Source organism: Saccostrea cucullata, unplaced genomic scaffold, assembly GCF_032062105.1.
Source record: "Saccostrea cucullata isolate Sc308-1 unplaced genomic scaffold, CSIRO_AGI_Scuc_v1 ctg2611, whole genome shotgun sequence".
Classification (NCBI taxonomy): Eukaryota; Metazoa; Mollusca; class Bivalvia; order Ostreida; family Ostreidae; genus Saccostrea; species Saccostrea cuccullata.
Genome location: NW_026937572.1, coordinates 3,754 through 75,842, shown reverse-complemented (window position 1 = coordinate 75,842; position 72,089 = coordinate 3,754). Strand labels below are relative to the sequence as shown.

Here is a 72,089-nt window from a genome sequence, read left to right as displayed (position 1 = left end):
AATGCACTGTGCAGTATAACAATTGAAACATTTTTTTCCAACTTACATTTATAAATTTGCTCATCGTAAAATGATGTGTTTGGACAACCCTCAGAAAAAGTTTTCACACATTTGACATGGTTAAGGTCACCTCTTCCTTCAAGTCTGACACAAGAATCTGTAATTAATTTCAAATATAAAAAATATCAATATTTATCATCTCACCGACTTTGAATAATCAATTATACAACCATATATATTAACAATAAAAGTCTCTCTTTGCTGTTAATACAGGCATTAACGGTTAAAGATATTGCAGAAAAAAATTACATAACCGACTTGCGAAGGTTTTGTTATTTTTGTTAATTTCTTTGATATCAGACAAAAGTTTAATTATACGGTATTAGAATCGCCCTGGTTCTTAACAGAAACTAAGAATATATAAATTACTTCTCCTTAAACCGTGCATCTTAAATACATGAAACATGAACAACCAATTCAGAAAATGTGTGTCCCCCGCTTAGGAAAAAAAGAAGAGCATGCTTGGATCTAAAGGGGGGTCGAAGGGTGGGGCCCTTTAAGAAAAGCCGGTAGTGCCATAGGGAGTTAGGGTGTAAACTATTGTTTTATTTTATTTTGAAATTACATTTACTTTAGATTTAACTTGCATTGCATCAGACTTGTTAAAACAAAATGAAATTCTAATGCAATAGATTTGTAAAACACTTTTTGATTGGCTAATGCGCTCATGTTTGAAGCAGTAAAACGAGCATTAACGAGCGTGAAAGCTATTTCATTGTGACGTCATAATACAGCAACGCAAAAACACAATGCTCCGTGACGTATTTCTTGTAACAAAATTCATCAAAATGAGACGTAAACAACCAACAAAATGCATGGATTGCATTAGAATGGGAATAACTATCTTCTAATTTGATATTTGCGACCGTTAAATGCTGATTTAACGGTTGCAAACATGCGTTTTACGGGCTCCGCTTACGCGTCGCCGGTAAAACTCAGTTTGCGACCGTTAAATCAGCATTAACGGTCGCAAATACCAAATTAGAAGATAGTTATTCCCTAAATTAAGAAAAATAATAAACCTGGGCCATAAAGTTTCCTTTTACGGTTCGTACAAAATTCTATCAAACTTTGTAGTTGATTATCAGGAGAACATAAATATCTAGTATCTGTTGTGCAATTCATCCTTATTGCAGCACGCTGAAAGGTTGAAGAATTCATGGGACACTCCGGAACTGGAAACATATTAAAATCATAGGAGTATGCCTATAAAATAAACCAAAACTTCAATAAATCATAATTTTTTTTTATTTTCAGGCACGTAGCATCAGGGTGTCGGGGCAGGGTGGGTGGGCTTTTTTCCCCAAAACATATAACTTTTAACAATCCACCCCGTTTTTCTTGTAGAATAGTGAAATAAATCAGAGACATATATATCTCTGAATAAATGTAATGTAATGTACTTGAGCGTTTATAAAGAAAATGCTACTCAATGGCTTTTGATTATATTCCGCCAAGTAGGATTTTTTTTTTTACTTTGGACAAGTTTTCCTTTTGATTTTATGTAATTTTCGCTGCCCCCTTTTTTTCTTTCATAATGATGCTACGACCATGGATTTTTTAAGCAAAGAACACAAATTGTCATTACAACCAAACTTAGAATTACAATACAAAAACATAATGAAGATAAACATTGATTCTTTATGACCTTTCAGCAATAATATTTTTTATGAAATTTTTTATGAACTGCTTGCATTTTGTCTTTGCTCCAATCGACATAAAGCGGTTACTTAGCAAACGTTATTTCCGCTGCATTTCATTTCCGGAAATTTGCATAGCATTTCCGACATTTTTTATTTCATTTCCGACATATTTTTGTTTTCATTTCCGGAATTTACCTGTGCGGCAATTTAATGTTTTCCTAGTCAGCGAAAGTGAAATTTTAAAAGTATTTATTGCAAAATAATGATCAACAATATATTTTAAAAATCCATTTATTATACACTTGATGTACTCTTATCGAGTTTTTACTCTGGTTGATTTGTATGCCTTTCAATTTTTCACGGGTTAAGTCTTGGCACTATCTGAAAAATGTCGGAATTGAAAACAAAAAAATGTCGGAAATGAAAACTAAAAAACGTCGGAAATGAAAAGAGGGAAAAATTACCATCTTGTTTAATTATGTCCAGGGAATCAAGCCTAGGGCATAATTATCTATCAAATTAATAAATTATCAAATACTTACCGGGTACCCTTTACTACGAGAGACAATACCAAAGGCTTGCATAATAAGGAAGATAAAAATAGCCTTAAACAATGAGGGACTCTTATTTGTTGACATTTTCTTCTAATAACCTGCAAAATAAAATGAGTCAATTTTAAAGGACTCCACACCTTAAGAATCACAGGCACTTGAAATTTTTAACATTTGCTTTCACAAATAAACAATCCATCATACTATACATGTATATAATCTTTATTGCCCAAGACATACATCATCTTATATCATATGATTGTATAATTCCTATTTTTCTGATTGGCTGAGATCCAACTATGTGGAGGAAATACTACGTTATATTTACCTGCACGTGACGTTCCAGGCCAATACAAGGATTTATTTTCTCTACATTGATCTAAAAATAGATCGGGAAATTCCAAATCGATACAAATTGTTTCTGAAAGCTATTTAAACGACTATGACTTTTTTTCATGTGACAAAAAAATTAGCTAATGGCCATATATCTTTTCAGATGAGGGTGGTTGGAGGGGATGCAGGTTCCCTCCAAAACTTTTACTAAACAACAATTTTTGGCCTAAACAAAATCAAAATTGCTTTATTTTATAGAAAATCGAATGCATTCATTTCATTTTTGCGAATTCCAATTCATTTAATGTAAAAAAAAAAAAAAAAAAAAAAAAAAAAAAAATGAAAAATAAAAAAAAAAGATTCATAGAAAATACTTTCTTTCTGGCAATCTAATTAAAATTAGATGATAGATCCGCTCGCATACCCGCTATGTACAGCTATTTCTTATTTGCTAACAAAAATGTAAAATGCCTTGAAGTATCTCTTTAAAAAAATGCTTCAATTCTACATGTGGTAATGTTCATATATATGCACCGTGTATTCTTAAAATGAAAACGTGCGTCTTAGGTGAGAGAATTCAGTTGAACTAGTTGTCAAAAGTATTTTTTCTTCTAATTTTTTTGCTATATTGCAGTCACTTTTCTATTTTTAAACAGAGAATAAAAGTATGCATTGATATTGCAACGATTTTGTGATATAAACTTCAAGTAAATATCTTATTAATTAAGATAATATTCTTTTACAGCAGCAACGTCTCAGTAATATTAAAGTGTTCTAAGGAACGTTAGATAAGTGTTTTATAGAGTGATATTATTAAAAGGAAAGTAAATTAGTCATAGAACTTCGACGTATTTTGTGTACATTTATTTCTAAATCAAATGGCTTTAATTCTATTTATAGTCTTTTGCTGTTTGTTTGCTTTTTTGGGGGGGGGGGGGGGGATATAAATTTATGGACCATTCGACCAAAAGAATTGTATTGTTTTCATTTGGGTCATTATTTACATGCATACTGAATTGTCTCAGATTTTTTCTGTTTGCCTGATAATGACAGCAGATCAAGGTGGGTGTGGTCGATCGACAGTGGATGCTTACTATTGTATGGTGCATACTACCACTTCTAATGCTTTTAGAGGTTGTTGTTTGCTCTATTCTCAATATACTTTGTGTTTCATTGGACTTTTCAATTGATAACTGTTCGTTGCTTCCATATTTCATTCACCTTGGACGAAATACCAATTTATAGTGCCTCAATGTTTACGGATTTTCGATATACATGTATGTACATATACAGTAAAAATATACGTCAGATAAACACTTGCCAAAAATATCAAGTTTGATAGTTTCTCTGATTGCCAAGTTATATTGTTTTATTTTAAAATGGGTTCTTACCTTATTCTTGTCCCTCAAAATCGATTTAGAGGTCGTGATGCGCAAAAATAAATCAAATCGGAGATTTACACCTGTGTGTGTGTGCACTTTAAGGATATTTAAAGTTTTTTCTCTTTAAACTACGCATTAGTTAAATCAACGACAATGCACTTGAATATTGTGGAATATAAACATGCATCCGCGGAAAATATTTCTATAAAGGGGAAAAATACAAGTAAATAAATAAAGTGCCACGCCACAGCATGATACGCCCGTCAAAAAATTACAATTATAATGTATCTTAAACAGTTAAAAGTGCAGAAAAATCATGTCAATCTTGATTTTAAGATTTCAATGATTTTTACACACCTTAAAAAAATTTGTTTATCCATCTCCTGTGGTGTATGCATTAATTATAACAAATATTGCATCATTCATAGATTTCTATACCTTGCCAAATGCCTATCATATTAAACAATATCAAATTACACAACTTAATCAATACCTAATTAATTTTGGAAATAAAAGGCTGGCCATCAAATATAAACTGACCAACAGTTCCTCTGTCTAATTCCCATAAGACCATGCTCTGAAAAAATGAAAGAGACATGCAGCTAGCCTTCCTACATTGAACACATTAATTAATCTTTAACTGGATGCTTGTCTACTCATTACTCCCAAAAGATTATTGGATCTGCACTATCTACCATAAAAGTCGATAAAACATTTTTAAAACATACAAAACATCAATGATTTTTTTTTGGATTTAATATCAAACAGTTAATTGTTAATATGCAATTGACATGGACATGCAGATTCCACCCCTACACCCATAAAATTAATTTTTAAGTTCATAATATTATGTAATATTAAAATAGTTTAATATGCAATATCAAATTAGTTTTAATTCTTCTCATCAAATTCATTTTAAAACTTCGGCTAGCCAACTGAAGCTATCTTTAATCCAACAGGCTTACCCATTTGGCCCAATACTCAAGGGATACAGATAGCACCGATGCTCTTAACAGCTACTCCTCACATTAAACTCATTAATTTCTCTCTCTAATTTGACATGCAATTTTCTGTTATCAAAATTTTTCTTGACCAGTGCTTGATAATTAGACTCAAGGGAGTGGTGGAATTTCTCTAACATACATTATATTTGTTATAGATTGCTGTCAAGTATATGCTAAAAACAATAAGTATTTTCTTGATTTAACATTTTTCTAATAAGGTTAGTGCAATAGTTTTACATTTTTTTGAATGTGTAAATGAAAAGAAAAAAAAGAATTTTTTTTTAAATTCCACTTAAATTAAGTGACCTTGAAATAGGTCGCGACACACCTTTTACCTAAGATGCATAAACTGCCCAAGTTTGATGATCCTAAGTCTAATAGTTTTCTAGTTATGGACCGGACAGGATTTTTCCATATTTGGCTATAACTTTTTAATTATAGGTCAGAGCGACCTACTTTTTGTGCGCGACACACCTTCTACCCAAGATGTATCAGCTGACAAAGTTTGATAACTCTAGGCCTTATAGTATTAAAGTTATGAGCCGGACACGAGAAAAGCTAACAGACGGACGGACGGACGGACAGACAGACGGACATGAAGCCTATAACATAATACGTCCCGTCTTAAGACGGGCGTATAAAAAAGACACTTAAACGCATCAATTCCTTTGTTGGCCAAGATTCTTAATCTTCATGGGCCTGAATAGGTCATCCGTGCACCGAAATCATGTAAAAACTATCAAAATTTGCGGTTTCCGCTCATTTTCTTCGCAGAGGTTGCACATACTGAAATTATGATATACAGATTTATCGTAAGAGTATCTAGGTTAGGTACCGTTTTAAACCAGAGGCCATGAAACTTAAAGAGGTAACATTGCTCTTTTTAACTTAACATGTTGCTTGCTTTAAAATTGATTACCACACTTAATATCCAGAGGCAAAGTAGGAGAAAAAAAGAGAGACCCATAGGCTACGCTCACCCGACCACTGTGACTTAGCCGCTAGACAGAAATCATATCAATTTTAACAAGAGTTGTTTGTTTTAACACTTATGCCCCCTCCCCCCAAATAATTGGAACTTTTTTTTAAGTTGAAGGGGCCTAACTCTGTCAAAAATGGCTTCATCGTACCCAGACCGGTACTTAACCTACTCTTACGATAAATCTTTATACCATAATCATTTCAGTATGTGCAACCTCTGCGAAGAAAATGAGCGGAAACTGCAAATTTTGGATTTTTTTAAGAATAAAGAGGCTTTATCTGTCCAAAATGGACCGATCGTACCCAAAATAGAACTTGACTTATTCTTATGATAAATCTGTATATCATTTTTCATTTCAATATGTACAACCTCCGCGAAGAAAATGAACGGAAACTTATGGTGGACCGACAGCAGCAAAGCAATATTTCCTCGCTTCTTCGAAGAGGGTATAAAAAGCTGAAATCCATAAATGGTCTTAACCTACCAATAAAAAGGAGGGGATATATTTTGATCAGTCTTTAATGTGCACCTTTCTAAGACTTCCAAAAACCTTGCATCTTATAAAGATGAATAAAATGAAAATTGTTGTATGAAAAAAATTAATTTAAGCGTCATTTTGATGCAATTCAAATTAAATATTAATTTTGAGTTATCCTTCCTGGCTGAGGATCGGATATTCTTAAGTTTGAACATCCATTTTGCCCCCCCCCCCCCCCCAGTCATGATTTGACCAATCTGAATCCCTACCTGAGGATTATTCTCTTTAGAGAAGTGAACAGGCTTCGCCTACATCAACTTCTCTTCGCAGGCATTCATGTTATTCTGGAAAACGTATAAATGTAGAACTGATCGACGTAGGCCGTCACCGGTTCTACATTTTTATACGTTTTCCAAAATCTAAATATGACGGCCTGCGAAGAGAATGGGATGTAGGCGAAGCCTGTCCACTTTTCTAAGGACAATACCTGAGGATGTTTCCATGTAAATCTGTAATTTAGCTCTGCTGTGTATGTGAAGATTTTTTCCTATTTAAAACTTTCATTGTGGCCCGCCCTATCCCCGGGGATCTTGACTTGAACAAATTTGAATCTACACTATCTGAGGATGATTCCGTATAAATATGACCAACCATGGCTATGCTGTTCTTGAAGATTTTCATCGATTTTTCTTATGTAAAACTTTGCTCATCCATTGTGGCCAAACCCTTTCCCCGAGGGTCATGAATTGAACAAACTTGAGTCTACACTACCTGAGGATGTTTTACCATAAGTTTAACCTTAACCTTTTCTGGAATAGTGGTTCTTGAAGAGAATTTAAAACAGGCCACCAAATTGTCACCATTTCTTTATTATCTCCCCTTGAAAGACGAAAATGTAAAAAGTTTACAGAAATGCGATCAGAAGAGCTCACTTGCCAAATATCATTTCCATTAATCAGCAATAAACAGTATGGTGCCGCCACCCCATGGGAACCCCTGGGGCCACACAACAGTTTTAGAAGACACCATTGCTCATCCTAAATGTTTGATTAGTAATTCCAAGATTTCAAAGCATTAATTCATTTTCAGAGTATTTATAATCTTTAGAGCCCCCCCCCCCTTCCCCGGAATTAGAATTTTTGGAAGCCTATTTTGGAAGACTGGTGAAAGAACTTTGTTCTTCATAGCTAAATATTTAAATCAGATCAAGATTAAAATACCCTGGAGCAGGAGAGAAGATTTTCAAGGAATTTAATATGCCCGTTTTTGGCTGTAAGAAATTAAAATACTTGTACTTGTACACTGACTCACAAGTCAATTTGCATTACTTATCACAACTACAGAAAATGCTCAGACTTAATGCACTTCAAAGCCCCTGCTCCAGACACCATGGCTTATTTGATTTCATAACTTCAATAGTTTAATGCTCTTTATAATCATTAGTTTGACTTCGTGATGTCCAAGAGTAAGCAAATCTTTAAAACTTTGTTTCATTATCCCCATGCAAAGTAGTATGAGGGGATGAAATAATGTGCTTGTGTGTTGAAATTATCCTTTGTCAATGTCAACCCCCCCCCCCCTCCCCCCAACCACCACCACCACTGTGACACATACTCCTCAAGACTTCCCTAAAATCTACAACCATAATCCATCATTTATATCCATCATCACAAACTAATATGATTTTAAACTAGAAAACTGACCAGTCAGCAAGGGCCCCGTCATGGGGTAGAATTATAAGGATGCAGCTTATGGAATGATTAAAAAATATGAAGAAATAAGCAACAGCAAATGTATTCTTAAAATTTTCAACATAATTCCTGAATATCCAAAAACCTGTAAATAATATCCTTGTATATTTACATTAGGCACTGGCAGTAAAGAACAACCTAACATTGAATGTATGTATAAACAATAATGAAGTTTGTGTTTGTGTTATATAAAATGCCAGTCTTCAATGAATGCAAATACATGTATCATGAAGGCTTGACCTTAACTTCAAAACAAACAGCAGTTGCAGACAAAGTTTTCCATTAATCTTAAAATGACAGATAAAGATAGGCCTACTAAAATTTTTTTCAGCAGGCTAGATAATTAATCCTGAGGGATTAATTGTACCTCTCTCATCATTTTCTTCTAAAGTTACAATAAGAACTTTTTCAGTATTAATATTAGAATGGCTTAATCCAACTATCTTAAAAATTATTATTCTTGAATTTACATAAAGGGAAAAAAAGTAAAAATAAAAGATATGTCTTCTTTAATCTATTTCTTGTTTTTAGAATTCAATGAAATCATAACTCATTGTGTAGGTATTTTAACCAAAATATAGTATAAACTTTTATATCTAAATCCACATTTCAGAGTGTTCATAGCATTCCAAATTGACTGAACTTCAAAACAAACTTCATTTGCATACAGAGGTGATAATTAATCTCCATGTGACAGATAAAGATAATGCTTTGGATTTTCTTCAGGAGGAAAGCTAATTAATCCCAATGGACTCATAGCAGCATTCAGTTTACAAAGGAAACATCTTCAGCAGTTATCTCTCTTTGCTAAAGCATTCTTATATAAAGTTAAGGAATATACCCCACCACCCCAGCTCCAAACCAAGGGTCATAGAGAAACAAACTTAGCATCAAAAAATGTCTTTCTGTCTATTGAACTACCATACCAAATTTGATCTTAATTGGGCAACCATAAAAAAAGTTATTAGGAAAAAACAGGAAATTTGTGGACAGAAGACAGACAGACGGACAGACAGAGTGATTACTATAGGGCACCCGCAAATCCTTGCGGGGCCCTAATAACGCTTAACATTAAACACACAAGCAGCTAGTAATTTCATGGTGGCACCTTTTTTTAATATATTTATACAACAACAGTCTATCATTCTTTCTCTGCGGGCTTCTGTTGTTTTGTTCCACGTAGTCGACCAGTACGTCTGGCGGCAATAAGACCGACCTGTAAAACAAAGCAATTCCTAAGTATATCACACATATCCAAGCTAATTCATTACATTATAACTGCTTTCTTTAATTGATGTTCCATATTAAAATATGTAAATATAAAGAGATGCCAACTTTTAGCATTACTACTTTTGAAGAAAATTTTTCCTTTAAAACAGAAAGCCAAAACAAACAAAGTGAGGTGAACTACCTGACCTTGATGATTTTGACCTTGACCTACCTTTCTACCAGCAGGTGTGTCTCTCCTGACTGTAGATGCTTTACCAATATGTTGATGGTTACCTCCTCCGTGAGGATGCTCAACGGGCTGAAATCACAACGGAAATATTAAATTCATTAGTCAGATTAAAATAAGCCAATCCTATCCTCAATACAGCTGAGTGATGAAAGACTGAAAGACTAAGACTATTTACGGGAGATATCCATCAAGAATCACCATGATTTAAATTTTTTAGAATAAATGTATTAATAATTGAATTTGCAAACTGTTTTTCAACCAAGAAACTTCCACTAACTTCTTCTACATTTGTATGAATGATTCAATTTGTCTAAACCAAAAAAAAGATGCTAAAATTTTTTTGATATGCAGCAATGTTCCATACAGCAGGGAAAGACATAAGTATCAGCTTGCCCCTTGGGATAAGTAAACTTGAAATTTTATATGTCTAAATGTTAAAAATTTGGTTGCCCAAAGTTTCTAAGAAAATAACTCGATAATTTGAAGTTCAAATAACTCAAATAGAATTCGGCCACTGAAATGGCCATTGAAACAAAAACTTTAAAAATCTTCTAATTCATGCCAATTCATTGAAGAAATAGGTCTAGCCTATGTCCTAGATATTTACTTGCCCAGTTTGACAAATACTAATATACTGACAGCTTTATTTGCTAAAGCTGAGGTTGTATTTGCCCCTGCTAATTTGACAATAAAGACTTGTTTATCCCTGCACAGCATGAAAAACAGCCCTTTATGAATGAAATGAGGATCATTACTTACGTTCATGGCTACTCCTCTGACTTTGGGCCAGCAGTTTCTCTTAGCCTTGTATTTAAAGTAAGCTCTACCAGCTTTGAGCATTGGCTTGTCAATACGTCCACCTCCAGCTACAATACCTATATACCAAACAGAGTGGGAAGTTTTATTATACTGTATGTAATAAGCAATTGGTTGACAGTTTAATAATATCAACGTAAATTTATGCATCAAAAGCTTTAAGCGTGTGTGAAAATTTTATTCTTTGGAGTGAAATGTGCCTCATCCTTAGACAGGTCGAGACCACTAGATTTTCTGTCGTCAGCATAAATTTGCATGTAAATTAGCTACTGTAGAAGCACAAAGTTTCGTGGGGATAAAATTTCGTTGATTTGTCATCAAAAAATAGTTTCTTGGGCATTTAATTTCGTCGTTTTGAAAGTAACCCTATTCAATATATAGTCATATAAAATTTCGTGTTGGATTTAATTTCGTTGATAATTGTTAACAACGAAATAAACGGAATTAAATCCCCCACGAATATTTGTGCTTTTCCAGTATCTGTTTACTACCTACTGCTGAATGAGCCGTAATGCATTGTGGGCTACTACAAGTACCCAGCTGTGTTGAAAATAAAGGGTAACTTGAATTGTCCCTTGGAAACTTATTTTCACTACTTTTTTTAGATTAGTAAATTAAATATTTAAAATGATCTTTAATCTCTCATTTCTATGCTCACATTTAAAAAATTTCCTTTATGAAGCCTTATATCAACTATAATACATCGGCCTAGACTATTGTTCAAAGAGACGTAGGTGCTATCGTGTAGATAAAACATCAAGTTTTTTTCATGTGATATACGTGTACATAGTTTTAGCAAGTAGTATATAGGTCCTTGGTTTTAGATAGCAGGAGGTGTGTAATTCTTATTTAACCCCTTAATATTATCAGAAAGTTTTTCTTATGTACATGAAAACGTCAAAGCATTTGTAAGTTATTCAAAACAACTATTTATCATCTGACACAACTCCAATATTAAATAAATGTGAGCAGGGAGCAATGTCCTTAGAATATAATCTTTCAATTACGGTCTTATACAGTGATAAAGAAGCTCTACAGTTTTTCCGGTGACAAGTTAAATATTGTGCAGTAAACCGACGAAAACCACGTGTTGCCACTGAATCGTAAACACGTAGTCGACTGTCATCCTTTGGGACTCATTCACTTGATTGGAGAACGGGTGTGATGAAGACATCGTCACGTGTTGAAAATTGTCTTCCATATAAGGTAGTGGTCTCGACCTACTAGAATGATTCATAAATTGATCAAACAAGAAATCTGAATTTTTTTTAATGGTCTCCAGTGACCAGTCCTTGAATTTAATATTCAAATCATGTAGCGATCCCATATAAATAACGCAAAGCAATGACTCAACAACACTAAGAAAGGAATAAAACATACTCAAGAAAATTAATCTCAAGTACACTCAGGTCAATACTAACCAACCATAGCTCTGTTTGCAGAGGGGATGAGTTTCTTGGAGCCAGATGGCAACTTGACTCTTGATTTCTTGGTTTCGGGATTGTGGGCGATAATCGTGGCATAGTCCCCTGAGGCCCGGGCAATCTTGCCTCGATCACCCATCTTCTCCTCCAAGCAACACACAATGGTACCCTCGGGCATAGATCCAACTGGCAGGATGTTTCCAATCTGGAGGTTGGCTGTTAAAATTCAGAAAACATTAAAGTCATGTTCAAAATATTGTACTTTGTCCCTCATATATTGACAAAATGCAAAAACTTTGTGTTATGATTTCTGATTTCTTTGAGATTTAAGATTTTCAAGTTTTTATAATAACCATCAAAGGTCAGATAAATTTACTTCACATCAATGATCATCAGTTCAAAGTGAAGAAAATTTTGAATCATCATTCCAATTTTCAAATGACTATAACTATTGTAATTATATAGACTAATTACTCACCTTTCTTCCCACAATAAAGGAACTGTCCAGTGTACATTCCTTCGGAGGCAATGAAGGTTTCCGTGCGGAGTCGGTACTTGTAGGGGTCACGGAACACCACCTTAGCTAAAGGTGCACCACGGCCTGGGTCATGGACAATGTCCTATATGAGCAAGATAAAATAAACAAATATTGAAATAAGATTTTTTCTTATCCGTTCATTTCTCCCAAATATACAAAATTGCATATAAATTTGTACATTTTTAGTATGATCAATTTGAATAAATTTATATAAACAAAAGTGCAAAGTACATTTGTTTATACATTCAAGTTGGGCAGTGCGATGAAAAAAAAAGGCGCACCAGACCAGAGACACTGAACATCGGTCAGGTCCGAAGTGTCGCCTTTCGCATAGACTGTCCACATTCAGTTTGGTCAATATTCATAACATTTATTATTACATGTACCATAAAGTGAATCTGCATTTTTACATAATGTTTATTTTCTAAATTTTTGTGGTCTGTAATTTTACAATGTTTTTCAGGTGTTTTAAACTGAAAGCAACCCACACATGATACACTGTACACATTGAGCACTCATATTGATTCACAGCAACACACAGATTCATAAAGTAATACCTTAACCACTCCTTTAATGTATCCATGCCTTTCAGCATAGTCGACAGCTCTCAGGGCTGCCTTGCCCTTTCTACATCTTGTGCGGGCCTTGAAAACGCTTCCAGGACCCTTTCTTTGAGACCTGATGACTCGGCCCATTTTTCTGTCAATAGTGACATGAAATTAATAACAGAAAATGTGTAGCATTAAGAAATAACCCCATCCAGCCCAGCGTAATACACACAAGAGTCAATACATGTCATGGTCAAGTTATTCTATGTCTTAAACATTCTTGATTATAACGTACGCTAATGTAAATTAATTTAGCGTCAATGGAGAAAATAGACAGATACAATTTCTATACAGCAAAACGATTGCTTTGCAGGTTCGAATCTTAATGAGGGACGTGGAGACCGGCCCTTTTAGAAGTGTTACAGAATATGTAAAAATATCTGTAAAACCACATTTTTATTGGTAACTTTGTTATATATCTAGAATCTAGCACAAAACAACATTTAAGGAGTCCTTCGGATGAGACTGTATACAGGTCTGGTACAATCACTAGATTTAGCTACGTAGCTTGATTTACCTACATAGCTTTATTTACCTACCTGAGGTAGCTTTATTTAGCTACCAAATTGGCTTATTTCTAGTTAAAAGCATTTTTCTCAGTGTGTGCAGAAAATATCATTTTGATGCAGTGATCATTTTCAACTTTGAACTCATCTGAAAACAACTCATGAAAAAATCCCTCTTGGAAAAATGTCTTTTTCTGCACAATTGCAATCAAAGTTCTGAAGGTTTTGGGGCTATGTATGACAGTTAGAACAGTTACCCCTTGGATGAAATGACAAAGAAGTCCAGTTTCGGTTAACACGATAATAGGTCGGTAATTATTCAGCACAATGTGAAGTAATCATACTCAGTCATGCCTCACCGCACGGACAGCTAACCAAACAATGGAATTATTATTGTTTTACAAACAGCGTGACAGTTTGCTTTATAGGGCATGCTAAAATTTTGTATGCTGATTATCATTTAACTCATCGATTGGATGTTTGATTTCAATGGAATCAAAAATACTTTGCATATGAAACAGAAAACCCAACAATATCACTGACAATACTGACCAATCGTATTGAATCACATGTTTACTAGCATGCAGTAAACAACAGTTACACGTGGACGGACAAAGCAAGTTTTACAACCTACAATGATGATATTGATAGCTGCATAGTACAACAGCAGCAGAGTAGCCTTACTAATTCTATTCTTTGAATTTTCTTGTACGTATATAAAACCATCCGGTCAAATCATAACAAATATAATACATGCTTTTTTGAGGACAAAGAACGGGCTTTGACTGACCACGTGTTGATGGTGAGTACAAATGCCACACTGGTGAACAATCATTCAATGTGATTGGCCAGTACTCTCAGGATATTGTTGTATTCTGAGTTTCATATGCAAATTAGTATTAATTCCATTGAAATAAAGCATCCAATCCAGTCTATGCAAAAGTCTTTTTTACCACACAGGACATTCGGTCCTGTGCAATCAATCAACACACAGGAACGAATCAAATTTTGTCAGACCGAGAAACCTAATGTAAACAAATGAAACACCCGAAAATTAGTGATGGAAATCAGAAATAAAATTAGAATTGATTATCGGTGATAATCGGCTGGGCATAATCGATTAATAAATGTAGAAAAGTTAAACTTATTCAAATTTCAGTCAGACTTTTACAAAAAACAAAATAATTTACCTAATTACATATAATATTCAAAAAATGTTTATTACTTTTTCTTTTAAAAAAGTGGAAAATAATATTTCATTACTTCAAACAATATCAATATGAAACATCATGGAATTTTTTTTAATTCCATTGAATGGGTATATTACTGAAATTAGTCCCACCTTTCCTTACATGTCTTTATTTCTTGGGATTACAAGTCTTAAAAGAAGTTATCCAGAGATAAGACCTGTATTCTTGATTATAGTAACGTTTACATATTGTCTACATTTAAAATGTTTTTCTTTGTATAGTAAAACTTCCCAAAATTGTCTGTTTCCTGTTATTAGTCTGACCCTATATTCAATCATGGCGGTAAAAAAAACATGGCAGTGATTCCTTCGATATTTTAACATTCATCACTACTTTTAATCTCCTTGCACTCGAATTTTCGTAATAAAACTAAAGTATGACAAGTTATTTTTGTCAGCGATGTCGGCAACATTTATTTTCTTACTCTGAGACATCGGACATTCCGGTCCGGTGTAAAATAATGACGCATCGGACCAGAGGCACTGCACATCGGTCAGGTCCGACGGTCCGATGACTTTCGCATAGACTGATCCAATCTCTGAGTAAAATGAAAATCAGGTCACAAAATTTTAGCACGCCCCATCTTAGATAGAATGTTCTATTGTTAAAATAAAATTGTCCTACGGACTCAGTTTAACGATAGAATTCGTTCCGTGTATTCGTAATGTAGCAAAAAGAAACACGGGCGATAACCCACATAGTGCATTTACTAGGAACAATCTAGAGAGTTCCGAATGTAAACATGGCAGGTAATTTGAATCAAGAGAAAAACGTTGAGAAAATTAATTGGATTTTCGTATTTATATGGATTATTTTTTGGGATAAAAGGCATTAGCAATCTCAAAAAGGTTCGTTTTGATTATTTTGGTAGTTATTCCCAGTGCAAATCATTTTATATTCTTCAAAATCGTTTCGGAGCGGATCCGCTCCGATCTGCTACATTGCAAGTATATGGGACGTATTCTAACTGTGGCGAGGGCTTGTACCGAGACACAGTTAGATTATTCTAACTAGCCCCATCTAGCAAACTGTCACGCTGTTTGTAAAACAATAATACATGTTTTGCTCTAAATTTTCCAAACGCAGCAATGTATAAACTATCTCTGCTTTGGATTGTTTATTTAAGCCTCCCTAGTTTAAATATCAATAGTCATTTAATTGCGACTTTTTGTCTCTTTTTAATAAAAAGAAAACTTTTAAAAACTTACCTTGAAATAGCTAAATAAAGCTACCTTAGGTAGGTAAATAAAGCTACGTAGGTAATTCTACCTACGTAGCTAAATCTAGTGATTGTACTGGACCTGGTATAAACCAAGATCTCACACCTTCTCGTTTACCGACTCCGTGAAGTGTGTGGTTGTGTCTAGTGGCAATGTCATTTATAAAATTACGATTATTCATTGGACAAACGTTAGAAAATTGTGGTAACTCCAATATATTGATACATTAAACACCTTTTTTATCGACGTATTTTTAATATAATTCTTGTAATACGCTTGACATTTCCCCTTCTTGTTGACCAAAATTTAGACCCATAATTTCATTATATGGCGTCGCATACCTATATCATCACTAATTTAAATTGAGGTGCAATGAGTATTTAGTGATGTAAACCGAATTAACACCAGAGATGATGACTATTTATTGAGATATTAATGGATTTATTTCCATATACAACGTGAAACTCACTAGTAATGGCTACCGATAGGAAAAGGAAGTTGAAGGGTTTTCTGTATCGCGATCCCGATTTCTATTCCAACCTAAATGAATGACGTTTTACTTGAAAAATTTCATGATTAAAGGAAAATGGCTAGTTGTTTATTTTTTTTTTTAATTTGCTGAGCAATACTAACTACAACAATTTTGAAGGGAACGGAAGGTTGGTCTGGCCCCATTTTAAATAAATTGCTTCCGATACAAAGGGGTACGAAGGGGTGGGGGGTGGGGGGGGGGGGGTAGATAATCAAGCTTGCGTTCTGTGTTTAGTTGTCTTTTGTTTGTTTATTCAGGAAAATGGCACATATCATATGTAGCATAGGATAGACATAAAAGAACAAAATTGGCACATGGAATCCAAAGAAATCATAAGATATCTTTAAAGATACAATTGTAATAAAACATTAGCATTATATCATAAAAAACAAGTACTTAAGAAGAACAATTAATTCCGAATCTCTAAAAAGGATGGCGGGTAACTAAATAAGCTTTGTACTAAGTTAAGCCATTTACCCGAGGATGACCCATGAAAGCAACAATGTGCTTATTTCCAATGGGGTCCTCATAGATTGTAATAGTAATCAACATACTTAGCACTAAATGCTTTGATATAAATAAGAATAAATAAAACTTAAATAAATAAGACAATATGTATGTTTTAAGAAACTAATAGTATAAAAACTCATTTTCAGATATTGAGCGCATTTTAAATAAAAGGTGTTTTTTTAATTCTTTTTTGAAAAGAGCTTTGTTTTTGATGGATTTTATGTCATCTGGAAGTGAATTCCACTCCTTGATACCATTATAATAGAAAGTTTCCGACTCTGACTTAACAATTCTTGGGATAAAAAAGTTTAACTTGCTGGACCTGGTTGTTCTAGTTGTTCGTGTAGAGTTTTGAATAAAATGCTCCGATAAATAATTTGGACATTTCTCATGAAAAATATTAAATACATGATGAAGTCTGAGTTGAGAAACTCTATTATTAACATTCAAGAAGCCTACTTTTTCAAATTCGTCAAAAGTAATTCTCTTCCTCTGGTGGCTATTGAGTATAAACCTGATAACTTTATTTTGAGCAACTTGTAGTCTATTTTTCATATTTTTTGTCAAACCTTCATACCAACAAGAGCAAGCATAGTCAAAATGACACTGGATTAAGGCTGTACATAAATATTTTCTTGACAAGAAAGATAAACAACCTTTATATCTAAAAAGAAATTTCAGTCGCTGATTTGTCTTGCTGATAATATTTTCAACAATTTTTTCACCAGAGAGTAAATTATCTAAAAATACACCCAAATATTTCACACATGTTTTTGTTTCAATTCTGACTCCATTACAAAATATTGAAAAAGATTCAAGATTAAGCTTATCAAGTTTTCGTCGAGTACCAAATAAAATGCTTTCTGTTTTTCCCAAATGTAGAGATAGCTTATTGTCTACTAACCAATCTTGACAGAGTTCTAACATACAAGATAGTTTTTTAGAAATAACATCTGGATCTTTGTGGGAAAAAAGTATAGCAGTATCATCAGCATATAAAAGTACTTTACATTCTAGATCTATACAAGACTGTAAGTCATTGACATAAATTAAAAATAGAAGAGGCCCAAGCAAACTTCCTTGAGGTACTCCGCATGTAACATCACATAATGTAGAATTTGTATTATTCACATTTACAAGTTGTTTCCTGTTGTACAAATATGATTTAAACCATTCAATTGATTGAAAACCAATAGCACTAAGTTTCTCACACAAAATATCATGATCAACTGTATCAAATGCTTTTTGAAGATCAAGTAAAACCATTCCTGTAAAAAGACCTTTGGCTGTTTTACCTTTTATGTAGTCTGTTAAATGTATAAGACAGCTATCTGTGGAAAATGAACTTCTAAAACCAGATTGTAATTCATATAAAAAATTATTTTCAGTCAAATAATTTTCTAGCAAAATTTCATACCGGTAATTCGTGTCCGGTCCATATCTTTCTTTTTATAGTGATCGGGATGTCCGTCCGTTACGCTTTGGGGAACCCATTTCTTATCCACCATACGGTCCACACCTCTTTTACCACCAAATGAAATTAATTTAATGAGACTTAATTTTATAGAATCTTTGTTACAGTGTATATAGTGCCATTCCAGTAAACCAATTCGAACTTTTCTTTCAATTCATCATGTATCGTTGAGAGTTTGAACTAACTTAACAATTTGTATTAAAGAATATTTAATTTTCTAACAAACAAACTATCCTCTGCCATGAAAAAGCTATCAACGTACGCCCCCCTCTCCCATTTCAACAAAGGGCGGCGCTAAAAATTTCGTGTCTTTTATTTATTTATTTTGCTTATCAACATATCAAATAAATAAATAATGAAACAAATAAATCCATTAATTAATTCATATTTAATTGATTGATAATAAAGGAGCACAAGTTTACATCTGTTTTTTCGGAAAAAAATTGGTGAGTGTCAATTTAGACCAATGGACATCCCGTACCAAGAGGGCGCACTCGACCTATGTAGATCTTTGGACTTTAAGGATATCCGATCCTCAGCCAGGAAGGATAACTCTTTAATTTATAATTTAATTCAGAAAGACTTAAAATAAAGCTTGAAATTGAAATTTTTTCATGCAACAATGTTCATTTTATGCCCTATGTATGATTCAATGTTCTTTAAAGTTTTAACAAACAGTATTTTAAAAGTTGACATTTGTACCTCGATCATAAAACTAAGTAAAACTTGCATATTTAACAAAATTAAAGTTCTTTTAATTTAGCCTTATAGTTACCAATGTTTATAAGCATGATTAGAGATTAGACGTTATTTACGGTGTTCTCTTTGAAAGGAAACACTTCATACAATATGCATTATGAAACGATGGAAGTAAGAAGGAGAAAGTGAAGTACCGAATAAGTATAAAAATCAGATAATTTTCTTTAAAAGTCTGGATACCTATGATTTTTATTCCTAAAATGTATTTCTTGATCAATGATCAATTAGAAAATATCCATTAGGTAGTTCTAATTGCATTTCCTGAAAAAATATTTGAGATTTACTAATTTTCCCTATATAATATGATTAAATTTAAAGATGAAGTTTAAAGAAACACCGTGGGTAAATACATTTTACTTTGAGAATTTAAAGACATCTTTGTGAGCATTTTCAATTACTCATTGCCTGATTTTCAGAACCTGAGGGTCGGATAACCTTAAACACTTAAAAAATGTCAATCTTAATAGTAGTATTTAAATGTCCATTCATGGAGTGATGCAATACCTGGGAAAGGAAAATAACTCGATCTGCCGTGCGTCGTTGTTGATACGATTTCAAAACAAAAAGAATCAACTTTATACTTTATACGTAAGATCAATTGTGCAAACCAAAAATAAATAAACGAAATTATTAAAAAAAGAAAAACGAATTAAATAAATAAAGAAAACGACATTATTGAATAAAGATAAACAATATCATTAAATAAAGGAAACGATTTTTTTTAAAGCGACTGTACGCCGCATCTCATAAAAAACAGGCTCGCAAAATATCCAGATAGAATTGAAATTGTGAAATTCATGGCCCCTGGGCAGGGGTTCTAGTGCTAGGGTGGGCCTAAATAGATTATAGGGAAAATGCATTATTTCTTTGATATTCTTTCCTATTCATTGACGTTAAATAAACCAACCAAGTACATAGTTATCTTGAATAAAGCTAGCTCTTCCAAACTTGTGAATTTCATGGCCCAAGGGTGAGAGGATCTAGTGCTAGGGCAGGGCTATATAAATTATATACTGTAAATTACTTTATATTCGCGAGAAAGTGTACTCACGAAAATTTAATTCTCGCGTATAATAGTATTCCTTAAGAATATATAGAGCAATAACCACAACTCGTGAAAATTTTGTCTCGCTAATCAGGATTCAATGACTATGTCGCGAAAATAATGTGTCGCGAAAATTTAGTGATCTACAGTAGTGAAAATACATCATTTCTTTGAAAATCTTCTCTTCTCCTGTATTTTAAACTAACTAACCACGTACATAGTTATCACGAACAAGGAAGTCTCTTCCAAAATTGTGAATTTCTGGCCCCTGGGTCAGTGGTTCTTGTATTAGATTTTCAAAGAATTCATAAATGATAATAATAAAATAAATAATCAATGCTCTTATTATTCAGGCGCCTGTTGTCAATTTTGATAAATCTAAAGGTACAATTAAAAATGTTAAGTGCCTTAACATTAGGAAACCTTTCCCTGGTTATTTCCATGTTTTCTTGAACAAGATCATGACACGTTATAAAAGTAGTATAAGATGGAACATTGTCAGAAGAGAAGTTCACAGACAAACCATTGCAGAGACAACCAGAGGCAATATATGACACGGGTATCTGAAGAATTCGATAGACAGTGGTCCTTCTGTTTACACTGATGAATGGAAAGATGAAATATTGGCCTAAATTCTTTTCTGTTTTCTGAGGACTGTCCTCTTTTTGGGGCAAAGTTTTATTTAATAGCTTACAGCTTTCGTGTATCCTGCATGATGATCTAATGATATTCCAGTCTGGAAAAAACGTGAAAACATTTCAAGTATGTGAGCTCTGAGAGTTATGATTGTGCATCTTAAACGATTGAATTGTATAAAATTATTAGTAAAACAAAATGTATACTGAAATGTCACATTTGTTTTTAAAATGAAAGATTATTAGAATATGCTAGAAAAAATACAAATAACAAATTTGTATCCAAAGTCAAGATTTATGTATGTATATGTAAAAACTATACACTTAAATATATTTTATCCCCTTTTTTGTCATTGTAATTTAAAAATTCCAGTTTTTTGTAGATTTTCTTTATTCTTAAGTAATTGTCGTTTTGTAACTTAAAATCTTAACATTTTCTCAATTCATAAATTCCTTTCTAATTTTTCAAAAATCGACTGTGTAATGAATATATACTTATCAAAAAAAGTTAAGGGTCACTTACTTTTTGAAAGTTTTTACTATAACAATTCAATGTTGCACTTGTTTTTTCTGGGTTTCTATATAATTTTTTATAGATTGTTATTTAAACACACTTTTGATTTGTACTCATTTTCTGCGATTTTGGTTTATTGAACGTTTAGCTTTATCAACATTCCTGTGATATTGGCTGTCTTGTTTACTCACTGACAAACTCCAAAAGGAACAGAATTCGATTTTTGTAAAGTATATTAGTTACATTTTGCCATTAATAAGTTTTCATGTCTCAAAGAAGACATCTGACGGAAGCTTCAAGGGATGATTGAAGCTGGATGTTCACAACGTCATGTTGGTGCACAACTTTGTTTTTGTCATTCTGTAAAAAGACATTTGTCTGAACGATACGCACAGACAAATAGCGTCAAACGGAGACCTAAAAGTGGTCGCCCAAAAGTACAACTTGCAAAGATAGACAAATATTACTACTTGCCAAGAGAAACCGAATGTCTTCAGCTGTTGCTCTGAACAGGGATGAGCTATCTCTAGCAACATGTAGATGGATCTCCGCACAAACCTTGCGTAACAGACTGCATGATGCGGGATAACGTGCCAGAAGACCTTCTGTGTGCCCATCTTAACTGTGGAACATCGAAACCGTCACCTCCTGTTTGCTCAAGACTACCAACTGGGACCATCATCATATCCAAGGAGTGTTATCGACTGATGAATCCAGATTCTGTCAGGTATAATGGTCACAGGCGTGTACGAAGGAGAGATTTAAGGACTGTTTCATCACTGAACATATTCAATTTGGTTGTGGGTCAGTCATGGTTTGGGCAGGTATCAGTTACGATGGCTCCACAGACCTTTATGTCATAAGGAATGGATCACTAACAGGTGTTTGTTACAGGGATGAGATATCGATCCTTGCACCAATTATTAGGCCTTACGGCTTGTGGCACTAGTGCAAATTTAATTTTAATGGATGGCAATACCAGGCCCATCGTGCGAGAGAGGTCCGCCATTACTTAGAAGAAGAAACAATCCAAATGATGGATTGGCCAGCAAAATTACCTGACCTTAGTCTATTAGAGTATGCATCGGACATGCTCCAGAAGCAAATTTTAGAAAGGCAAAACCAACACGCTCTGGGAACTTGAGTTTGCTCTCGTTGAGGAATGGTCAAGGATTCAACAGGATTACTTCCGAAATTTACTCAACATTTTTCCAATTCGATGTAGGGAAGTAATTAAGGCGAGAGGTGGCGATACAAGATACTGAAAATAAAATTTGGACTTCCCAGGCTGATTAAAACACTGAAACACGATTGTTATTTAGCTTGAAATCCTGTATTGATGAAAATTCTTGTTGTTTTGACAGTTAAATATTGTTAAGATGTTTATTATAAAGATTTAATAGTTTACTTTTTGTTTCCGCCTTCTTTACAAAATTTGTTGCAAAGAATTAGATTTTCCAGTTGGCCCTTGTCTTATTCTGTTGGGTGTATATAAATATTTTGTACTTTCAAAGTAATCAGTAGCCATGCTTAAGAATAAATAAATGTTTACATTATGATACGCTTGGTACGACGGCGTATTAGTGCCATTTTAACAATGTAGAATTTTTTTTAAAAAATCGTTTGTACGATTTAATAAATCGTTTGTACAATTTAATAAATCGTTTGACTGTACGATTTAATAAATCGTCGTAGCTTGGACATGTACATACTGCAACTTCAGTGGGGGGGGGGGGGGGGGTTTTTCAGATTACAGTATATGTGTAAACAAGTAATTCCTTGAAGGGCCCTAGAACTTGTGTCTTCGAGGTCGAAGACTGTTTAAGGAGGGAGGAATGTAGAAGTTCAGGCTTTAAGGACCGTGGCTATCGGCCTGGATAGCTCAGTGGTTAGAGAACCTGACTACATGTAGTGATGCAGAGGTTCCGGGTTCGATTCCCAGTCCAGCCATGTATTTTCTTCGTGCATTTCTCCTTTCCTACTACACATCACTTTAAGCCCCGTGGGGATCCGGGTAGAATAGGTCCTCAGTACCCGCTTGCTTGTCGTAAAAGACGACTAAATGGGTCGGTCCTTCGGATGAGACCGTATAAACCGAGTCCCCGTGTCACAGCAGATGTGGCACGATAAAGATCCCTCAAAGGCAGTAAGTGCCGAGCATAGGCCTAATTTGCAGCCCTTCACCGGCAATGGTGACGTCTCCATATCAGTAAAATATTCTGGAGAGGGACGTTAAACAGTATACAATCAATCAATCACTGCATTTGAATTCACTAAGACTGCACTTTTTTGTTATGAAACAGAAACAACAAATATAATCCTGTCTTTAAATTTATATTATATAACTATGAAAAAAGTAAGTATCATAAGCTTTTTATAGTTTATTTACCGCATTCTCCGTCAGTGATTGTTACGTTATCGATAAGAAGAAATCCATAGGTAGATCGTGGAAACATTCCACGGAAAATCACCTTCGATAATAAAAATAACAATGTTTACAAGGATTATAATTTATAAAGCTCTGAATATCCATTTGGCCCTCATAGCAATGAAATGATATCGGGATCGACCTCAAACGTCTGTAATGGTTAGGGCCGTGGATATCGGCCTGGATAGCTCAGTTGGTAGAGCACCTGACTAGTGTTGCAGGGGTCCCGGGTTCGATTCCCGGTCCAGCCATACATTTTCTCCTTTCCTGTTACAGATTTGGTGCCGTGCCATGCCCTGGAATTGACATGTGAAAGACCTGCCAGGGATGAGCCTGGGTTGGGGTCTTTGGAGGGCCAAAGACCTTTAAGGAGGGAGGAATGTAATGGTTAGGGCCGTGGATATCGGCCTGGATAGCTCAGTAGGTAGAGCACCTGACTAGAGATACAGGGGTCCCGGGTTCGATTCCCGGTCCAGCCATGCATTTTCTCCTTTCCTGTTACAGATTTGGTGCCGTGCCATGCCCTGGAATTGACAGGTGAAAGACCTGCCAGGGATGAGCCTGGGTTGGGGTCTTTGGAGGGCCAAAGACCTTTAAGGAGGGAGGAATGTAATGGTTAGGGCCGTGGATATCGGCCTGGATAGCTCAGTTGGTAGAGCACCTGACTAGTGTTGCAGGGGTCCCGGGTTCGATTCCCGGTCCAGCCATACATTTTCTCCTTTCCTGTTACACGTCTATTTTCAAAATGGCGCTCAATCACTGGACAGAAAAAAACATGATGATTATGTTTTAGATTTTAATGTTTATCCAAAAGATATCAAAGCGTAAGTAAAGATATATTTTCATAAATTTATTTTATTCGTAAAACTTGCATTATATAATTATAAAATGAAATAAAAGCATGTCTGTAGTTGTTTTGAACCAAAAAAACGAAGCATGCTCGACCGAAATCGAAAGTAGGAATCAGAAATTATGTAGTCGTTAAATTCAGGTGAAATTGATTGAAATTTCATACAATGGTCAGGAAAGTCACAGTCCTTGGTCGTGTTAGACAGGTGGTCGTTTAATACAGGTAGAAAATATAGGGAAAAGCGTTGGGGGGAATTTTTACGGTCACATATGGCAGTGAGTCGCTTAATACAGTGGGACGCTATGGCAGTTTTGACTGTAAATGTACTCAAAATTGCATTGGCACTATTAAAAAAAACATTACAGTTATATATAAGAATTTTTAATTGAAAAATTATATTTTGATGGATAATTCCCATGACTCCTCGTCTCCTTTCTTTGTAGGTTGTTCCATGGCATGAAAAAGCAAATGAAGAAAACGGTTGTTAAGTTTTTTTTAAAAATATACTTTATGTAACCAATCAATATTATGCATAAATCATTCTCAACAGAGTTAAAACTACCAGGGTGTTCTCAATGTAAGAGCAATGCAGAATACTACTGTAGGACATGTGAACAAGATTTGTGTGTACCCTGTAAGGAGGAACATGTGATAGACTTCGACACAAAACACCATGATGTAGTGATTGATAGCTTAAATTATGGAGACATTATGTTACTGGAGACTTGTGAGAGACACCCAGGCATGATCTGTGATATGTGGTGTCTAACTTGTAATCTTCCTCTTTGTTCTGACTGTGCAGGGCACCTAATACACGAAACTCAGGATCTAAAGTCGGTCTATGAATCTTACCGGGAACAAAATCAGGGAAGAATTCTTCATCTAAAAAGTGAGATCATTCTGCATAATTTTTATATCCAGGCAGAAATCAACCGTGATTTTATATCTTGTCAAATTGAAATATCCAAAATCCAAAAAAGTATTGTTTTCAAAGCTGAAAGGCTGAAGCATCAGATAAAAGTTATCATAGAGGGTATAAAGAAAATGATACCATACATAAAGTCTAACGAGAAACATCAAAGGAGACACATTAGATACTTACAAAAACATGTAACTAGATCTGAACTGTCAGCAAACAGAGCAATAAAGTTTCTTAAAGTCTTTAAGAAAAACTCTGCTTTCAAAATAAATGACACTCCGAGTGCATTGATTGTAAACGTTCACATCCCAAGTGAGGAAATCAACAAAGATAGTGTTTTAAATTGCCTAGGATTAATCCAAATTACAGAGTCAAGAAAAAGAGAAGTAAGAAATGATCAGCTGTTGAGAGTGATGTCTCCACCAGAGTTAAAGAAATCTTTCAAAGCGAGACCTACACGGGCTCTTGATGTTATTCTTCATATCTCCTGTTTGACAAGAGACATTGCCTGGGTCAGCAGTTGGTACAATTTAAAGTTGACAGACACAGCAGGTGAAAATTTATTTATTCTAAAAGATAAATGTAAAAACAGTGGTGTTCACACAGTTACTAGAGAAGGAAATCTTGTGTACATAGATGAAAATTTTAGCATTAAGAAACTCTAATTAAACAATGAAACTACGTCTACAATAATGAAGATAATAGAACCCTGGATACCAAACTTTATTTCCTATCTAGCTTGTAACACGAGTTTTGATTGGTTACAAAGTCGGGTGTAAATATCCGTGCACCCGACTTGAGCCGGGTGTAAATACTAAAACTTGACGTCACAATGCATTGTTGTACGTAGTTATCTAATCCATAGATTAAGACACACTCTGATGTTTACAAAGCATTTTGGGGGTAAAAAGGAAATAAATTCGTTATCCAGGTTCAATCAAGGGTATACGGGGATTTACCCCGGGTTTTATTCCATACACCCTTCGGCCTGCGGCCTCAGGGTGTATGGAATAAAACCCGGGGTAAATCCCCGTACACCCTTGATTGAACCTGGATAACTAATAGTATTTATTGCTCTTTGTTAAATGGAGATTTTCTTATCGGGATGAGGCAAAGGGATACAAATATAGCCAAAGTAGGCAGGTACAGCAGTGACGGACAACAACTGCAACACAAGCACGGCCAGGAACTCTATTTTAATCCCAGGTATATCACAGAAAACCAAAATGGAGATGTGGTTGTTTCTAATTTGACTGATAATTCCTTAACCGTAGGTGTTTTAGTGGTAACAGATTCTGTTGGAGCACATCGCTTCTCCTACAAAGGAAATCCACGAGGGTCGAACTTTAGACCACAAGGAATTTGTACAGATGCTCTTTCGCACATCCTGGTGTGTGATATTCACACAGAGACAGTACAGATGATTGATAAGGATGGTCAGTTTCTGGCAGTGCTACTGACAAAAAAACAAGGAATGGGATGTCCATACAGCTTGAGTTATGATCACAGATCTCACCTTCTTTGGGTTGGATATATGGGATACACTACAGTTTACATATACAGACATATACAGCGGCAAGAACACCTTACAGGTAAACAAGGTATTCTTACAGTATGCACACCTTAAGGATCTAGAAGTTTTGAATCAATGCAAGCTAACGTATGTTTAATTAATTCAGAATTTTGAAGAATGACGTGTGTTAAGATCACATCTGATTATTTGATGGGCAAAGATGAAACAAAACTTGTTGGTATAAGATATTACAACCAGAATACATGTAATACATTTATTTTAATGTTGCAGGTCACAGAGATAGCGCTAGAATTTAGAGAAAAGTAACCTTGAATATTTATGTTTCCGCTGACAAACTTAACTTATGAATGAATTGACATATTCCTTAGTTAAATGCGATATTAAGTTTGCGTTAATTTAAGGCATTGGACTAAAGAAGAGGAGGAATAATATTTTTAAGATTAGATATTTAGATTAGTTAGCGAAAAAAAAATTAAAACACAAATTTTTGCGTTATTTTTGTTCTAAATCTTTACTCATCCATTATTTTGAGTGTCCAAATCCACTTTGTGAGTCATTTTATGTAATGTCTTAGCTGCATGTATTGTTACATTATTTAAATATATCTTGTAAAGTCTCAATGTATATAAAAGTTCTTTTCTTAAAAATCAAAACATCTTTTAAATTTTGACAAACTATTATGTTCATTAATTTGTAATACCTTTTTGTGTTTAAATACTTTATCTGTTTATTATAACTATTTTTTGGGGTATTTTATTCGTTTGCAATTGTTTTGTTTTTTTTTGGTAGTTTTTTTTTTACCATGATACACATTCTCTAGGCATACGCATGCACGTGTGCTGTATTTACATGATTCACACACTAGAGGAAATAAAACATGTATTTGTGTGACTTTTCTTCATGTATAATATTACAGTGTTGCCTATATTCAGTTAGCTGTCTGCATGTACCAGGCATAATAATAATGATAAGATATCCTCCATATTTTCTTTGTCTAAAAAAAAAACAGTTTTACAAACTAACACTCTATCTATTTATAGCTTTAGCCTGGTTTAGAAAAAAAACAACTTTATGTATAAGTTATTTCATTATACGAAAATACAATTCTCCTAGTTGATATTGCTACGGCTACTTTAATATGAATATATGAACACCCTGATTTGTACTTTCAGTTGTCACTTGACTTATAAAAAATATGTGAAAACTTCTGGGGAAAAAAGAGTATCACGATGCTTTTTTTATGTAAAACATCAAATCAAAAGCTTCGAAAGTTTAGATGATGATGTTCTTTTCATTTTATGCATTTACGAACCAGTAAAGTAAAACTAAGCATAGATTTCTTGCATAGCAGCTACCTTTGAAAGGAAAATGCTTGAGAAAAGAACTATACCGTTTGAAATTTTTAATTATGTTCATTAATTTTTATTAATGGAGATAATTGTTACACTTATTCATTTCAATATATGCTTGTAACTTATCCTGTATGTTCATTGTCTAAATTTGTTGTGGTCACCTGAGAATGAGACATTTTGAAATATATACATGTATGTTATAAAAATTGAATTTTAATACATAGTTTTGAAGGAAGAGGATCTGGTTGAACTATTCTTAAAAGCTGATGAGTGACATACCTTAAAACAAACGTAAAAGATATGAAACAATATCATATAAAATCCAAGGATATGATAATTACCATAGTAGAAATTTAGCCCCCGTCCCCAAATACGTCTGATTGATAATTAATGATACTGCTGACTGCTCTTGATTACACAAATGTATACTCACAGTCAATAGAAACGCAACACCTTAATTTTAGGGTGAAAATTATATGCGGGATTTAATGAAAACGTATTACATTTAGCGGTGTTTTGGCGGAAAGCAGAGTCTGCTAATTCAAGTTCATCGCTAAATACCTTGTATATTAATTTTTATAACTAGCAAATTCAGACAGCACTAAATCAAATCTGCGCTAACTTGTTGAAAATTGAATTTCCGCCAAATATCGTACGCGCCAAATGTAATATATTTACAGTTACTATGTACCAAAAAAGTAAGGACATCTTTTACTTTGCTAAGTAATTTAACGGTTGAATGATTTTCATTTCATTACCGGAAGTAAAAAAAAGCATATCTGTCACTGCAACTATTATTAAAGTCTTTTCTTTGCCTATTTCTCGTCTTCTCTGCTGACCAAATGAGTGCAATGCCATTTTCTTTCTCAAACGAACAACATCCGTAAATATTAGAAATTATCCGATGCGTATTGCAATAAAGATGACAAAGTTTGCTCCAACAAATAAAATCATCCCGCTTCTCAAAGAATAGGTAAAGGCAAAAAAATACATACCCTGGAACTAGAATAAAGGTCATCAAAATATTCAATTCCAGTAAGGGGTATTAAAGACAGAAGGAGAGCAATAGTCCATACAAAGCTGGAATCGAGTTTTGATACTAAGATCCTTATCTTGAGCATTGAAAATGGAAATCTTACAACAAGTATTCTGTCAAAAGTGATCAAAAGTACTAAAAAAGCAGACACCTCGCTGGAAAGAGTAGCCAGGACACCAGCAAAAATGCAATATGGACTGTGTCTCCATGAGAAATCTTCAAAACCATAACGACCGCTGAACGCTATGTTAGCCCCGGCTATAATGTAAAGATAAACGCCCATAAAGAAGTCTGCAAGACCCAGATTTAAAGAATAAATGTCAAACGTTGTGACTGGTTTCTTTTTTACATGATGAAGTCTGTAAAATATAGCAGACATATTCCCAAACAGAGCAAGGAGAGTAATATACAAAATGTATGTAAATATATCAAATTGTAGCAGGAGGATATTTCATTCACTGAAGCTACACACTGAATCTTGCTGACAGCTTTAGGTTGTGCACAACAGAGGGTGTAAGAATCAGCCTGAAAATAAAGGATATTTATAAGACTGTCAAACATTCCCTCCACTAATTTAACATCATTATTCTGTATGTTGAGATATTGCAATCTTGATAGATACATGAAATGACCACGGTTTAGATTTCGTAGATTATTATTTGACAAATCTAAATGTATTAGCTTAGTTAATTTATCAAAAGCTTGCTCTTGGCTATGTATCAAATGATTTTCATGAACAATAAGATACAGAAGATTTGGTAGATCCTCCAAATCTCCATCATTGATACTGATAATCTTGTTGTAAGAAAGATCTAAATACTGCAAGCGAGCCTCTGACTGTCTGTTATCAAGAGTGTAATTCAATGATATGATCAAATATTGATGTAAATAGAGCACTTGTGTATGATATCATTTTCCATGTGGTTAAGAAGTTGTTACTTAAATCAATTGTAATGGCATTATATACATTAAATAAAGAGCTACTAGACTTTTGTTCGGTCAGATTACAAAAACTAAAGTTAGCAACCAAATAACGCAGGAATTCTACAAACCCATAGATGCTTTCAGACTCTGATAATCTAAGGTGAGTTCCAAATAGACTGGTGAGATTTGTATTTTTATCAACTAGAGAGCTTTTATCAACATACCATTCTATTATATTGTAACGGTTTATTCGATCAAAGTTAGGCCTTTGAGACGAGCTTTCATATATATATATATATTTATCCTGCAACTACCCCTTGCATTGACCAAATAAAGGTAACCTAATAAACCAAAGCTTTATCCGGTCACTGCCCTAATAAAGCCTCGTGCATGTATTCCGACGTTCTAAAAGCATTGTGACGTCATGTATATTCCAATGTTTACGCCATGGCGTCACAGTTTCAACTGCAGAGATGTGCCTAAATCTGTCAGAATTAGCTTGTTTTGGACGCTCAGATGTAAAATTTTGTTGCAGGATAAACAAAATACATGATAACTGTCTTGAAATATAAGCGATATTTGGGCTCGGGTCGAAAACGTAAGAGGGCTCGGCAAGCCTCGCCCTCTATCACGTTTTCTTACCCTCGCCCAAATATCGCTTATATTTCAAGACAGTAACCATGTATTTTATATATATATATATATATATATATATATATATATATATATATATATATATATATATATATATATATATATATATATATGAACGTACTGTATCACATCTGAATTAAAAACAAATAAAGAAAAAAAGTCAACTTTGCTTTTTGTGATTGTAATGTTCTCAATACTCAGATACCTGTTGTCAATTCTGATAAATCTAAAGGTACAATTAAAAATGTTAAGTGCCTTAAATTTACAATTAAAAAAATTATAACCAAAGGCCAGATTTATGTATATATACAAAATTATTACAATTTTACCCGTGAAATACTGTAATTTATTCATTGAATAAAAATGATATCCTGTCACACTGTGAAAGGATATCAAAATGATATCCTGTCACAGTGTGACGAATATCAGAAGTGCGGGAAAACTCTCGATTTCCCTTCCCATAACGAAGATTGCTGTAAAGAAAATCTCCCTTGACCTAATATAAGATAGATGACGACGAATAAAACTGTCAAAATTACCAAACATATGTTGCTAAATTCATGTTTACAGTGTTTTCACCTCACATCGCTATGACGTCTCAACTGCTCAACTATGACGTCACGAGTCTATGACAGTATTACAAAAAAACAGAGAGAAAGGAAAAATCAAAGAATTTTTTTTTAAAAATGTAATAAACAGAAAATTAAATGTTTTGTAGTTGAATATGGAATTTATTTCACTCGTGAAACAGGATTTTTTGATATTTTCACTCGTGCTTCGCACTCGTGAAAATATCAAAAATCCTGTCCCACTCGTGAAATAAATTCCATATTCAACTACAAAACATTGAATATCCTCTATCTATACACCTAAATATATTTTATTCCACCTTTTTGTCATTGTTATCTAAAAATTCAATTGTCTTTGTAGATTTACTTTAATTCTTAAAATAATGTCGTTTTGATACTTGAACGTTGTAACTTGAGATCTTAATATCTTCTCAATTCATAAATACCTTCATAATTTTTCAAGAACTGACTGTGAATATAATATTTAAGGCTATATTAAAAAAAAGTCATGTTACAAACAGCAAATTTATCATGTATCATCTTAATTAAAAAGCATCCCCTGTATATATTTAAGTTTGTTCAAATACCCTCCCTCACTGAACCCACTTTACTAGTATAAGAATATTTAAATCTTGTATTTTTTTTTATACTGAACTGATTTTTGCTTTTATCTAGCCAGTTGCTCAGGTAAGCGCTGTGGCTTTTGGGCCTCTTATTACATATGCTCTATTTATTTCATAGTATTACCATTTAGTAGATGGATTCTTTTTACCGGTATGTAAATGCATGGTCTTTAAATAAGACAATTTCTATGATTTAAAAGCATCAGATCGATAGGCATTTCAGAATCTTTAAATAGGAAGACGTCTCTATGTTGTTAAATTTCCATTTCTAATTTTCCGTTTTCTTGCCCTCAGCACACTTTTGTCTTTTTATATAATTTTTGTCTTTTAGATATTTTTAAAATACATTTTATCTGATCGTTGTGTGTTATCTTCACCCACTTCATATACCAATACTTCATAAGCAAATATTTATCATTGTTTTACATCAAAACATCTACATTGATTTGATTGAATCTGATTCTTAAAACGATATTTTAAAATCGATATTTTGATACGAAAATATCAAATAAAAGAAATTTAGCAAAGAGAGAATGTGTTATAAATAATGTTAAAGCAATATAAATACAAATTGTGTGTATATATAAGATTAGATTCTTTATTCGGTAAAAATTATTACATGCATATAAATTGTTTTTATATAATATGATACATGTACAACAAGAAGACGATTAGGTGTTTTTTAATTCAATTTATGCTTATTAAATCCTTAAAATATTTAGAGCATGATTAAAGAGACAACGTATTCATCAATTTAACACTAAATTCTTTTAGTTTTTTTTTCTATTGTAAGGAACGACTGCAGATGGGTAAGATACCTTTGATCAATATTTTTTTAATTTACTGCATCGCATTTAGTTATCTTTAAGTATGTTTTGATACAAATCCAGGTTATTGATTACATTTTCAACATTAAGAACGAGGGTGATCTTAAAGTCCAATTATTTGTACAGATAAAATGTTACAAACTTAAATGTGCTAAAACTGACATTGATTTAAAGTTTAACTCTTTACAACTTACAGAATTGCTATGCAACGTACATTGAATCCTCGCATCACAGAAATATTACTTCACCATTTCCCTGCAAGCACTTTATAGCGGGGTAAAAATTTCTCTAAAGTTTACCCTAAATAATATTCTGAAATAATATTTTAATTAGAAAATAAATTTTCTTATTTTATGAGATTCAAGCAAGTATAAAATAGTAGGAATTTGGCAATAAAATGAAGATTAAATGAACTTTTTAAAGTGCGTAAAAATGCGTGATTGCGGGGAAACGGTAAATGCGTGATTTTGCGTTAGAAATAGGAAATGGTATATGCGTTAAAATGCGTAACTGCGGGGAACCAATTAAACATACTTTTCAGCATTGGGATTGTGAACCTTTTGGAGTTTGTGTTAATGAAAGACGCCAGATGCGTAAGAATTCAAAGCAATTAGTGAAATAATTTCAAATATAACTTTATATATTCCTGTATCACTATATAAAGGCTGCCAGAAGAATTTACTTGCTTTCAAATCAGATCATTACATTTCCATTGAGATGAGTAAAAAAGTGTTTATCATAAATGAATTAAACAAACATTTAGAGAAAAAAATTGCTAATGATATGTTCAGTGCACATCTCAAATTCACGATGTAATATATACAATCATGTAGCATAATGGATAATTTAGCTCTCAAATTCAAAATATTGAAAGCAAAATCGTCACAATTTTCAGACCTTTGTAAAGTATTCACATTAGGATCTTTATTTGTATTATTTATTCTAGGGGATAAATAAGGAAGAGCACAGACAGTTGCTTACAAAGTGGAGGAGAATCGATTGTGATTTGTTAAAAACAACCTTGTAGTTAGTTATTCAATGAAAATAATTACTTAACTTTAAACCAAAACGATGATGCTCACAACTATGACCAAAAAATGAATATTAATATCATAGAAGTTTTTCCTTTTCGTATATATTTTATTTTCGGGACCAACAGTTGATTGATAAATAATATCTATTTTATGATGAAATAATATATAATGACTTTATTGTGAAGTTTGTGATGTGTATACAAAGGAATGAAATCAACATTTTTAAAATATAATTAGGATGACCATCTTATCAAATAAATCATTGTACCTTTAGTTACTAAGCATATATCATATGAATATCTTATAAAATTGTGTAGATGGAAAATGAGATATGTAATGAGAAACAATATTAGAATGTTTTAGCTAAACTCTTTTAAAATTTCAATAAAGACTGGGATACATTTTCAATACATATCTGTGATTTTCTAAAATGTGGAAGTGATGTAAGTATAACAATCACCCTTTCAGAATCATATATATGAATTCCATGCAGTTGAATTATAAAAATTGTTTTCTCATATGACCTCTTGCATATAAATGCTAATTTTATGCATCTAACTTTTTAAAATATGTATTGATCAATAAATGTGCCTTTTTGGGCCTAGTTGTATAAAAAATTCTAATGTTCAAAAGTTTTACATATGATATGTAGTCTACTCTGATTTTAACATACAACGTTGTTTAGTTTCATAGAAATCTATTGCCTAAGTGATAGAAGAATAATCACCAAACAAATACATTAACTATTGATTTGTATGAATAATAGTTTTTACGCATTTAAAAAATTGTTGAAAAGATCTTTTTTACTATACAAATGCTACAATAGACGTTTTGTTAAATTAAATTATATACAACTAGTATGTGATGAAGAGAATAATATTGTTAATATAAACACACAGAAAAAGGACTTTTTTTAATTGTTAAGTTATTCGGGGATGTCAAAAATACGCAGATTGATGCCATAAAATCAATACTTTACATGTATAGATTAAAGTCGGTGCCTACCAAATTAATAAAAAAAATAATAAAACCACACAAGTAGAACCAGCTTTAAAAATTTTAGCTCTAAACAACCCCCCTCCCCCCCCAAAAAAAATTAAAAAAATAAATGAAGAAGTTTAAAAAAAAATAATGAAAAATCATCATATGACCTCCAGACGCTACCTGTGTTTAGTTTTATAAAGCATGACATGTACAACGACCGTTTCCTTTTGCCTCAATACACTTATTTTATGAAAATCCCTGGAGTTATATATTTAAAAACTTTCACCTGTCCAGCGTATATGACATGTTCACATATATAATTTTGCTTGTCCGCATGAATATTTCGCACGTCAACATTAATAAGTAGCATGTCATAATAATAATGTTGCATTGTTACAACGCACTTTGAAAAATTATGCACTTTGAAAAACTTTTTCAAAGTGCGTTAAAATTTGGGACCAAGCTAACGCACTTTGAAAAAAATAATTTTTTTTCAAAGTGCATTAATATCAACCATATTCACGCACTTTGAAAAATATGTAAAGATTGGTCAATATTCCTTCAAATAATCGGTATGATAAATAACAGATCCAGGTTTGATAACATTTTTATGATAAAATCACTGTAGGACCTGAGATTTTGACGTTTTATATATTTAAGGTTTTGATAAAATAAAAGGGAAAATTAAAGGGTCGTGAAAAAAAGAGTGACGATTCTTTAAGTTCATTAATTCGTTTCTTCTTCTTTTTTTAATTCTAGTCTTTGATAAGTAGATGTAAAGGTGTATAGGGGGGCACTAACAGAGGACAGCTTCACGCAACTTAGCATGTATCATGATAAAAAGGGGCCAATTTGATTGTTCAAAACTATGAAAATTCTTTATCTCTCATACGTTTTATTGTACTTAAAATTTCTAGTATTCATCTGTTTTAATTAACTCTTTTATTATTAAGTTTTCAACGTCATACCAGTTAGGTAAATACATAATTATATGAATGCTTTGAGTATAGCATAGACATCGAGACTGGGCGAAGGGCAAGGGGAGGGGATGGAGGGGGCTAAGCACCCACTTATTTTGGAAAGATATATAACGTTTCATCGTATCAGCATTGAAAATGCAGCGTACCCTTTTTAGGTTTATTGCTTCCCCCCCCTGTTTGTTACCGACACCTATGTAATGGAAAGATAAAAGATTTGGACTTATAGGGATCTTATACCCGTCTTCTCCTCTAAGACCTCTTTTCTACGGGAGTAAATCAATTCATTTTTTCATTTTTGAGGTTAGGGTTAGGCTTAGTTTTTTGAAAGATAAATAACAAATAAAATATTTCGATGACTAAAATATGATTTTTCAAAGTGCGTTAAGTGTCTCCATGGTGAAATATATTGATGTAGACTCTTAACGCACTTTGAAAAAAAATTTTCAAAGTGCGTTGAGTTGGTCCCAAATTTAACGCACTTTGAAAAAATTTTTCAAAGTGCGTTGATTTTGTCCTAATTTTAACGCACCTTGAAAATTTTTTTCAAAGTGCGTAATTTTTTCAAAGTGCGTTGCCACATTGCATCGCACTTGTGATAAGCCATGTAATCGTGTTAGCGTTTACCAAAAAATTGATTAGATTCTCTTTAGAAAATTGGTAACTTGCATGTTAACATAAACATCTATTCCTATAATAACTTCTAGAAAAGCTAGCCTAGGGTTTTAATAAAATTCAAAAAAGAACAGTCACATGATCCCTTTTGAATGGCAAAAGAGTTTCAAAGAAAGTAGAGATCTAGAGTTTAAGTCGATTTGTAGTTCGAGTGTCCATTATCAGTTACATGTACATCAAAAAGTCAAATTGTTCATGTATGATACACATTGATCTACATCAAGGAAACTATGCTGGCATAATCGAGTTCTCTATGCATAATTTTCCATCATGATTAATATCTAATGCATGGAAATCAGCTGTTTGTGACATTGTGATGCAAAATGACAAAATAATTATAAAGACATGAAAATTAATTATATCAAAATCCCATATAAGTATGTTCACATTCAAATTCATATCGAATCAGCGGAGAGATATAAACCCCGTATGCAGGTGATGAAGGAATATTGCTCCATTATTATAGAAAATCGACGATTGAAAAGTTAAAGTCACACTTTAACGTAGAGTATTTTTATCATAGAGCACGTATATAGCAAAACAGCAAGTGAGAAAAAAGACATTTCATTTCTTATACTATTTGAACTCTTGGCGAACAATTCCCGTAAGCTTGTTCTTCTATATATATTAATACAAGTTTCACAAGTTTCCATTGATTTTTCTGACAAAGCTAAAATGTCAGTACAATCTTAAAAGACATTCTAACGTACATGTACTTCAGTGGGTCAGCTGATCATGAGCAAACATTTGTAACTAGGCGACATAAACTTTCATATGTAAAATTCATGGGGAGAATGACTCCTAAAAATTATAAATATTATATAGTTAACAAACGTACTGCTTTTGTCACTTTTTACCGCCATTCATAATGATGAAAGTAGAAATAGTCATTTGAATATCACAGATCACTGCTTCTTCAATAGAAATGGAGACTGAAAATTACTCTTCTTTAACGAGGCTAGGGGGTGGCGGTAGAGTCTATAACATAACCTAGTCCTGGATTTCGGGAATGTTATTTCCGGTTTGGTTTTCACATGTATAAATTTCTTGAACACCGAACCCGATTTATTTTTGTGACATTGAGGCGGGAAATCCAACGTGGAAAAGGTTGGGATATGCATATCTCTTTTGAATGCCGTTATCCTTTCATCTCAGAAGATGCATGAAATAGACGAAGAAACAGGGTATGAATTTGTATGAAGTATAATATAGTGAATATGCGGTATTGAGGAAAAATGTTAACATCTTGATAAAGTTTTTTTGAAAATATGGGTACTATGGTACCCATTTTGATTACTTTTTGAAAAAAGGAAGGGTGTTAAAAAATATTTAATTTTCATTATTTTTATTTTTCGTATCCATAGTGACACTTGGAAAGACCTGTTTGATGGTGAATTAACATCACACTCTGGGTTTGTGACATCTTCCACAAAATTGGACAAGTTGTTACAGGAGTATGATTATGCAACTTCGTCCAGGTTCCGATGTATAAAAAGTTCCAAAGAATTTGGAAAAGATGTTGGTGAGAGCTTGTGGCTATATTTTATTATTCAATGCCAATTATGCTTTATTTAATACTTTAGAAATAGTAAACACTTTAGCTCACGGGAAGCATAGGGATATGGTGTCAGGTGGTTACATTTAAAATCAGTGTTTGACCATCGTCGCAAGCCACGGGTTTTGTGTCCATTCTATTTCTACAAACGGACACAAAACCCGTGGCTTGCGACGATGGTGTTTGACCTGCAATGGTTATATCCTATGAGGTATGCTTGGAAAATGAAACTATGCAGGTTGAACATGTGTTTATGAAAGTTTTTCGATAAAGTCGTTCCAATTACTCCCACCCTCCTCTAGATTATCAATTTTAAAAATCTATTTACTTTATACACACTTAAATTTCTTTTGCAATTGCTATAGATGTAGGAAGAATTGATAAAGCCCATATTAGATTTGTGGACACACAGGGAAATGCTGAACATGATGCCATCCATTTCATCATTGTGGGTAAAAGAGTCCTTGAATGTCATCAGGGATATGACCGAGACAAAAGGAACAACGAAAAGAAAAAAATGAAATCAAGAGAAGATGTAAGTATGCATAATTTATTTACTACTTCAGAAAAAAAGTCCATTCATTAAACTTTACTTTAAACTTTAAACCAGTCACAGTTCAACATACTCCAATCACTAAAAAACAATAATCCAGTCTTGGTTCAACATACTCCATTCACTAAAAAACAATAATCCAGTATTTATTCAACATACTCCATTCACTTAACAACATAACCCAGTCACTGTTCAACATACTACAGATACTAAACAACATAACCAAGTCATGGTTCAACATACTCAAGTCACTAAACAACCTATTCTAGTCACTAAACAACATGACCCAGTCACTGAATAGCATAATCCAGTCATGGTTCAACATACTACATTCACTAGAAAACATAACCCAGTCTCGGTTCAACATACTCCATTCACTAAACAACATAACCCAGTCTTGGTTCAACATACTACATTCATTAAACAACCTAACCGAGGCATGGTTCAACATCCTCCAGTCCCTGAATAACATAACCCAGTCTCGGTTCATTATACTCCATTCACTAAACAACATAATCCACTCCTGGTTCAACATCCTTCATTCACTAAACAACATAACCAAGTCACTGAATAGCATAACCCAGTCACAGTTCAACATACTCCAGTCAGTTAACAACCTAACCCAGTCTTGGTTCAACATACTACATTCACTAAACAACCTAACCCAATCACAGATCAACACACTACATTCACTAAAAACATAATCCAGTCTTGGCTCAAAATACTACATTCCCTAAACAACCTAACCCAGTCACAGATCAACATACTCCAGGCACTAAACAACATAACCCAGTCATGGTTCATCATACTCCAGGCACTAAACAACATAATCCAGTCACTAAACAACATAACCCAGTCACTGAATAGCATAATCCAGTAATGGTTAAACATACTACATTCACTAAAAACATAACTCAGTCTTGGTTTAACAAACTTCATTCAGTTAACAACATAATCCATTCAAGGTTCAACATACTCCAGGCTCTAAACAACATAATCCAGTCTTGGTTCATCATACTCCAGGCACTAAACAACATAATCCAGTCTTGGTTCAAAATACTACATTCACTAAACAAAATAATCCATGCTTGGTTCAAAATACTACATTCACTAAACAACCTAACCCAGTCACAGTTCAACATACTCCTGGCACTAAACAACATAATCCAGTCTTGGTTCAACATACTACATTCACAAAACAACCTAACCCAGTCACAGTTCATCATACTCCAGGCACTAAACAACATAATCCAGTCTTGGTTCATCATACTCCAGGCACTAAACAACATAATCCAGTCTTGGATCAACATACTACATTCATTAAACAACCTAACCCAGTCTTGGTTCATCATACTCCAGGCACTAAACAACATAATCCAGTCTTGGTTCATCATACTCCAGGCTCTAAACAACATAATCCAGTCTTGGTTCATCATACTCCAGGCACTAAACAGCATAATCCTGTCTTGGTTCAACATACTACATTCACTTAACAAAATAATCCAGTCTTGGTTCAAAATACTACATTCATTAAACAACCTAACCCAGTCTTGGTTCATCATACTCCAGGCACTAAACATAATCCAGTCTTGGTTCATCATACTCCAGGCTCTAAACAACATAATCCAGTCACAGTTCATCATACTCCAGGCACTAAACAACATAATCCTGTCTTGGTTCATCATACTAAGGGCACTAAACAACATAATCCTGTCTTGGATCAACATACTACATTCATTAAACAACCTAACCCAGTCTTGGTTCATCATACTCCAGGCACTAAACAACATAATCCAGTCTTGGTTCATCATACTCTAGGCACTAAACAACATAATTCAGTCTTGGTTCATCATACTCTAAGCTCTAAACTTTAATTTAAACCAAAATTTAACATCCAACTCTGTATACAATCAAAGCTTGTGTTTCAAGCTACATGGGAAAAAAGAATTATACACAAATATTTTGTTCCATGATCGGAAAGTGTTTCTTGGTGACTTGGCTATGCTGTTTTGTGACTTTGTCATGTTAAACTGTTACTGGGTTAGGTTGTAATAGAGAGTTGGTTATGTTGAACCTTGACTGGGTAAAAGTTTGGGTTAGGTTGTAATAGAGAGTTGGTTATGTTGAACCTTGACTGGGTAAAAGTCTGGGTTAGGTTGTAATAGAGAGTTGGTTATGTTGAACCTTGACTGGGTTATGTTGTTTAGAGAGTTGGTTATGTTGAACCTTGACTGGATTAGGTTGTTTAGAGACTTGATTATGTTAAACCGTGACTGGGCTAGGTTTGTTTAGAGAGTTGGTTCTATTGAACCATGACTGGGTTAGCTTGTTTAGAGAATTGGTTATGTTGAACCGTGACGAGGTTAGGTTGTTTAGAGAGTTGGTTATGTTGAACCGTAACTGGGTAATGTTGTTTATAGACTTGATTATGTTTAACTGTGACTGGGTTATGTTGTTTAGAGAGTTGGTTCTATAAACCATGACTGGGTTAGCTTGTTTAGAGAATTGGTTGTGTTGAACCATGACTAGGTTAGGTTGTTTAGAGAGTTAGTTATGTTGAATCGTGACTGGGTAATGTAGTTTAGAGACTTATTTATGTAGAACCATGACTGGATTATGTAGTTTAGACTTGTTTATGTAGAACCGTGACCGGGTTAGGTAGTTTAGAGACTTGTCTATGTTGAATCGTGACTGGATTATGTAGTGTAGAGACTTGTTTATATAGAACCATGACTGGATTATGTAGTTTAGAGACTTGTTTATGTAGAACCATGACTGGATTATGTAGTTTAGAGACTTGTTTATGTAGAACCGTGACTGGATTATGTAGTTTAGAGACTTGTTTATGTAGAACCGTGACTAGGTTATGTAGTTTAGAGACTTGTTTATATTGAACCATGACTGGATTATGTAGTTTAGAGACTTGTTTATGTAGAACCATGACTGGGTTATGTAGTTTAGAGACTTGTTTATGAAGAACCATAACTGGATTATGTAGTTTAGAGACTTGTTTATGAAAAACCATGACTGGATTATGTAGTTTAGAGACTTGTTTATGTAGAACCGTGACTGGATCATGTAGTTTAGAGACTTGTTTATGTAGAACCATGACTGGATTATGTAGTTTAGAGACTTGTTTATGAAGAACCATGACTGGGTTATGTAGTTTAGAGACTTGTTTATGTAGAACCATGACTGTGTTATGTAGTTTAGAGACTTGTTTATGAAGAACTATGACTGGGTTATGTAGTTTAGAGACTTGTTTATGAAGAACTATGACTGGGTTATGTAGTTTAGAGACTTGTTTATGTAGAACCATGACTGGATTATGTAGTTTAGAGACTTGTTTATGTAGAACCATGACTGGGTTATGTAGTTTAGAGACTTGTTTATGAAGAACCGTGACTGGGTTATGTAGTTTAGAGACTTGTTTATGAAGAACCATGACTGGGTTATGTAGTTTAGAGACTTGTTTATGTAGAACCATGACTGGATTATGTAGTTTAGAGACTTGTTTATGTAGAACCATGACTGGATTATGTAGTTTAGAGACTTGTTTATGTAGAACCATGACTGGATTATGTAGTTTAGAGACTTGTTTATGAAGAACCATGACTGGATTATGTAGTTTAGAGACTTGTTTATGTAGAACCGTGACTGGGTTATGTAGTTAAGAGACTTGTTTATGTAGAACCGTGACTGGATTATGTAGTTTAGAGACTTGTTTATATTGAACCGTGACTAGGTTATATAGTTTAGAGATTTGTTTATGTAGAACCATGAGTGGATTATGTAGTTTAGAGACTTGTTTATGTAGAACCGTGACTGGATTATGTAGTTTAGAGACTTGTCTATGTAGAACCGTGACTGAGTTAGGTAGTTTAGAGACTTGTTTATGTAGAACCTTGACTGGATTATGTAGTTTAGAGACTTGTTTATATTGAACCGTGACTAGGTTATATAGTTTAGAGATTTGTTTATGTAGAACCATGACTGGATTATGTAGTTTAGAGACTTGTTTATGTAGAACCATGACTGGATTATGTAGTTTAGAGACTTGTTTATGTAGAACCGTGACTGGATTATGTAGTTTAGAGACTTGTTTATGTTGAACCATGACTAGGTTTTATAGTTTAGAGATTTGTTTATGTAGAACCATGACTGGGTTATGTAGTTTAGAGACTTGTCTATGTAGAACCATGACTGGATTATGTAGTTTAGAGACTTGTCTATGTAGAACCATGACTGGGTTATGTAGTTTAGAGACTTGTTTATGAAGAACCATGACTGGATTATGTAGTTTAGAGACTTGTCTATGTAGAACCATGACTGGATAATGTAGTTTAGAGACTTGTTTATGTAGAACCATGACTGGATTATTTAGTTAAGAGAGTTGTTTATGTAGAACCGTGACTGGATTATGTAGTTTAGAGACTTGTTTATGTAGAACCGTGACTGGGTTATGTAGTTTAGAGACTTGTTTATGTAGAACCGTGACTGGATTATGTAGTTTAGAGACTTGTTTATGAAGAACTGTGACTAGGTTAGGTAGTTTAGAGACTTGTTTATGTAGAGCCGTGACTGGATTATGTAGTTTAGAGACTTGTTTATGAAGAACCATGACTGGGTTATGTAGTTTAGAGACTTGTTTATGAAGAACCATGACTGGATTATGTAGTTTAGAGACTTGTTTATGTAGAACCGTGACTGGATTATGTAGTTTAGAGACTTGTTTATGTAGAACCGTGACTGGGTTATGTAGTTTAGAGACTTGTTTATATTGAACCGTGACTAGGTTATGTAGTTTAGAGACTTGTTTTTGTGGAACTGGGACTGGATTATGTAGTTTAGAGACTTGTTTATGTGGAACTGTGACTGGGTTAAGTAGTTTAGAGACTTGCTTATGTTCAACCATGACTGTATAATGTTGAAAAGTGACTGGGATATGTAGTTCAGTGGATTGGTTACACTGTTAGATGACTGGGATCTGTTGAACCATGACTGGATTATTAGGTTTCCCTGTGTATCGGATTTTAGTTTCCGATGAATGTTTTTTTAATGAGTTATTTCACAGTTGAACATTTTATTAGGTTATGTTGAACACCTATATCATCATATATTGCTCGTTGAACGTTATTTTATTTCTAGGACCTAATTCCTTTTATCCAGGTTCACATTTAGAGACTAATTACCTAGCGTTATATGGGCTGGATTCCTTATAACAAATTTCTTTTTGTCTCGGTAGATTAACATACTTAATCAAGTAAATAATATTCTCCAGTACGTGCACATGCCAAATACTAAAGTAGGTCACTAATTCTATTTTGGCATGCTTGTGTATAGAAGTGATACTAATAGGTCATGAAATTTAGTATGTTAACTATTAAATACCACAAACTTGGTGGAATCATTTTTTCGCTTCGATGTCATAATATTATGTCTCCGATTAACGATTGACAATCAAATTAGTTGCCACACATCAGCATGTTTACAAAAGTATATTGCATCGGGATCGTATATGTGTTCTATTACATAAAACCATACCGGAAATAATATTCCCGGAATCCAAGACTAGGTTATGTTATAGACTCTACCTGGGGGTGGCAGCCATTTTAGACTATTTCAATCTCCTTTAAAAGGAGAGCTCAATATAAAGATATACAAAATGATAAAATTTTAAAACTAAAATATATGAATATTTTTCTTTGCCAAATGATAGTTGAGATCTAAATATATCGTATCTAAAAAAATAAGTTAAATCTGGTGGTTAATTTGGGATCAAATTTTGACCCGCCAGCCTCCTTAATTGTTACTCTCATTCATATGTCAATTTTATGTTTATCCCATTGCAGTTGACATGATAAACACCACAGAGTGTGTCAGGTCTATTACATATTTAGATCTTTTAGACGAAAGGGGCCCACTAACAACATTATTATTGTTGTGACACTGTATCACAGGAACATTTACGTATGAAAACATTAATCTTTTGATACAAATTAACATTCGATTTACACAAACTTTGTCTTAATTATATACATACAATTGAGAAAAAGAGGGGGTTAACAAATTAAAAACAATTCTTCCTTTACAAATAATGCAAAATATTACAAAAAATAAAAAAGAAAATCCGCAATTTTCCTCTGGATCAAATAGAGAAATAGGAAGTAAATGGAACTGTGTGACTTACAGTGGATTAAAAATTCCCAAGGCAATTCCTCATATCAAAAATTTCAAACTACAAAAAAATTTCAATAAAAAAACTTTTTTTAATCTCCTTTAACACAGCGTCAATTTATTTTTGGATTTTTTTAAAAATAACCTTATCAATTTTACTTCTATATAAATAAACATTTTTGTCTCAAACATCATCAAATTTTCTAATTAGGTAAGTAAGAATTGGATGGATTAGTTTAAGTAATGTTTATCAATTTTTTACCACCAATTTCATTTTTGTTTTTTAAAAACTTAAAAACTTTATCTTTAAGCCATACATATTATCAATATTAAATCCAATTCTCGGCAAATACCATTCATGGATCACATACTTAACCATCCCAGCATATTGTGATCGTTCGCACTCTTCACCCTCAATTGTTATAAATTTTTATCCAATTTCGAGTTACGTTTCTAGGAATTTCAGGATGTGTGAGCAGAATTTCTACCAAAAAGAGATATGACATCTTAAGTATCACGATTTTTGTATCTTGTCTACAACAAAATGTGTGTCTTGTAAAGAGTTAACATTTTTTTTTTATATTTTAGCATCTTTCTATGAATTTTACAAAGGTCTTGACAGTTTACTGTAAATATTTTTAGGTCATTGTTCTTATTTTGATCCTTAAATATCTTAAAAGTATTGATGTAAATATTGCATGTAGTGGACTAACAACTTTTAAAAATTATATGACAAACTTTTTTTATTCTCAACCTTCTTTATTTAAGTAGTAATATTCCTCTATTACCTGCTTATTAATTACGGTATAGCACCTTCAAACTTTTTGGATTTTCAAGAGCTTCTTCCGAGGATGTTCAGTGTTCAAACCGAAGAAGGCTACTGACAGACAAGTTAATATAACAATGATTGTGTAAATTCTGTAATCGTTAAAATTGCTTTCTTAAAAAAATATAACATAACATTAGGTCGTATCTTGGCTGAACTGATTGTACTATAATCAGGCCTTTGTTCTTACGCTGATTTTGACTAAGAAATGTTCATATCACAGTATTGAGCTGATGGTTAGTTTGATCGGTCGATAGTTAATGCCTACTACTGCTTACCACCGGATCCCATTTTTCTTCAATTTTTCTGGGCGGGGGTTGGGGGGGGGGACAAAACATAATATAATTACTTGATTAACTTTATGGTAAAAACTTTGGAACTTTAAGTTACATTAGTAAATGCTTTGGAAATTTTTTTTTTTGGGGGGGGGGGGGGTGAAACTTTCATTTACTATAGTACAATTTTTGGAACTTTGATTTACTTTAGTAAAGACTTTGTAACTTCAATGTACCAGTTCACTATTGTTAAATTATAGTTAACTATAGTATTTTTGTTAGGGGGCACGTGTTTTTGTCTTTTACACGTATTGATTTTTTAGATTGATCACTCACCCTTCGTAATCTTCACCCTTAATTTTCATTCAAAGTAAATCACAATTCGGTTCTCCAAAAGGAATCTTAAACATACCTTTAATATTACTGCACATTACAAGTAAACTGCCATTAAAAAGAGTTATTTTTGCTAATAATAAGACATGTGTCCTTCTAAACGTCTTCAAATACTGAAATGTGTTTCATATATCTGTACAACTAATTTTTAAGGTATCCGACCCATATTAGGACCAAAATTTCTAACCTTAAATATCAATTGTTTGTAGAATATCCTGATATTATTTGAAAGGCCTTTGGAGTAGAAAGGGATATACCAAGAAAATTTTTAAAAATTTTATTACCTTAGCAGAAATTAATTATTGAAGATTGCATTGAAGTCTATTGCAAGAAGGGAGTTTTTTGAGATAAAAAAATAGATACTTCAAATGTCAAAAATGCTGAGGTGGAAAGATGTATTTGATCATTGGGAATAGAAAAATAATAAGAGATCATTTTTTCACCTGACAGATTTTTTAAAATTAATTTTTATTAAGTAAAATCAAAGGGAAATAACTCGTCAAGGGCAGGAAAAGGTAAAAAATTAGGACATGTCCCACTCTTACATTCTTACACTAAAAGATGAAAATTAGTTCTAACTACACTGATCATTCAGCCCATACATATCTATTATGCATTCAATTCCATTGAATCTGAGGCTAATATGGATCGGATACCTTAATTCTAAACATTTTTCAAGAGCCTAACAAACCAAATTGTAAATTTTATTTTTTTTTGATAAATTAACAAAAAAAATAAATAAATATGTTTAAGAAAGGCCATGGCAGATTTCAAAGAAAAGTAGTGCATATTAATTTTGCTTTTTTTACATTCCGCTATGGATCTATCAAAATAGGAAAAAACAGGGAAGTACCAAAATAAACAACTTCATATATTTATTCCCTTGTTGCATATACATCATTACCGTGTCAACTTTGGCGTTTCTTGGTTTCTTTAAAAAATATGTGGCAGGACAATGACCGTTTGTGCTTCGTACTAAATGACAGTCTTAAGAAAGTAGTCGGCTTAAATCCCGATCAAAAATTATTGAGTAGAAAGATAGAAATTGTCCAGACTGATATCTATCTGAGTCCTTACTTGCGTGTTATCAGAGCAGGGAGTTATGCGGAAGGTTTTACTAACTTGGCAAATGATATTGACCATATGTTTATTGATAAGAATGTTCAAGTCTCCGAAAATGGGATATTTTCTTCGTCAAAATGTTGTCAAGTAAGGATGGAGAAATCGAAGCCTCATCAACCCGGATATGTTCAGCTTATTTTACTTACGCCGGAGAGAGCAAACCGACACCTTAGACAGTCAGCTTATCCTATGAATGGAGCAATATACATATCAAGTGATTCATATGTGAAATTGCATCTTAGAGAAAACGAAGAACAACATGGACCTAGTGTAAAGAAATTGTCGGAAAATGGAACGGAATTGGACGAAGTTTATTGTCTTCATTGTGTTCATTGGCCATCCGATGCCGAGAAGTGGTATTTCAGAAAAAGATCACACGGTTGGCCAGACACAAATTGTGTTAAGGCGATATATGATGATGGATGTCACGTAGTTCCTATTGGCTCTAAATCTATTGATAGATATGGTAACTGGTCGGCGGATCCACTTATTTGGCGACTGTCTTTTTCTGAGGCGGAAAAACGTTTAGTTCACACAATGAACGATACACAGTTTCTTGTTTATGGAACATTTAAACTTCTTTTAAAAGAAGCGTTTGAAAACAATAACGACACTTTGTGTTCATATTTCATGAAAACGCTTGTCTTCTGGAGCATTGAAGAGTCAACTACAGCACTTTGGCAACCTCTTCGGCTAGTTTCCTGCATTGAAGTTTGTTTGAAAAGGTTAATATCCTGGGTTTCAAACGGCTTTTGTCCGAACTATTTTGTGAGAGAAAACAATATGTTTTATGGACGTTTAGGTGAGAATGAACAATGTTTCCTTATCAATCACTTGTTGGAACTATATGCACAAGGCTGGAGATGCTTATTAAGGTGTCCATCAATGAAACCTTTTGAAGATGCACTTCAAAATACAAATATACAGATTCCCAAGATGTTAAATGATGATCTAAACACAAGGGAAATTCATTTTATCTCACCTGAAATCAACGAAGAATCCGGTGCTGATCATGAGGAGGAAGTCGACGTTGGTTTCTTTTCCGACTTAGAAAACGATGTCATTAATTTTTCTGATATAACAGGTCTGAAAACTATGTTTTCTAAGAAAATAGTAAGCCTTATCAAAGCCGAAAGAGATCGTTCAGATATTGACATTATAACATTGTCTCAACAAAAGCTTCTGCAACGCATGGCACTTTTTCTCTTAGACGAAACTCTGCTGGAATCTAGGTGTGCACGCTTCAAATATCGTCAAATCCGACGAGCGCTTAGTCTGCTAAGCTACACGTGTCGCGCTGACATCAGCAGAGGAAGACTGTCCTTAGCAACAGCTTATTACTGCCTTGGAAACTATTCAAAAGCTTTAAAGATTATAGAGCTGTATGAAGACATTCTTCACCACAGATCTGGGGTGCTGTATGTGAGTTCAAAATATCCAACAAAAGTAGACCCAGGTTACAAGAAAAATTTCTGTACCCGAGCTTTAAATAGACTAGAGAGGGCCTCTTTAGCGGTTTCGTATGATTTCCATGTCTATCAAAACAGGCCAATCATACCCAAGGAAATTGCACTCGAAATTTAACTGGTCAAAACACAAACTTCTTTTTTGTCTATTCCCCCTCGTCATTATTCTCTTTTTGTAAAAGCGCTATGTTTTGCAAAGAAAGGTGACAGAAACAATGTGAAACATGTAAAGAATCACCTGAAAAATATCATCCCAACATCCCCTGATGGCGGATGGTACATTATATATATCATGCGTGCTATCATCCAGATAAAGTTAGGCCGTTTTGACAGAGCTGTTGAAAATTATTCATTGGCATATTGGCATAAGAAATATTTGAATATACGAAAAAACTTCTGTTGTGAGCGGGAGTCTCAAACTTCACCATTGTGGTATCTGGCAATTTTGTTGCGTTTAATACTTTAATTTCCAAGACAATGTTGAAGAAATATATAAGCACAATTATATGGATTGAAGACATATAAAATCATACAATTATTTTCAAATCATTTCATACATCAGAAATTATTTTTTGGGGTTCTCAATTGAAGATATATATTATTTTGTACAAGCGAATTTATACGAATTGTATTCACTGTTAGAATTTCAGTTTCAAATTTTTATTTTCGAATTTTAAAATAAAGCAAATAAGATAAAACATAAACTAAAAATTTATGTCATGTTATATTTGTAAAACGTTAAAAGGAGATTGTATAATAACCACATAGGTCCGATTAGTCCAAGTGGTCCTAGTTAGCAGTCCCGGCAGTACCATTAAGGAGCTTATCATAACTGACTTTATCAATGGAAGATGCCAGTACTATTTAGGCGTATATATACACATAGAAAGTGTTAGGCATTTTTATACCCCCGAAAACGAAGTTTCGGGGGCATATAGTTTTTGTTATGTCTGTCCATTTGTCTGTCTGTCTAGCTGTCTCTCTGTCTGTCTGTTTGTCCGCAAAAACTTTAACCTTTCCCATAACTTTTGATTAAATGGAGCTAAGACATATATTTCATATGTTTATTCCTTCTGACAAGACCTTTCTTTGGGTACCATCAAATTTGACCTTTTGACCTTGACCTTGGAGTTTGACTCACCTTTAAACAAAAATTCTTTACTATTACTTTGGTCATATTTATTGAACAGTAGAAACCAGGAATTTTATATTTCATATATATATATATGCTAGGAGACAGATTCCGAAGGTCGAGAGTTTAACCCCGGGCTGGGGCGGAAGTGGGTATCCATGTAAAAGTGAATTTCTTTGTGCATTCTATGTTAATATTTCTTCACTTAGGGCAGTTATGTTATATATATATATATATATATATATATATATATATATATATATATATATATATATATATATATATATATATATATATATATATATATCCCAAGACCTTCCATAGAGTACTACCAACTTTGACCTTGGAGATTTCCGTATTTTTGAAAAAAAACTTTAACCTTAACCTTGGCCATAGGTTTTGAACACTTGGGGATAAGTCTTCCCTACTTCACATATGTAACCCTTGTGGAAAGACGCTTTATTGGATACAAAGAACTCTGACCCTTTGACCTTGACGTTTGACCTACATTTAAAAAGCAAATATTGACCATAACTTCTGAACGGTTAAGGCAAGGGCTTCCATACTCTGCATATGTATTCTATGTGGCAAAACCTTTCACTGGATACTAATAATCTTGACCTTTTGACCTTGATATTTAATATTTCTATACATATGAAAAAACTTTGACATTGTCCAAAACTTTTAAATGCTAAGGATTAGTGATCATATACTTCACTTATGTAATCTTTGTGAGAAGACGCTTTATTGGATACCAAGAACTTTGACCCTTTGACCTTGGAGTTTGACCTACTTTAAAAAGCAAACCTTGATTATTACTTTTAAAGGGTTAGGGCTAGTGCTTTCATATTTTACATATTGAATCCTTGTGACAAGACCTTTCATTTGTTATCAAGACCTTTGACCTTGGAGTTTGACCTACTTTTAAAATTTGTTACCATAGTCATAACTTCTGAACGGTTAGGGCTAGGGCTCCCATACTTTGCGTATGTATTAGATCCCAATGATCTTGACCTTGAAGATTTCAGTTCTTATGAAAAACTTTAAATTCGGCCTACTTTCATATTTCACAATTATATTTCCAGTGAGAATACCCTACTTTTGGTACCAATACATTAAATTTGCATTTTAGAAAGTTTAATCTTTGCTATGTTGCCTACGGGGGTATCAGTGTTTCACAAACACATCTTGTTTTTTTCTGCAAAGGTTCACTTCATTATAAATAGGGATCTGACCTATAGGACCGGGCTTGCTTTTTTATCACAAAAAGCTTGTCGATTTCCGCTCCAATTGATGGCATTAGGCTGAAAACATGTAACAGTTTGTTTTTCATATATCTTTATTTCAGTGATTACAGGCAGAAGGAGCTGTGTCAGTGATTTTCTGAGTTTATCTCCAAAATTAATGTAAAAATTGACATTTTCTTTACTTCTTTTTTGTGCTTAATGGTAATATCCAGGAAACTATATTCGTTATGTTTAGGCTATTTACCCGTGGATATATAATGAAACATGCCATTATGTATGCAAATTATATAGGCCTAAATGAAATCCAAGGGAGTACAGTAATTGTTAATGATACATGTAGCCAAAATCAATGTGATTAAATTCTAATTTAAGGAATATATACAACTGAAATTCATCGCCGCTCAATTCTACCAAGAATACCTGCATCGAGTAACACAGAGTGAGTTATTCTTGTCCTAGGAGAAAGTGTGCTTATACTAAGGTTTGTTCCGCTTGACTGACAACTGTCCATAGGATGTTTACGATTTGATCTTTTTTAGTGTTTCTTACATGTATATCAAGAATAGGCATGCATAAAGGGTAGATAATTGAAGTAAAATACAAGTCTACGTGAAAAGAATATTAAAATAGTCTTTAAAAAGACGAAAATTCAAAACTTAAAAAGGATGGTACCAGGTGGATTCGAACACCCGACTTTAAAAAGAGAATTTGACAAGGCTAAATTTATAAATTAGCTTTAAATATAAAGAAGATGGTACGGTTTGAGCTTTATTGTGCCCTAAAAATTTATTGTTCTTGAAAAGTTTTGAAATTGGCTTTAACAATAGTTGAGTAGATGAATATGCTAAATCATGAAAAAATACGGCATGATGAAGAGTCTTTTTTGAAATATGACGTCATTAATTTGGTACATTTTTGAGTTAAATGCAGAAATGCTTCAAAATGACTCGTTTTTCTGCTAATTTTCCTTTAGGAAAAAGTGTCTGCCACCGTCGCCCGCTTTAATGTTTGGATATATTGTGCAAACAGCTGTAAAAAATCACATATCTCAAAATCTTTCCGGGTGACGGTGGCAGAGTATGTTTTCTGAAAGAAACTTCTACTGAAAATTGATGACTTCTTCAACTTTTTAAGAAAATACGGGAAAATGCACAAATTAATGACGTCACAATTAGCATTTAGGAGGTTATATAAGAAAAACCATTTGTGTATTCTTACTCCCGAGAATTCCAATGATACAGAAGGAACAAATTTTAATTTCTTATATCACTTTCATAGTTTAGAAAAATATAGGGCTTAATTTGTATTCAAACTGTACCTTCTTCTTTGAAGCAAATTATCAAAATCAGGCTTCCTTATTTTTTGTAGTTTTTTTGTGTATTTCCACCCAAGAACAGTAGTATCCCAGGGTATCAAACTAACACAATTTTATTTAGGAGCAGGCCTGCCTTGAAGGACTTCTAGGCAAAATTTACACAAAAATCAACACTTTAAAGGAGAAAATGGTGTTCAACCAACTTTGGGGGTTTATTGTAAAGTTGTCTAAATTAATGTTAGGTATGAAAAACATGTATCATATTTGAAAAATTAAGACATACATGTATAAACGATAGAAAACAGCAAAATAGGATTAATTTTTAAATGTCACTCTTTCCGGGAAATTGCTCTCTCCTGTATGTCAATTCTTTTGTCAAAGTGAATACATCCTTAACGGACGAAAACGGATAGAAAATATACCACCTTAGCGGGCATTTGAGTATCATTACAAATAAAAACAAGATGTATTTGTGAAACACTGATGCCCCCGTATGGCAACATAGAGAAGATTAATCTTTTCTTAAATGCAAATTAAAGCTGAACACGATTCGTAAAAGGAATCTGTCCGCCATTTTTGTTCCCAAGTCTTGCTACTCTTCAGACCCCTATAAATAGGGCAGAATTTGGTCACTGTTTAGTTTAATAAGTTGACACCGGTGTAGACGGACGTATGCTATACAGAACTCGGTAGCAAGAATAATAACGTAATGCTTCGTATAATACAGGAAAATATAAGATACCAAATAAGTTTACAAATATACCTGTATAAGTCAGTGCAGTATACAAACATCACAGATAAATGTAACTGCAATAAAATATAAACAAAAGTAATGCAAGATAACTAGCACGAACACGGGTCGCCATTCCACGCCGATATCCGTGACAATAAAGCAGTCAGGTGTAACGAACGCGACGAGTATACCCTAGTATTGATGTATCATAGATAATGCTATCGAAAATGGTGTATGCCTATTTATGAGTCGTGTTCAGCTTTAAATATGTTGGTACCCAAAGTAAGGTCTTCTCACAAGAAATACAATTGTGAAATATGAAAGCTACCTGTTCAAAGGTTATTAAGGCCAAGGACATTTTTTGGAAAGGTAGGTCAACCTCCAGGATGAAGGTCAAGGGGTCAAAATTGATAGTTTCTAAGAAACGGTTTTGTCATAAGGATAATATTTGTGAAGTATGAAAGCCGTAGCGCCAACTGTTAAAAGTTATGACCAGGGTTGCAATGTCAAAGGGTCAAATTTCTTCAAATTGGTAGCCAATGAAAGGTCTTGTCACAAGGAATAAATATATGATGTATGAAAGTCCTAGCCTCAACCCTTAGAAAGTCCTGGTCAAGGTTTGTTTTTAAAAAGTAGGTAAAACACCAAGTGCATAAATCCCCAAGATCAAGGTCAATATGCATATATCAAAAATGTATGTATCCGATGAAAGGTTTGTCACAAAACTACATGTGAAGTATGAAAGTCCTAGTATGTACTGTTCAAAAGTTATGACCGCAGTAAGAGTTAAGAAATTTTGTGTAAGAGTGTGTCAAACCCCAAAATCAAGGTCAAAAGGTCAAATCTGGTAGTACTCAAGGAAAAGTCATGTCACAAAGTATACACATATGAAATTCATTGCCCCACTAAATCGAAAGTTATGAGCAAGGTTAAAGTTTTTGCGGAAAAACAGACAGACGGACGGACACGACAAAAATTATATACCCCCGAATCTTCGATTAAGGAGCCATGAATATTGAAGGAAAAATACGCACACGCTCTAACATGACTGATTTGCCATAATCACGTGTAATTTACTGACTTTTTTTTTACTTGTATACATCTTGATGGAAAGATGCGTGGTTCCATCCTCAGGTGGATCCTTCTTCATAGGCTGTTTCGGCGCTATCCACTACAGCCTCCAGAGGTGCGCCGACTGGGGTGATCAAATCCCAGCCTGGAACCACTTGGCTCTACATCACCGCTGTACTAATTCAGTGTCTGTCTTACTGTTTATTCACATCACTGCTGTTCTACTTTACTGTCTATCTCACTTATGTTTATTGTCTTTCAACTTATCTGCTCTTCTTCTCCACAACCACATGGACGCTGATTCCGCCTCCCTGCACAGACTCCCTATCAATCTCCTCCTCTCTGCTCCAGATCCCGTTATGCCAATGGCTCTCAGTGCTCTCCACATAGACTAACCCATGAATCCCCTACAACCAACTTTCACTGCATAAAACCATACCTTCCATCCATTCTGCTGACAATCTTTCAGTAGGTCTTGGTACTTAAAATTTTTCCTTTCATATGCATCCTCCATCCTTTCTTCCCATGGCACTATTAATTCCATAGTAATTGTCTGTCTTGTAGCCATTGACCAAAGGACTAGATCAGGCCTCTTGTTTGTGGCTAATATTTTCGGTGGGAATACTAATCTTTCCTTAAGGTCTACCCGCATCTGCCAATCTGTCGCTGTCCCCAACAGACCACTTCCTTCAACTCTAACTTGATGTCCCTTTTCACCTTCTTTCACAAAGTTGACAAATCTCAGACTCTCTGCGTTCTTTTTGGCTCTCTAATACCTTTCTCCAAGGTATCAGCTATACTGGCTAGGACTCTATCGTGTCTCCAAGTGTATCTCCCATCTTTCAAAGCTTCTGAGCAAGCTGATAATATGTGCTCCAGGTTTGCTGGTTTACCACAGAGGACACACTTTGGATCATCTGTAATTCCCATTGTTAAAAGATAGTTGGGCTGGGAAGAACATCGTAAACTGACTTCAGCTTAAACTGAAGTCTAAATGGTTCCATCTTCCAAATATCATTCCATCCCAACTTCACTTTTCCTAGTTCATTCAGCTACCCTCTTTCTTCATTCCAACTGCTTTGACCATTCTCGAATCTTCCTCCATTGCACGCACCTCTCTCTGCACCAAACTACGCCTCTCTTCTACCGAAGCTGTACCCTATCTTGCTGTTGGTGTGACATCAAGTCCCTGCCTTCCTATTGCCAGTCTTCCGACAATGTCACTGTGTCTCAAGCGGGATTCTGCTTCTTGTCTAGTTTCTTTTACTGACCACTTTCTCCCCGTCCTGATATCTAATTTTGCTGTCCGAAACTTCTCGTCTTTGCTATTCTGTAACATTAAGTGTTGACGCACCTTGAATTCCTCAGTTATTGACTTTAGAGGTAACTGTAGCTTAGTCCCAGAGCTGTATAACTATTGGTGTATGAGGTACCAATGAGCACAGTAGAAGGGATGGAAACAACAGCGAGCAAATACCTAAAGAGATGGCTGGGGGTACCACGAAGTTTCAGCAGCATAATCATGTGTAATGCTAACTTAACACTAAATAAACTCGATTTTGGGACCTCCATTGTTACATAAATCTTCACTTGACCAATCAAGATCCTTTCCAGTGAGTATTTAACATTGTTGATTGTTACTTATGTTTACATTTAAGAAGTATATTTCAAATAAAACTACATATTAAGTACACAAAAAGTTTTTTTTATTAGGAAAATGCTTGAGTTTTTGATTTAGTTTACAACCATTCTCTTTTCTAAAAATGGTGTCGCTAGAAAAAAAATGTTTTTCCAAGTTAAAGTATACAAACTGAAACTTTCTTGAAATATATATTTATATAAAAAAAATTAGATACCAACTAATATGTATTTGAAGTGTTCAATTATGTCTCCATATGTCAATGAAGAATCGTTTTGTTTGTTTTAAATCATGGCGAAAGTGCATATTTAATTTTATTTCATTTCACTACATAACTAAGTTTCATATTCTTGATGAAATGGACATTAAACTAATCTTTTATTTTAGTACAATAAAGCGTGGGTTTTGGGGACTTTTTTTTTTAGCAAAAATGAACCGAAAACAAAACAAAAACTTCCTTTTTATCCCGCTAATTATATTGTCACTGAAACAGGCTTGATTTCCTTCCTATATACATGTTTGATTACACAGGAAGTGACTATATCCAAAAGAATATCGACAGATAACATGAAAAATAAAAGTAAAAAAAACAAATACATAGGAAAAAACATGAAATACACTTAAAACAAAGAAGATGAAAACATTCTATTTCACATGTTTAAAGTTGAGAAATTTTCAATGATAATGACTGCAAAGTAACAGAATTCAGGATGTGAACATTTTCCAAAATGATTCAAATACATTGTTTAAACAAATATGACAGAATAAAAATAAAAAAACAGGTCATAATTCTTAGAAACAATTGATTAGTCCTGAAATATTTTCTGAAGTAGTAAATAATCATATTTTTCCGTTTTTGTCGGTAAAAGGTACTTATAACAAATTAAAAAATGCAGAATTCTTATATCATTCAATTGTTTGTTAAAAATATACTACAATTACATGTACATGCCCTAATGGATGCACTCCCTACAATTACTTAAGTTTAGGTGAAATGAAATTTTAAGGAAACTGCTTCACATTATATTTTATTTTTTCCGACTATTCGATTACAGATTTTCTAACCGATTCCCATCGTTCCAATCGATTAACCGGTTACAAATTGCCATTCCTTATAATAACATATTATTCTAGTAGATTTTCTTAAAACGAAAAGCTCGTCTCATGACTCCGTTGCAATTATCAAAAAGCCTCCCCATTACAGTCTACAGACTAAAGGTTCATTAATACTCCGATAAGAGAGATAACTCTTAATGATACTATTGTCTATTATTCCTAAATAGATTTGCCAAATTGAAGTGTCTTTTTTGTCCAAATTTTCCCAAAAGCTATGCTATAATTGTTCTTATTTCACTTATAAAGTGCATTTTTTGGAAAATCAGTAAAGTTCAAGCAACATTTTATGTGAGTGAGCAGAAGGTATATGAACCTTAAGATTTCTTACAACAGTCTTGAAATTTATTGTTTATAATTTCCTCATCTTCCTTTTCAAGGCGATAAAATGTCTTCCCTACAGGAATTTTGAGTTTAACAGGTCGAGGAAACTATTTTCCGTGACGTCAGAATAAATTTACATGCTAAATGAGATACCCACGTGACTGCCAAATCGACCAATCCGCTGAATGAGTTGGGTTACTACACAACATACTACGTTTGGAAAATGCCACTTTTTTCAAATCGCTCTCGGAAAGACATGATGCATCTTTTCAAGCATTTTTCATGCTTAACACAAAGTGTACATCGTTATCTACTAATTCCATGCTCACATTTACAAACAATTCACTAACAACGGTAATATTGTGGCTTTATCCGCTCCATTGAATGTCTATTTGTGGACAATGGCCTGTACGTATTCGTTGAATAAAAATTTCACGTGTATTCCATGCTCTTCAATAACCGACTCCGAGATGTACTCACGTAGTGCCATGTATATATACATACAAGACTTCAGATGGTCATTTAACAGTTTAGAATCATATGGTGTAGAGATGCTTTAGTGTAAAATTCTATCATTACTTGTTGCAATGCCGTTCAAGCGCCTAATATGATCCTCCGAAAAAAAATCTTAACATGAGACTGAAAATCTTCTTGACAGAAAACACATCCCAGCAGCTGCACTTAATTCAGCAAAACTTTACAGACTGCGAGATTCACGTAGATCTATTTGCACTGTATGCTGCGCGTTTTCTTTTTTTATATATAATATCAATGTACGTCGTGAGACTAAAATACACTCTGTTTTAAAATGTATGAGCCTGAAGTTAACAAATGAATTAGAGCAGAAGCATATTGTTAAAATACGAATATCAAGTAAAACAAACATTTTTATTACCTGTGAAGAGTTGGTGAGCGGAATTTCAACGTACTATTTAACACAGAAAAGTAGTTTTGTTTGCTAATGTGAGCATGGAACATCTTATTTACTAGGTATTCTTTCTATTTTTAACAAAAAAATTAAAAATAGATATTATTTGACTCTCCGACAGGCTTTTGAAATCATGTCGTAAATTGACCTGAACCACGTGTTTGAAGTAAATTGTAAACATGTAGTAGACCAGCATGCTTTGCGGCTCATTCACTGGATTGGACAATTGCTTGTTGTGAGCACCTCTGTGCGCAATAACAACAATATCCATATAAGGTAGTTTCCTCGACCTGTTTAATGTCCATCAAAATATATAAACTGATGTAGCCAGTGGTAGTACATCAGAAATGAAAACATCTGGTATGGGTTCAATAAATTATTTACTTTGAAATAAACCTCATAAAACCTGAAATATTACAATTACACACAACATATAAACGACACATAGACAGACATTTAGACAGATAATTAAAACAAAATAGACTTTACTTTAGAATAGAATCTGACCGGGACACACACAAGAATTCACAAATATTACTATCTGTATATGATATTGTAGAGTAAAGTAGACATCTAACCAATTCAACGGCTGGGCTCAGAGTGCCCGATGTTAGTTCGTGAAAGCAGAATTCAGTGAATGGGATAAAGTCATGTGACTGTCCGTCTAGTGTCTAAAAATAACTACAACCCCATTCACACAGTCTTTCATACTACATTCTCACATGTACGCAGCGCAAGTACAAAGTAGCATTAGGTAATACATAACCCTGGTTACATACTCCCCCTCTTCGTTGAAATGGCTCCTGACATTTTCAGAGGAGTATGTACAATAATAGTAACTATGAAATATAAATAAAAACCAATTTACCTGATACAACTCATCTTACTGATATCAAGTAATTAAATTAAAACCTCATCAATGACCAAGCTTCAAACACCAACAAATCACATAATACACAAATGTACCAATCAATGTAGGAATAACTGTCCAAAGAATTCCTCCATATGACATAAGTCATGAAACTATTTACACCTCTTTACACCTCAATACACATTAATACACCTCAAAACACCTCATTAAAGTTTTACAACTTTTAAGAACTAGTCCCATCAACGCAACATACAAACTTATATCAAAGTTATATTCAATCGGTATAAGGATCAGGGATTTTGGTCATTATTATTATTTTTTTAAAACGTTTTTATTTTAATTTATTAAATTCCCGGGTAAACTGCATCATAAAAACATTTCGGCATAAAAGCAGTTTTTAGCATAAAAATCGGTTCTCGGCATAAAGCAATATCATAAAAAAACTGTTTACATTATCCATTCCCCATACCGATCTAGGAAATTTTTCATTCTGGTTGACTGCCTCGGCAAAATTGGTAGAGGCGACTGTGATTGGTATGAAATAAACTGACTATGTGGACCGCTCACAGAAGCTCTGGTACCACTGCTGTCTGACAAACTGTGTAAGTTTACTGTCTGGGAGAACTCACACTCTGAAATGAAGGACTTGAATTCTGAAATGAAGAAGCAATATTTTGATTAGTATCATATGATACACTAGAGACTTTAGATCCTGATACACTATGTTGATCTGATAATTCTTTGCTGAATTCATCTCTATTTCTAGGTATCCTTGTTTTCACTTCAATTGTTACTCCATTGTCCGAACTCTCAGAATCGGACTCTGGAAGTTTAACAGAATTCTTTGGCTTCTTGTTTCTTCTTGTCACAGGTGTCTTATTAACAAAAGTTTCAACTCTGTCACATGCTGGTATCTGGTTAAATGGTAGCAGCATATTCCTGTGCAGTGTCTTTGTGGCTCGTCCAGAAGTACTCTTCACTCTGAAAACAGGGATCTCGGGATTTGGAATTTCTGTGATGACATAAACTTCTGAATCCCATCTGTCCGCTAGTTTATTCTTTACCTTTAATCCTTCTTTCCGCACAAGGACTCTGTCTCCAATATCAAGCTTACAGAAACTTACTCTCTGGTCATATTGATTCTTGTTTTTGTCAGATATCCTCCTAGCTTCTTGAGAGGCATGTCCATATGCTGACACCATCCTATCCTTAAGTTTCTCTACATAACCATGGTGATCTCCTTTCACATGTTCTAAGTCCATACCAAAGAATACATCTATGGGAAGCTTAGGATGCCAACCAAACATCAGGTAGTGTGGGGTGTATCCCGTTGCATCATTTCTGGTCGCATTGTAGGCTTGAACGAGTGGAGCAACATGGGATTTCCAGTCTGATTTCTGCTTCTCGTTGAGTGTCGAGAGCATCTTGATAAGTGTTTGGTTGAATTGCTCAGCTGAGCCATTTTCCATCGGTTGGCACGGCGTAGTCCTTGTTTTCTTTATTCCTAGGAGTTTGCAGAGTTCTTGGATTACTTTCGACTCAAATTTACGTCCCTGGTTGCTGTGTAATTTCTCAGGAAAGCTGTAATGTAGAAAGAAGTTATCAAATAAAGCTTTAGCTGTAGTATGAGCAGTTTGATTTCTACAAGGAATGGCTTGAGCGAATCTAGTAAAGTGATCCGTTATGACTAAAATACTCTCGAAGCCTCCTTTGGATTGTTCTTAACTCAGAAAATCTATGCAATCTAACTAAACTAAATGCTGTATTGTAACTCAGGGCAGTCAAAATAATATCAGCATCTAGGGATTTACTGCAGATAATTTTTTGACACACGTTAACCATTCAGAAGGTGCATTTGAAGCCTCTATGTTTTCAAGCGCTTTTATTTAAAAAAAAACCATTATATTCCTTTAGATAGATGTGTTAAAGATACAATTGTCAACAATAACTTATAAAGTTATAAATTTTTTGTAAAAATAACGATTTGTAAATTGTAAATAGTAGATTCGGTACCGACAAAAACAAAGGTTGTGTAACTTGTTAAAACAGTAGTACTGTGGATTACTGGATTACGTTATTGTCAGTGTACACATTTTTGAATTTTTACAACATTTTGAAGTACACGCGTTCTCTAATCTTTTCACAGATGTTCATAATCCATTATCTTTTTCTTTGTCCACCTGTTCTATGTATTACAATAGCTCCACGTGTGAAGAACAACCAGGTGTAAAGTTATGGTGCCCCAATAGGGAAACCGAGTTCCGTAATAACATTGATATCAGATGTAATTTGAGCGTACCTGTTCATTTGGTATCACATGATGAAAGCAATCCCTTCTTTTTAGAGCACCGTATGGCAAAGATTTATAAGAAGAATAGAGCATTAAAAACCCAGAAACCCTTGGTTAGCGAAGATGCAGATATATTAAATCGAGATATATGACAATTGTACAGGAATATTAGGTATAAAGCAAGAACAAAAGTTCATAGCATAATATAATTTTACCACAGTCTATTTTTACTTCAATCTATCCTCATTTTTCTACCAGAATCAAATCTGATCTGTTTTTGCCAAAAAATGATATCAACAAATATTTGAATTGAAAAGAGCATTTAATGCAAATGCAAATGAAATATGCAGCAGTATTGTCTGATATTAAATATATGCTACACCTGTCACAAGAAAAAGAAAACAAAAACAACCCAAAAGGTACATGCAATAAAAAATAAATGTATGTCATAGATTTGCCCTAATAAATATACAATGTAGAACAATAATGCATTTAGAACTCTATAAGTATGTACGCGATAAAACACACATGACTAAAATTGGCAAAAAATAGGACTTGCTTAAAAAACCAGGTTAGAGACAAGTATATGAATATTATAATACCAGATCTTACCGTGTACACCTGACTTTACATTACCTGTGCAAGTCGTGGATCAAAGAAGCACACATTTACTCTTGTCAATACATGTAACAAGTGTTTAATCAGATGTTAAGGTAAGTAACGCAAAATTAAAAAACAGTGCTGGTATTTCTGTGTCTTCTTTCTATATTGCATTTTCAAAGTATATGCATGTCATCGGAAATAAAGAAACAACAAAATATTTTATTTATAATTTTTTTTAAATAAATGGGCTTTAGAAAAAAAAAACTTAGGGTTAAAAATAATATAGGTCCATTTTATCAGCATTTTACATAAGAAATGCATTTAGAATTGTAGAAACATTGACTTGACAAAATCTATCAAAGAAAGCTGGTTTGATGGTTTAAAAGGACTCGAATTAAATATGTTTGGTACCATTTAACTTGTTCAAAAGTTTTTGAAAAATTCTATACGAAAGCCAATGTCCAAGTCATATCTTAAGACTATTCTTAAGAACCTTTCCATAGCTGAGAAACAATCAGGGAAACCAAAGAAGAAAATATATGTATATATCGTTTATATATATATATATAATATATATATATATATATATATATATATATATATATATAGAAAGCACAAAGAAATTCACTTTTACATGGATACCCACTTCCGCCCCAGCCCGGGGTTGAACTCTCGACCTTCGGAATCTGTCTCCTAGCAGTGCAGGAACAGCGCGCTAGACCGCTCGGCTATCTAGGCAAGTTAAAAAACTTGCTTTCGATGCCGATGGAATTCTCGCGGCGCTGCCCTACACTACACGGTCATTGAGAATAGAAGTGAGATACAGTTATTTGGACATTAGTTTTAACAGAGGATTGTTACCAATACATGTTGTAATGAAATTAATTATTATTTTAAAGCACATTTTACAACAACTCTTAAACTAACCTAACTGCCCTAAGTGAAGAAATATTAATATAGAAAGCACAAAGAAATTCACTTTTACATGGATACCCACTTCCGCCCCAGCCCGGGGTTGAACTCTCGACCTTCGGAATCTGTCTCCTAGCAGTGCAGGAACAGCGCGCTAGACCGCTCGGCTATCTAGGCAAGTTAAAAAACTTGCTTTCGATGCCGATGGAATTCTCGCGGCGCTGCCCTACACTACACGGTCATTGAGAATAGAAGTGAGATACAGTTATTTGGACATTAGTTTTAACAGAGGATTGTTACCAATACATGTTGTAATGAAATTAATTATTATTTTAAAGCACATTTTACAACAACTCTTAAACTAACCTAACTATATATATATATATATTTATATGTTTACAATTGAATTCTATTCAAATTTTAACGAAATTGTTAAATCTTAGGCCTTACAAGACATGACAGAAGGCTTTGATGTGTTTTCAAACATAAAAGGATAAATAATGAAAAATCATTATATAGCTTTTTTGAACGATCTAAATTGTCCCTAGATAATAAATTAAAGAAAAATATTCGGATTTAAATTTATCTTTTATAAAAAGTATACAGGTATATAACATGTATGTTCATAAACAAAAGGCCTTCTACATGTATATAGTGTGAATCTGTGAGATATAGCTCGCAAATATTCTGTTATCTTATATATTACCAAACACTGAATATTTTCTATATATCATATTCCTTTTCTATGTTACACACGTACATATCTTTGTCTTAGAGCAAAACCATTGCTTTCTCCATCAAAATATAATTAAAGAATAGATCAAATCATCTTCTAAAATGATAACTTTTTTATTTAAGCAAAAAAATCCTAATCGACTTTAAGACGTTGCAAAGAAATGACCTGTATGTTCGATTTCCTTTGTTTTTCATCATTTTGGATCCATGGCTTGACAAAATTGGTTTGTCTTCCACCCGATGTTGATACCTAAAGGAAAAAAAACATTAATATTTTAAAAGACATTTATTGAAAGCAATAGTAAGCATTTCAAAAGAAATTTAAAAAGGAAATACCTGATACTTTTTTGATCCGTCCTTTGATTCCGTGTTTCTTGTAAAGCTTGATGTCCAAGAAGATCTCTGAAAAGATCACAATTATAAAATATTTATTCATTTAAAACTTTTCTTTATCTATCGAAAATTAAAAACACAACCAACATGTACACTGTACATGTACATTATGATAAGATTTACAACAATGAATATATTTAAAACAACCTGTTCATCGGTTTTAGAACCACATCTCTGTTCTTCACCACGATTCATCATCACAGAAAACAGGTAGATCAGAGGATTCAGTGCAGAGTTGATAGGGAGAACAACAACAATGACCCAGGCGTACACCTTATTGGTGACGTCAATGCCCATAAATGTCAGAAACCCTACAAAACAGACAAATCATTTTAGAACAAGCAATTGAATTTGGCCGCGTTCGTGAAATTTTTAAATACACGTTAAACAAACTGTTTTAAAAGCAATATGTTGCACATAAACTTATATTAGTAGTTTAACTGAATGTACATGATGGATTTTTTTTAAATTGCAATGTACCTGAGTATGTTAACACTTCCTTACCTAGAGTTCCGATGGTAACCCAACAAAGCACATCTGTAACTGCAACCGCCATTAGGGATTTTGCTATATTTATTTCTGTTCGTTTTTGGGAAAACGATTGTCGGCTCGCCTTCGTATCAAATCGAACAACATCCATAAATATAAGTATTTGCCCAAAAAGAACCATTATAAAGATAACAAAGTTTGCCCCCACAAAGAGTACCATAGAATATTCCCATCCAGGTTTCCGGAGAACTGACAGAGGTAAAGAGATACACACTCCAGAACCGGAGTAATAATCCTTAAAGTACTCAATTCCAAATAAGGGCAATAATGACAACAGGAAAGAAACCATCCACACTAACATGGAAACGGTCTTTGCAATCTTGATTTTCTTATTCAGCAATGCAAATGGAAATCGAATGGCCAAAATTCTGTCAATGGTGATAAAAAGTACAAAAAATGTGGATGCTTCACTAGAAAGAGTAGCTAATAAACCGGCAAAAGTACATAAAGGACTATTTCTCCACGAAAAATCCTCAAAACCATAGCGATCGCTGAATTTTAAATTAGCTCCTGCTATGATGTAAAGATAAACACCCATTAGAAAGTCTGCGAAACCAAGATTGATAGAAAGAATATCGAATGGTTTACATAAACTTGATTTTTTATTTTGCAAAAACAGTTTATGACATGTAGCAAACAAATTTCCACATACAGCTAGAAGGGCCATATACCATATTGCTATACTGAGAAGAGGTATGTCTATTAAATCGTTGCAGGAGGAAATTTCGTTTACGGGTGCCAAACACTGGATTTTACTGACAGCCTTCGGTTGTGCACAGCAAAGTGTGTACGAATCAACTTGCAGATACTGAATATTCATGAGGCCATCAAACATTCCTTCCATTACCCTCAGGTTATTGTTTTGAAGATAAAGATAGCGAAGATTTAAGAGATGAATAAAATGACTGCGTTCCAAATCACGGAGTTGATTATTTGATAAATCTAAATATATCAGTTCAGATAATTTTAAAAATGCTCTTGGATGAATGTAACTTATGACATTGTGTTGAAGTTTAAGATACATGAGGTTGTTTAAGACAGCTAAATCATTATTGGCTATTCTTTCAATCTTATTATACGATAGATCTAGATAATGAAGCCGGGCCTCGGATATGCCAAGGTCAATGGTGTAATTGATTGAAACTATCAAATTATGCTGAAGATGTAAAACTTGAATTAAAGACAGAATATGCCATGAGCTTAAACGATTGTGGCTTAAATCAAGTGTATATGTTTCATAGTATGAATCTGGCTGATCCGTCAAATAGCTATTACTAAAATTAACAACAGTATAACTAAGTTTCTCGAACATGTGATGAAATCCCTGTGTTTCCACCATTTTTAGATGAACACCCTTTCCCTCTTCTACTTTAGAGTCTGTTTCATTCAATAAACCAGTGAGAACATGGGACTTAAATGTAAAGTAATTCCATAAATAATATGGAACATAAAAATCAAACGTGTTCTTCAAATAGCTTTTCTGTACATTGAATTCTAATACATCAAAGACATACCTTTTAATATAATCATGAAAAAAGTACACATTTTGAAAGGAAGATTCGGTGACATTAATGTACCGGAAGGAATTTTTATGGAAGAAAACATTTTTAATTTTACTATTTTGGATGGACATTATCTCTATATGTTCTTTACTAATGTTAAATGACTCAATTATAGAATTTGTAATGATAATTCGTTTCAGATTTGGAAACAGACTATCACTTATTACTATATTTTCATTCAATAAACCATTGAAAGATACAGAGACAGCATAATATATATATATTTGATATATATATATACTAACATACATATATAACACAGGAACAGTTACGAGGGCAAGATAGAAAACAAGTGCTCGAGGAATTCAAGGGACATTGATCCCAGTCATTGCAAATATTTATGGCAGGGGCATATTGTGTCTGATCTTCCTCATGTCGTATGGATAAATTCTGAGAAGTAAATGCGCGATCTTGTCTTCTGCATAGGGATTTACTGATATTTTTCGCTGAAATAAAAAAAATTCTTTATATATATATATATATATATATATATATATATATATATATATATATATATATATATATATATATATATATATATATATATATATCCAAAATTTAAATAGTGTCTCAGTAATCGGATAACAATATTAAAAAATGGTAACAACACAAACACAAAAATCCTCAGTTAAGCTTTAGCGCTTTCATATATTTCAAAGAAAACTTTGGATATATAATATATATATATATATATATATATATATATATATATATATATATATATATCATAGATACAATATGCAAAAGTACGGGGAAATCACAAGTAATTTATATATATTAAGTTTTGGCTGAAAAATACTAATAAAATGTTTTTCTTTTTCCCGTCTCTGGATATCATGAGTTTAAAAAAAAATTCTGAATTGTTTTTTAACACACGCCTCCACGTACACGTGAAATTAAACGTAAACTTGTTTGTTTATCTTGGATTTAATTTTGATTTATATATATATAGAAACTCAAATATTGGGGGACGAGAACAGAAAAACAGAAATTCCAATTAATTGTTCACAACAGATTGGGTTCTCAAAAATGTCCTGGAAAAGGATAGGTGCTTCACTAATTTTTAAATTCTATTTTGTGAAACATATTTTATCCACACAAAACCATCTAAACAAATGACAAGCTTTAAGTTTGAATGTATATTTTATGGAATTGTTGAGAAAACAGTAACACGTACTTTCTTTTGAAAATGGGTGAAAATCAAAGACTGTGTATAATATTCACCACAAAACGCCTCATCCTCTCCTTTCAGACAATCAGAAACAAAGTCACAAACTTTATCTAATGGGATACATTCATCCCGGTCAGCGCTGCATCTGAATTCATCAGGACTGCATATTTCTAAAATCATGAAAATGATATGCTTATTGGTGCTTTTTCTAAATCAAAGTTGTTTTGAACATATTTTATTGACATTATGTCAATAGGATTGGATACATCAAGGTTCTCCATTAGCTGTTTTACTGTGTTGCTCCCGATACAGTAAAATTTTCTCCGACACAGAAACGATTCAATTTTTTGGCTTGTGACACAGTAATAGATTTGCCGACGCTGTAAGATCTGCGATAATTAGAAAATCCAAACAAATAAATTCTCTCTAACTGAAACGTTAATCAAACAATTCTACCGTCTTATAATTCTAAAAGGTAAAGTACTTAATTACTATGGCTTCAACTTGCATAATCAATTATCTTCTAGACCCTCGCCGCCGGACTTTACGCATGAATGAACAAAGACAAATAATTTGTTTTCACACTTTCATGTGACGGAAATGGTAGTTGCATTAAAATAGATTGTATTATTTAAAAAAAAAATATTTAAATATATCTTTTTTATAAAGCTACGGCTCTAAAATTATGTTAGCACTATAAGTCAAACATAACATCGTAACTATGTAAATAAATTGCTCAAAATCTCCATATATTCAAGGAACTCTTTTTATTTTACCATTCTGAGGTTTCTTTTTTGGGAATTCGGTAATTCGATTAAGAAAACTGACAAATAATCACGGAAAATTTAATTAAAAATGTTGGTAGTTCAACATTATCGACCAAAATTTCCTCTGCATTTTAGAACATGTGTTTTTACTTTTGTCAAAATGAACGACCTTACCATTTGTGTTTTTAAAAAAGTGTGTGCATGTATTCTTTTGTAACTATAATGAACAGTGATTCAGTTGCTTATTTGATCGCAAAAATACCGTGAAATCTTAGTGCTTCGCATAAACTCTGCAACACAGTAAAATTTTAAACAATGGAGAACCCTGTACATGTTCCAAAAACTTAGATTGTTCTCTTCCATACCTAAAATATAAATAGCCATTCAACATTTACAAAGTTTTACAATAATATGTATGCCTAAATGTACATAGCAGAACAAAAACAATTGTCTTAAACAAAATTACTAAGGATGATAGCTTAATTCTGTTTTTAAATTATATACGGTATGTACAAACTAGTTGATGATGTAAGGATCTCTAATAAAACCTACATTTTTAGTCTTTATTAATTAGTACTGTGTAATCATTAATTTTCGTGGGTTTCATTTTCGTTGTTTTCGGGGCATAAAGATGCTCATGATTTAAATCCACCACGAAACAAGTCCTATTAATCAATATCTTTCCCTCAAACCTCGAAAAATTGACCCCACGAAAATATTTGATTTTACAGACAGTACTACAATATATTATCATACTTACTACAAATTCCTTCTGCTATAAAGATGTTGTCGAGGAGGACAAAAGAAGTAGCTCGAGGCCAAATATAAAAGTATGCTCGAAAAACCACCTGTTAATATATAAAATGGATTTAAATTTGTTATAGGAGATGGAAGGATCTACTTGGTGAGAAATCTTCAACCCATTACTCATCTATATATTGTAAACATTTAAGTTGATTACAATCTTGTTCAATAATAGAAAACTCAAAGACGCGACACAGTTTTTCTTACATACATTATCTTTAAATATAAGATATATGTTTTGTTTACTTTAAGTATAAAGAGTAACACGAAAATGATTATTCAATCAAAAGATCACGAAACACTTATCCTTACCTTAAAGTTGGTTCCAATGGGAAGAGTTGCGGAAGCTTTGCTAAACTGGATCACAGGACTCTTATCATGTACATTTAAAAATTCCCAAAGATAGTAAGGCTGTAGATAGTTGGTTATGTATGCAACGACAAGTGCGGCCTCAGGTCCAAAAACAACGTGACTGTAATGAAGACATCGATGGCTTCTTATTGCAAGCGGGATTTCTATACTGACGGCGTCCATGGTGTGAAGATAGATAAATGTATTGCTGTAATTTATTGACGATAGTAGAACATAGCTATCGTCAAGTCTGTCTAGCTTCTTACGGGTAGAATTAGAGACCTTCAGTCCAACTAGTGCTGTACAATAGACAAAAATTTAAATGTTCTTATTTAAAATTGCATAGGAATGAAACTCATTGTCCAAGAAGTTTGCTTGGACAAATTTCCGCGAAAAATTTGTGACCGCGTGCATAGCATAAATTAATACCACGCGGAAAAAAGTACTTCTGCAGTTTATTAATATTTCTACAATCAATTTCAAAAGCAAAACTAAGTTGCTGTCTTGATTATGGTGCTAAATGAAGATCAGTTTTCATTCATGAGCTTTTAAATATAAAATCTACAATAAAAAATTTGTCAGCAATCATTTTGTTTTCACACTTTTTTGCAATCATGATATTTTTTTGGTAGGATAGATTTTAATTTTTTGTTAATTTATGTCCCATTCGAGAATTCCAGAATTATTTAAGATAAAAAGTACATGTATATGTAATTACAGATTGGTTGAGATTACGTATGCAAGACTAAAAGGATAAGGTTAGGAAATTTCACTTTTATAGAAATACTTACAATTTAAATAATTTACAGCTGAGGAAATCCGTATTCGCTTCCACCAAGTTGCAGTTTGGACATGGTATCCTTTACCACAATTAAATCGATTACCAAAGCGTCCACACAGGGGCGTCATTTTATTGAGAGCTACCGTATCCTTTTGCCACGTCCATCCACATGTACCATTTTTAAAATCACAGTTGACTGAAAACACATTTTTCTTTGCAGAGATAAAAGAGTTAGTTGGAAATCTTTAAAAGCGTAAATAAACCTGCAAATCATAAAATGGGTAAAGCCAATGTACTTGATCGATCTTAATAAAAATACAAAGAATACAAAGCCATAAACAGACAAAACATACATCCCATATCAGAGATGGGATCAGGAACCAAAGATGAGTAACTACATGTATCTCCTGTCGACCCGATGTGTGCCCTATGTATTGATAAGGTACAAAGAATATTAAATATTCAAATTAAGTAAAAAACAAGACCTATTAACTTGTCAGAAATTTGTAAATAAAATATGACCAGTAATTAATATACATTTTTGTGAGCATTTTCAATTGGACAATGTCTCATTTTTAGAACCTTGAGACTAGAGAACCTTAAGCCATTATTTCCAGAGAATTTCCTATTTCACATAGTAAAATATTTTCGATGAGCCAAAACATCATCTATGTACAATAAATCTCTAAGTGAGAGGGCTACTATCAAAAAGGTTTATAGTCAATGCAAAGATAGCAACAATTTCATTCAAGTCAACATTTCAAACTCTATGATCGATAAAATGACTACTGATACAATTTATTGTCAGATTACATGTTGGCAGACGTCTGAAATACATATTATTTTTTGGTATTAACTTTTGGTAAACCTAATCATGCGACAAGAGAAACACTTGGTGACGTGTTAAAAGGGGATGTTCCTCCGAAGCATCTGCTCCCACCTGTGTTTTCAGATGCCTGTTTGCTCTGCTCACAATTTGCATTTTTAACTCGACTTAAAGAATTGATACTGATTGTCATATCATGTTATCCTTCATTTCATTTCATTTCATTTAAAAGGATGAACAGATTTTAATACAATTTTGGAGTAAAAAAGGTTGAAGCATGCTCGTGATCTTTCTTACTTCAAGTAATTTTACATTTTACTTTGCAATTTTTAAGTGATAAAATAATAATAAAATTCCCAACAAGGCTGATAACATTGAAATGTTTTTCAAAGATTTTTTCTATGCCTTGACATCTTAAAATATCATATTTCTTTAATAAAATGATCAAGCTGCAATTGAAATTTATATAAAAAAGCGAGAAAATATGCAAACTTTTATAGTAGGTCAATTTTGCTATATCACTTTAAAGTTCAGAATGCCCACTACATATTTATAAAACAAAATACATTACAATACTCACAAGACTGGTAATCCTTTACTTCATACAATTCACTTAGTTCACAGCTTACTACGTTGCGTAGAGTAAACCAGAACCAAAAGGCCAGCATTATCTTCATCTGCACTAGTTCTGAAGACAAAAATGCTACTGAGAATGTTCAGTGCAGAAATTATTAAAGTTATGGAT

The 72,089-nt window shown here is 33.4% G+C and overlaps 6 protein-coding genes across 7 annotated transcripts in view; 3 read left to right on the top strand and 3 right to left on the bottom strand.

The window, feature by feature from the left end:
* LOC134248417 (uncharacterized) overlaps window positions 1–2,629 on the bottom strand; it is a gene marked incomplete at its 3' end in the record, with an annotated part of 5,158 nt that extends 2,529 nt beyond the window's left edge. Inside the window, exons 1-4 of the mRNA XM_062730824.1 lie at window positions 2,583–2,629; window positions 2,246–2,355; window positions 1,083–1,266; window positions 47–157 (exon numbers count right to left, since the gene is read on the bottom strand). Coding sequence (XP_062586808.1) covers window positions 47–157; window positions 1,083–1,266; window positions 2,246–2,341 — 391 coding nt within the window. The remainder of the gene's footprint in view (window positions 1–46; window positions 158–1,082; window positions 1,267–2,245; window positions 2,356–2,582) is intronic.
* Window positions 2,630–9,278: 6,649 nt separating this feature from the next.
* LOC134248420 (large ribosomal subunit protein uL2-like) lies at window positions 9,279–16,522 on the bottom strand. The gene is made up of 7 exons (XM_062730828.1): window positions 16,475–16,522; window positions 12,979–13,120; window positions 12,362–12,503; window positions 11,881–12,099; window positions 10,403–10,518; window positions 9,626–9,712; window positions 9,279–9,400 (listed from the first exon to the last, which is right to left on the bottom strand). The coding sequence occupies exons 2-7, from the start codon at window positions 13,114–13,116 to the stop codon at window positions 9,326–9,328; spliced, it is 777 nt and encodes a 258-aa protein (XP_062586812.1). The 5' UTR covers window positions 13,117–13,120; window positions 16,475–16,522; the 3' UTR covers window positions 9,279–9,325.
* Window positions 16,523–24,648: 8,126 nt separating this feature from the next.
* Window positions 24,649–26,385, top strand: LOC134248418 (E3 ubiquitin-protein ligase TRIM9-like). Of its 2 annotated transcripts, none has more exons than XM_062730825.1 (2): window positions 24,649–24,726; window positions 25,196–26,385. In XM_062730825.1, the coding sequence occupies exon 2, from the start codon at window positions 25,281–25,283 to the stop codon at window positions 26,334–26,336; it is 1,056 nt and encodes a 351-aa protein (XP_062586809.1). In that variant the 5' UTR covers window positions 24,649–24,726; window positions 25,196–25,280; the 3' UTR covers window positions 26,337–26,385. The 2 variants fall into 2 exon arrangements, with proteins under 2 accessions (XP_062586809.1, XP_062586810.1); XM_062730826.1 differs by lacking the exon at window positions 24,649–24,726 and adding an exon at window positions 24,904–24,974.
* A 391-nt stretch (window positions 26,386–26,776) lies between these two features.
* LOC134248419 (uncharacterized) lies at window positions 26,777–28,780 on the top strand. Its single transcript, XM_062730827.1, has 2 exons — window positions 26,777–27,263; window positions 27,476–28,780. The coding sequence occupies exons 1-2, from the start codon at window positions 26,777–26,779 to the stop codon at window positions 27,499–27,501; spliced, it is 513 nt and encodes a 170-aa protein (XP_062586811.1). The 3' UTR covers window positions 27,502–28,780.
* A 19,074-nt stretch (window positions 28,781–47,854) lies between these two features.
* On the top strand, window positions 47,855–49,345 carry LOC134248416 (uncharacterized). The gene has a single exon (XM_062730823.1). It carries the CDS (start codon window positions 47,855–47,857, stop codon window positions 49,343–49,345), a length of 1,491 nt encoding a protein of 496 aa, XP_062586807.1.
* A 6,539-nt stretch (window positions 49,346–55,884) lies between these two features.
* LOC134248422 (G-protein coupled receptor GRL101-like) lies at window positions 55,885–66,421 on the bottom strand. Its single transcript, XM_062730829.1, has 6 exons — window positions 65,038–66,421; window positions 64,681–64,844; window positions 64,484–64,542; window positions 64,307–64,390; window positions 60,230–61,181; window positions 55,885–56,139 (listed from the first exon to the last, which is right to left on the bottom strand). The coding sequence occupies exons 1-6, from the start codon at window positions 66,419–66,421 to the stop codon at window positions 55,885–55,887; spliced, it is 2,898 nt and encodes a 965-aa protein (XP_062586813.1).
* Window positions 66,422–72,089: the final 5,668 nt, after the last annotated feature.

Excerpts from the sequence above, each read along its gene's own strand:
- LOC134248419 (XM_062730827.1), top strand. The coding sequence starts at position 26,777 with ATGAGGCAAAGGGATACAAATATAGCCAAAGTAGGCAGGTACAGCAGT. Across the intron at positions 27,264-27,475 it reads GCGGCAAGAACACCTTACAG|GTCACAGAGATAGCGCTAGA; the intron begins GTAAACAAGGTA and ends TTAATGTTGCAG.
- LOC134248420 (XM_062730828.1), bottom strand. The coding sequence starts at position 13,116 with ATGGGCCGAGTCATCAGGTCTCAAAGAAAGGGTCCTGGAAGCGTTTTC. Across the intron at positions 12,504-12,978 it reads ACATTAAAGGAGTGGTTAAG|GACATTGTCCATGACCCAGG; the intron begins GTATTACTTTAT and ends TTGCTCATATAG. Across the intron at positions 12,100-12,361 it reads CCTTTATTGTGGGAAGAAAG|CCAACCTCCAGATTGGAAAC; the intron begins GTGAGTAATTAG and ends GAATTTTAACAG.
- LOC134248418 (XM_062730825.1), top strand. The coding sequence starts at position 25,281 with ATGCATAAATCATTCTCAACAGAGTTAAAACTACCAGGGTGTTCTCAA.
- LOC134248416 (XM_062730823.1), top strand. The coding sequence starts at position 47,855 with ATGGAGAAATCGAAGCCTCATCAACCCGGATATGTTCAGCTTATTTTA.
- LOC134248422 (XM_062730829.1), bottom strand. The coding sequence starts at position 66,421 with ATGGTGGAAACACAGGGATTTCATCACATGTTCGAGAAACTTAGTTAT. Across the intron at positions 64,845-65,037 it reads GGTTACCATCGGAACTCTAG|GGTTTCTGACATTTATGGGC; the intron begins GTAAGGAAGTGT and ends TCTGTTTTGTAG. Across the intron at positions 64,543-64,680 it reads GTTCTAAAACCGATGAACAG|AGATCTTCTTGGACATCAAG; the intron begins GTTGTTTTAAAT and ends TGATCTTTTCAG.